The sequence below is a fragment of the Orcinus orca genome, chromosome 18 (genome assembly GCF_937001465.1).
Source record: "Orcinus orca chromosome 18, mOrcOrc1.1, whole genome shotgun sequence".
Lineage (NCBI taxonomy): Eukaryota > Metazoa > Chordata > Mammalia > Artiodactyla > Delphinidae > Orcinus > Orcinus orca.
The window spans coordinates 2,859,702-2,931,327 of record NC_064576.1 but is presented as its reverse complement, the minus strand read 5'-3'; the positions used below and the strand labels follow the sequence as shown (position 1 = coordinate 2,931,327).

Below are 71,626 nucleotides of genomic sequence, written 5' to 3'. Positions count from 1 at the left end.
ATTTCCATGGAAACCACCCTGAGGCGCGACTCAGAGGACACGGGCCTGTTTGACGTAGGTTACATTGTCGCCAGGTTGCGAGCATGGGGGCAACATAGCCTACGGTGCATAAGAGACTCAGTGGATTTGGGGTTATACTTAGAGGTTTGTTTGTTTGTTTGATTTTAGTATAAGAGAAAATTGCTTTATTTCAAAGGCCAAACTCATTTTCCTCAGAAGTCAAAATGTTATTTAATATATACCTATTAGCCAACTGGAGTTGAATTATAACTTAAAAATGAGAAATAAGAATGTCCTTTATGAAAAGCAATACGGGGACTTCCCTGGTGGCACAGTGGCTAAGAATCCACCTGCCGATGCAGGGAACACGGGTTCTAGCCCTGGTCCGGGTAGGTCCCACATGCCGCGGAGAAACTAAGCCCGTGCTAAGCCCGTGCGCTACAACTACTGAGCCTGCGCTCTAGGGCCCGCGAGCCACAACTACTGAGCCTGCGCCCCTAGAGCCCATGCTCCGCAACAAGAGAAGCCACCGCAATGAGAAGCCCACGCACCGCAACGAAGAGTAGCCCCCGCTCACCGCAACTAGAGAAAGCCCGTGCGCAGCAACAAAGACCTAACTCAGCCAAAAATAAATAAATCAATAAATAAATTTCAAAAAAATAAAAATCAGTGGGACACACACACTAAGTCTAAATACCTAATTCAACAGGCTGATTATAAATATGATTGTAAGTAGCCTGTGGGCTGCACCTACTTCCAACAAAATATGCCTTCTTCCGGGTGACAGCAAACTCAGATAAACAGATAAACAGACACAGGGAGTCTGACTGATTAATAGGAAAGGTGCTAGAAGGGCAGAACTTCGGAAGAAGAGAAAGTAAAAACGCCCCCCCAAAAGGTATTATCAGTCTCCTATTGATTTGACAAAACAGCCTCATTTGTTCTTGGAACTCGATTCACAGTTGATGGTGAATTACAGAAAGGGCAAAAAGATGAAATTCCTTACGGTATAATTCTCAAGGGTATGGAAAGGATTCAAAGGACCCTGTGAAACGGAACACAGATCGTGCTTTGTCTTCAAGGAAAATCATATTTGAATTACCAACCTAAATATTTCAGTACACTTTTATGAGACAAACATTTTCTTGGGATGATAAAATATGCATTTTGCAAAAAAATAGGAAGCATGTCCCAAAGGACTGAAATATGTATTTAGGGTGTGTGTGTGTGTGCACATACACACATATGTACTTATATAACACAGACATCAATATGCATACACACCACATACATGCCCTGTATCACATTCATACACTATCTATCTATACACACACACACACTAGTAGTCGTTATTCATACCAGATCTATGTCTGAACGCTGTGATCCAGCCTCACAGCCCCCACTTAATGGAGATGCACCACCACTGTGCCAATCACCAGGGTAGAACGCTGTGTCTAGAGTTAAAGTTTAGTTTTACACTGAGAATTCACAGCTGGTCTCACACACACAATGGGATTTGAGTATTTAACCGTTCTCAGAACTTCATAAAGACGAGTAAAAGAGAGATCCCATTGCTTTTGGAGAAGGAGAAAATGAGTGGTTTGTGCAATATTTATAATAAATGTAGATGGAATCCCAAACAAGAATTTGTCTTTAGGATGAACAGCTGAATTGGCAATACCTGGGCTAACAAAGGGTCGTGAACTCCTCGACCGTATTCTGTTCAAGGACTTTGATAAAGGACCGGTCATGGGGTTTTGAAGGGCCAGTGATCTCATCAGGGAACATCCGGCTCCCACTGCGACACTGCCCACTGTGGACAACGGACCCTCTTTGGAAGAGCTTGGACCTTGTTAGGACAGAGAACGGCTGCACCAGGGTCAGACCTGAGAAACCAAACAACAGCAACGCACCCGCTCCCAGTCCCTGACCAGCCCTGGCGTCTGGAAACACAGAACCCAGAGCAGAGGTCAAGTCCTCTGCAAACTGGCAGCAGGCGTGGCTCTGGGACGATGCTGCAGACAGCCCAGTCACCCTCAGCTGGTTGGCTGAAGGATCGAATTTTACCACCTGTTGGAGACAGCGTCTGATTTTGTTCCAATATCTGAAGAAACTTTTAAAGCCAGAGTGCAATCACGTGGCCTCCTTTCCACATCCAGTGGGGGCTGGGAGGGCAGAGACAGACACGAAGTTGTCCTGCTGCCTGCAGTGCAGACGGTGTGCCGCGGACAAGACGCATAATGGGAGACTTAATCAAATTTCAGTTTTCAACTCTGAACCCTGAAAGGAGCCCGCCTTGTCCCCAAGTCATCAGCTAAAGAGAAAAGGCTACACCAAGTGACCACGTGGATACGCTGATTGCTGACCTTGTGGATGTCAGACGTTGGAAAGGATCAGGGGGCTCAGGGGGTTCCCTGAAGAGGAGGGGTCCCAGCAGGGCTTTGAAGGAGACGTAGGGTCCATGAAGGCAAAGTGAGAAGGGAGGTCTTTCAGAGCCCCACTCCCAATCTATAAACCAGTCTTTCCCATTTTCTCATCAGTATTTCTCAGCATCATTTACCTTGAAAATTCTGTGCAAACGAAAACCATTAAAAGCAGTTCAGTTAATTCAAGATAATTATTTCAGTGGAAGAGATTTTTGTTTTCCTAACCCCCTCTCTGTCTGCAGAGAGGCAGCTCTTGATTACACCTACCGCGGAAAGCCTTCGCTCTGCTTACTTTAAAGAATAAGCCACTGTTTGATTTGCTTTCTCATTTTCAATATGTAAACCCTGGTCTCTTGTGTCTCCATTCCAGGAAGGAAAAAGAAAAGAACAAAGCTCTTTAAATATCAGAGTGACGGCTGCTTCCAGAGGCACACAGCCTCAATACTTCATATAACAGCAGCTTAGGAGGATGCGTGAGAATTTCCCAGCTGGCAACCTCGATTTGACAGGTGAACCTCCACTGAACCAATCACTTCTTATTTGGCTGCAATTTGTTTCATTTTGCTGGCTGCATTGCAGGAGTGTGCATTTATTCCAAAAGGTCGTTCACCTGTTCCATGGTTCAAAGGGACCATTTTGTTCATTTGAAGGGTGACTGTAACGATATAGGAAGACATAGCCAGGGAAGGGGAGTTAGAATCGTGAGCCAACTTAGTAGGACAACTTAGGAGTATAAACCACGAAATACAAAAAACAAAATAAAAATATCATTCCTTCGTTTAAAAAAAAATGAAAAAACAAACAAAAATCAAAAAATCGCTAGAGCAAACCACACTGCGAGAGTTTTCCTCTATACTAAAAGTAATCATCACAGCTGCTGTAAATACTTCGTTTATTTGTTTGATTCATATTCTGCATTGGCAACATATTCTGTCTGCTTGATTTAACTAACCCACGGCAAATGAAAATAGAGATTCACATAAATTTGTACCTAGATTGTAATGGAGTCCCTACCTGAACTTAGGGTTTACTTGATTGGATGAATAGTGACGTGTCTTACCCACCTCCTGCCGTACTGCTTGCCGCGTGACAGGCCAATAGGTCAAGAGACCAGTTGTTGGGACAAGGAATAGTGACTTTATTCAGAAAGCCAGCAGACTGAGAAGATGGTGGACTAGTGTCCCAAAGACCCATCTTCCCTGAGTTAGAATTCAGGCTTCTTTTATACTAAAAGGGTAAGGGGTAAAAGTCCTGGTTCTGGTAAGACTTAGGAGGGGATATGTTCATTGCTTCCCTCCTGCAGCCATTCACAGGTGGGCCTGGTCAGGATGTCTCCTGTGAGCTAGAAAAAGGTATCTTAGCTTAACGCTCATAACCTGGGAGGCACACGTCCCAGAGATGGGCCAGTAGGTAGGAATTAAGCTTACAAGCAGCATCCCCTTAGTGATGACCTCACAATAGAATACAAAGGTTCTTCTCTGCTACATGAATAGCTTTCCCTACCCCATGGGTCAGCCCACTTCCGATGAACAAAAAACTAGACTGTGGCTCCACCGTCTATCTTTTTCTTCAGAAAAGGCCATGCTTGCAGCAAGGATGAGGGCAAGTATTTCCCAAAAATAGCGGGTTGACTAGCTACGATCGTATTCGACAAAAACCTTGCTTGGCCAATCAAAGGCTATCTTCAGGTAGGACAGGTGGCTGTCGTTGGTTGTACCACATTAAAATATATGATTTACATCAGATTTTTATAATCATACTGCTGTGGTTTTCACAGATGTTTGGCCTGTAAACATGCTGAAGTTTATAATTTATGTGCTACCATCTACCTGTATCTATGGAGGCTACGAGAAAGAAACCAGAACCACTTGGGAGCCGAAAAGCATCTGAATGAACTTCATCACGGACTGCCATAGGACTTGGAGATCTGAGTCCCCTCTGAGTCTGATTTTCCTCAAATGTGAAAATGCAGACAATATGACCTGCAGCAGAGCTGGTGGAACTGCCAGGTTCACGTGGGTGGAAGAAGGGCTGAGCACGCTGCCTGGCGGGAGAGAGGCATTCGGGGATGCTAACCAACGCCTTCCCCTTTAGAAACCTCCGCATCGTCCCGATGGCAAACACAAGCACTGACAGGTGTGTGTCCGACCCCTCGGCAGGTGCGCCGGGCTGGGAGCAGAGGTCAAGCATCTGGACGGCTGTATTTATCCACTAACTGACACCCTTGCTCTCTCTCCTTAGGCTCAGCCTGAATATCTAGGTGGAGAAGCCCGCTCTCCCCTCGAGGTGGGAACGCAGAGTCACGGACGCGAATGCAGACGCGGTGGGGTGATTACAGCTGTGTGCTGCCCATCAAGTCTTTCCTGTTATTTACATGCTCAGATGAAGTGGGCCCTGTTCACAACCATGGCATCGACCCTGGGACTTGTACCAAACAGAACCTCAAACACAAACCAGAACCAACTGCGCTAATTTGCTGAACCCCAAATGGATCCAAATTCAAAGCTTTTATTTTCGAAAGTGCCAGTAGAGAACCACAGTTTCAAAAACACCAGGAAAACAGTCTCAACAGGACATCACTATAGGAAAGTTTCCTGCAATCTATTTCAGTGTGCTGTGGGTTTTTCTTCTTCTACTTTCTCAAATTGCTGAATTCGTCATTAAAACAATAACTGAAGTAATCTGACGTCTCCTCCATGGGGCCACGCTTTATTGACCCTAAGATCTCTCAGTCAAATGGAGATATGATCAGTGTGATCAACTGAGAGATTTCTACGGCATCTGTTCTGTGACATAGTAAATCTATGTCTCTATGAGACAAGTACATTGATTTTTTTCCAGAGCAGGATTAGTTTTTTCAGTTCTAAGAAAGAACTGCTGAGGGCTGCAGAACTGAGCAGATCGCCCCATGGAAGAATCTGCTTGGTTGATAAGATGGTTTAGAAGAAAAATCACCTTACTGCACATCCTGAATAACTGTCAGACTAGGTCACAAACGCTGTTTGACTGGACCGTACCAAAATATTTAAGGTATCGAATTTTCCAGAGCTCAAGGTAACTGTCTTGCCTAAGACCTGGACCTCAGCTTAGATTTTCCCATCATCCCTTCGTTCACAGCGACCGGTCTGGGGCCATGTCTGCGGATCCAGTCTTTACTCTGTTGACCACACAGGGGTCTTTGTAATCATACCGCGTCTGATCTGAGTAAAAGGTAAACAGTAAAAGGTGATATTGAGTGCTGGGTGGTCATCACCTGAAGACAGGTTCAAGGACCTAGCCAAGACCTGAAGCTGGATATGACTAAGTAATTCTGTAAATCCTCAAACAAGTGCAGTGAGGTGTTTATCAGAGCAAAGAGATGCTCCTTCGCAAAAGAAAAAACATTTTCTTGATCTGTGGAAATGGCAGAACGTCTCCCCTCTACCATGATGGGCAGCCTCTGCCTTGAACAGCAAACTTGCAGATTAATGAAGGTAGTAAAATACAGCACATCGTCCTGCCTCCAGGTATAATATTTTATTCATAGAGGAGCTGTGTGAGCCTTGATGTATGTGGACTTCCATTAACAGGCAAAATTCAATCTGAAGGTGTCACCTCCAGGCTCCCTTAAATTCAACTCTCAGTCAGATGTGCTGGGCGTCCCCCCTCCTCAGGTAATTCTTCCCAAAAAAGAAAAAGAAAAAACAGGGGAAAAGGAAAGACAAGCAGGTTAGAAACAACTTGAGCGCCAGTATAACTCATGCGGGTCCAGGTAGAGCCCTGAATCTCCCAGTCACAGAGAGAACATCTCTAGGTTCCAGTAGAGCTATTTTATTTTATTCTCTAAATTTGTACTCCCAAGTTTATTTATTTATTTTATTAATCGAAGTATAGTTGACTTACAATGTTGTGTTGGTTTCTGGTGTACAGCACAATGAGATATATATATATATATATACACACACAATACATATATGTGTGTATATATACATATGTATATATTCTTTTCCATTATGATTTATTACAAGATATTGAATATGGTTCCCTGTGCTATACAGTAGGTCCTTGTTGTTTATCTATTTTTTATATAGTAGTGTGTATCCGTTAATCCCAAATTTCTAATTTATCCCTCCACCTTTCCCCTTTGGTAACTGTAAGTTTTGTTTTCTATGTCTGCGAGTCTGTTTCTGTTTTGTAAATAAAATTCACTTGTATCATATTTTTACATTCTACATATAAGTGATATCACATGATATTTGTCTTTCTCTGTCTGACTTACTTCACTTAGTACGATAATCTCCAGGTCCATCCATGTTGCCGCAAATGGCATTATTTCATTCCTTTTCATGGCTGAGTAATATTCCATTGTATACATGTACCACATCTTTTTATCCATTCATCTGTTGGTGGACATTTAAGTTGTTTCCGTGTCTTGGCTATTGTAAACAGCACTGCAATGAACATTGGGGTGCGTATAACCTTTCAAACCATGTTTTTCTCCAGATATATGCCCAGGAGTGGGACTGCAGTATTATACGGTAGCTCTATTTTTAGTGTTTTAAGGAACCTCCATACTGTTCTCCATAGTGACTGCACCAATTTACATTCCCACCAACAGTGTAGGAGGGTTCTCTTTTCAGAAGAGCAATTTGAAATCTTGTCAGATAGGTAATGTGTGGTGTCAGATACACCAAAATTTGTGATTTATTTTCTCCATAAATTGTGAATGTTTTCCAATTACCCCCAAACCTTTAAGAAGCTCTAATTGGCCTTAAATAAAAATTCAATTGTACATTTATCATCATTTCTATTCTCAAGTGTTTGATTTCTTTAGGTTCAGAGCCTTCATTCATCCACTCATTCATTCATTCACTTCGTTCCGAGCCTGACATCACACAAAAGCAGAATTGCAGGAAGTGTATAAAACCATGTAGGGACCCCCAAATTGATTACTTTTAACTCTCTTAAACCATTAAGATGTAACTCAAGTACATTAATCTATCTGCCAAGCAAGGAAGTGGGGTGTTAAATTTTCTGATATATAGGACAAGATAGTGGACTCCTTGGGATTTGAAGCCCAGTATTTTAAGCTTCCGGCCATTCTAAGCTCTTAGCACTTGCCCATGACATTCGTGCAGGACCCTCGACCTGCCCCAGAAGGGCTCCAGTCTGGGCTGAGGGCAGGGATAAAGGCAGAGCTGCCCACCCCACAAGCTCACCGCTGGCTGCCACTCCCAGAGAAAACAGAAAGGTCAGCCCTTCCTTATGCGACTCCTAAAATTAATTTGGTGCTTAGCCTCAGAGGTGGATCAAAGGGTGGATTACCTGAGGTTGCCTCTGTACTAACAAAGGCATCTCTTCAGCATGGTAAATCGGTGTGATGGCCCTGGGCCCAGAGCAGCGATTTGAGAAAATCACCCATGGCAACAATTAGGCCATGAGTCTTCAGTGACTGCCAGGAATCTCACTGAATATTGGAGGGAGAGAGAATTTATATGTAATCCAATTTAGAACAACAACATCAACTGAACATTCCCTGTTCTGCGAGGGCGAAACCCAGCCCAGGTCTGAAGGGACCCGATGGCTATGCCTCTAGTGAGACATTTATCTCACAAAGCCTTGGCTTCCTCGTCTATAAAATGGGATATCAGCCTCACAGGCTTCAAGGCCGGCACACAAGTTATTATTATGATGATCCTTCAGGCTGCTGTGATAGAAGGAAGTTCACACCAAGAAGCAAAGGCCTCCCGAACAAGGGAGCACCCTAACTGCCCTAATATAAGCCTCACAGAGATGCTCTCCGTGTGGAAGCTCAGAGGAGCAAGAAAGAGGTACAGAGCTGACATTATCAGCTCCAAGAGGAGGGAAAATTCAACCTCACAGCCTTCTTGCAGACCTGTGAATATCTGAAGTCTTTGAGAAAACTTCAACAAGGAAGAAATAGCAAAGCCACAAGAAATGAACTTTAGCAGCAGGAAGGAGCCCCTTTGGGCCCCAGCATCTCTGACTAAATGGAAGCAGATCTTGACAGGTGCTAATTGGGTGAGTGTTTCTTAAACATACGCTTCATTTTCCAGCGGAGACCCTCAGCCCTCACATGAATGGATGGAGGGCTGTGGTCACTGGTCAAGGAGCAAGAGATGGGTGAGGACGAATGATGGGGGAGGTTATCCTCAAGGGGGCTGCACTCCGTCAGTTCCCAGGCATCTAAGGAATCCCCTTTACTGGGAGAGGTAGGGGTCCAGGACGAAGCAGTCATCCCTTAATAACTAACTATCTTTTATTCTACATATTTTATGTGGCAGGCAGTGTGGTGGCTATTTTAAGCAGGTGATATTTCTAATCCCCTCAATGGTCCTGGAATGTAATATTATTGAATCAGTTAGCTGGATGAGTGAAATGAGGCTCTGTGAGACTGAGTACCTTGCCCAGCTCAACACACATCGATACATATAACATTTTGTCCACCCTAACGTCCTTCCTTTCACTAGGATTCTGAATGCGGGTGGGCAGGAGAGCTGTCACATAGGGTGGATGCTGACCCAGGCTGCGGAATCAGGCTACCCCACAGGGTCCCCCGGTGACTGGTCTGGGAGTGAGCATGCAACCCATACAGAACCAGAATCATCTGGAGGAAACTTTGTACGTTGTTGGGAAAATCCCTTTTTGAAATTGCTAACTCTGAAGGGAATGTAGGCCTGGGGCTGCCGGGAGCTTACTGTGTCAGGACTTCAACCCATAGGAATACAACACGGAGAGGTGAAGAGAGAAATAGACTCCTAGGAATTTCATCCCTGAGATCCAGCAGTGACGGGATCTCTGGGCCAACGGTTCTCAGAGTGGGATACCCAGGGCAGCAGCAGCAACACCCCTTTGGACCTTGTTGGAAGTGCAAATTTCAGCCACCCCAGACTCAGTGAATTGGAAACTCTGGAGGTGGGGGTCCTCCAGGCGAGGCTGATGCAAGTTCCCCTAGAAAACCACGGCTCTAGGTCAACCACGGAGTCTTTACTTTCATGAGCTAACAAATGCCCTTTCTTTGCCTAGACTTTGATTAAAATAAAAGAAACAAAACCAAGATAGTTTTGAATTATTTTCATGAAAAAGTTTAAGTCTTTCTGTACATCCCAAGCAAACAATTATTTTCTAATGAGAAGCTTTTCACTACAGAGGTGCCTTGGGGGGTGTTTTAGTTTTGTTTTGTGTTTGTTAGTATCTGCCTGATGCTTACAAGAAAGAGGAAATTTGAAGCTCCACAGACAGAAGTCGTATCTGACGCCGTGAGTGCTAAACTGCTGAAAGCACTGCTGGGGATGTGGAATCTGAGTGGCTGTCATTTACACAGGAAGCAGTTAGCAATAGGAGTCCAGGCCACAGAGAAAGGAGGGGGCTGGAAGCATAGATGTGGCCACTGGAGAACACCGCAATTCAAACAACACAAAACTCTAGTAAAGAGGAGAAAAATGACAGACGATGAAATCTTTGAAGAAAAATTTGAAGACTTGGAAATGACATGCATCCTTACCTTTGCTAAATGCATGGAGAAAGAATGGCCAAAAAAGATATCACAGGAGATCAGAGCAAAGGAGAACAGTGGATGAGGGGACAGTTCTCACGGGCAGTGGTCCACTGCATGCGGTGCTCCTAGAAAAGCAGGATGTGGCCAGTGGTTTAAAACGCCTCCCAGAGGTCCAGGGCGGTGGGTCTAGGAGTGTCCTTTGGATCTGCCCATGGAGAAGACTGGTGAGCTGTTTCAGCAGGGGATGGAGACGGGAGGGAAACTAAGCTGGAAAAGGAGTGAGTAGATGCTACAGGCAGTTGTCCTGGGGGTGGGGTGCACACCCCAGGACACAGGTTGTGGACGGCAGGTGGCTGACGTGGAGCCTGGAGGAGGGCGCGTCCTAGGAGGATGGATGGCCGCACGCTTATAAACTGAGTGGAGGGGTGAGTAGGAAGCAATGGGAAAGAGAGGAGGTGTGAGGTATCCTATGAGGCAACCCTCTTGTAAAAGTGGGGAGGCTCACGGCTGCAGAGGTGTGAGAGAGAGAGAGACAGAGGCATCAGGGCTCTCGGGCAGAGCTGGGCTGGAACCCCTACCTTCTGGCTCCTGGGTTCCGTGCTTTCCACCCATAGGTCTGCACGCTGTTCCTCCAGAGTCACCCATCTATTCATCCAACAAATGTTCAACGAGCACCTTCTACGCCAGGCAATGTGACCGTGCACAGAGACATAGCAACGCCCAAGGCGAGAGTCGTGTGACCACGGCTGTCGCCCCAGAATCATACCCCTGCCCCCCCATGAATAGAAAACAATTACTGTTATCCAAGTTTCAGGAGGAAGCTACAAAGAGAAAAAAACAAGAACTGGTTCAAACCACCGTGACCCAAGATGGCAGAAGATCCGACTTCCGGTGGACTCTGAGCCTCATCACAGGCTCACTGCGATGCATTAGCTGAATGACACGCCCACCAGCTGCACACGGTTGCCAGTTGCCATGACAACAACCGGGAAAAGCCAAAACAAGGACTGAAAAGGACGGTTGCATCAATTCTGGGCCCAAGCCACAACGCTGTTTCCAGATAACTCATGTGTTCCTCCCACTCTTTTCCAAACCCCTCCCTTTTACCTCGACCTTCCTATATACTTGGTGTCTCCACCCGAACTGTGTTGAGAAGTTGATTTGCAAACTAGGTTCCCACTTCCCCATCCTTTGGCCGCTGAATAAACCTGGTGTTCTTCCAGTCTCAGCATCAGTTTTGTTATTGGCTGCGTGAATCTGATCGGAAAAAGAACCTCCCCAACCGAGACAGGTCGTCTCCACCCGGGCTACGACCCCAGCATGGGTCTGGTCAACCAATCTGGTAACAGTTGCAGGGTAGGGTTTGGGGCCTTAGCTCCTGCCCTGTGTAATCTCCAAGCCCTCAAGCCCCCTCAAATAGATGCTGGATATAAGTTAGAAGATAGCATTTGCCATGAAACGCAGCTTCCAAACAAGTGCCCTCCTCAGATCACCCTCCCCACAGGTCCTCCCTGTAGAAATCCGGGGCTGCCCCTGCCCTGGGAGGTTTAGAGATGAGGACACCAACCACAGAAACTGTGACTGCAGAAGCCCAAGGTCAACGTAAGGAGGTAGTGACGATGCTGAACTGTGTAGAGCACAGAGGTCGACCCCGGGTGCTCCTGGGAGGCTCACGAGTCCATCGGAGCATGGAATTCCCGGAGGGAGCGAGAAGGGCCTGTGCCTTAGACCAATAGGAGCTACCCAGTTGGAGGAGGCGACTCACAAGAGGCAACAGGATGTAGCAGGAGGAGAAGCAGGAGGGCAGAATGACCAAGTGCAGGAAAACCCGGGCCATTTGGCATCCCCAGAGCAAGGGAGGAACTCCTGGGACCGGGAGGCCAAGCTGGCGCTTGGGCTTCATCGTGAAGGCCATCGGGAAGCCCGGGGCACACGGCAAGACACCTGCCAGCATCGCGGATGGAAAAGAAACCAGTGCCAAGGCTGGAGGGTGAGAGTCACGATCCAGGCAAGAGGCAGGTGGCGGGCGGAGTTGCCAACGGCAGCAGTAACAGAGGAAATGGGACAGCGGGGCAGAATGTGCAGGAGACAGCGTAACTGGGTTAGAAGGGGGCATGTGAAGAGCTGTGACAATGGAGGCAGATTTTGCATACGTGTGCAAGTCTGCCTTTCTTCCTGGGGACAGTTTTCATTCTTAAAGATGTCCGTGACCCAAGAAGACGTCCTTATCTAATTTTGGAGATGCATACTGTCCATTGGGCGGGATTGGGTGTTTTACTGGTTAATGGCAGGTAGGAATGGGGCGTCACTCTTAAGGCTTGTGGCTTCTCTCCAGGGAGCCTAGGGGGAGGGTAGCCTGCAGACACGCCAGGGAGAGGGCACACGCGTTCACAGGTCGGCAAGTCTTAGGTGCACATGTTCTTTTGTGTGTTTTTTGATGTATCTATTTATTTCTTTATTTTTAAACATCTTTATTGGAGTACAATTGCTTTACAATGCTGTAAACATTTAGTTTCTGCTATTCGTATACATATATCCCTTCCCTCCCACGTCTCCCTCTCACCCTCCCTACCCCACCCCTCTAGATGTGGCTATATATACAATGGAATATTACTCAGCCATAAAAAGAAACAAAATTGAGTTATTTGTAATGAGGTGGCTGGACCTAGAGTCTGTCATGCAGAGTGAAGTAAGTCAGAAAGAGAAAAACAAATACCGTATGCTAACGCGTATATATGGAATCTAAAAAACAAACAAAAAAATGGTCATGGAGAACGTAGGGGCAAGATGGGAATAAAGATGCAGACGTAGAGAATGGACTTGAGGACACGGGGAAGGGGAAGGGTGAGCTGGGACAAAGTGAGAGAGTGGCATGGACACATATACACTACCAAACGTAAAACAGGTGGCTGGCGGGAAGCAGCCGCATAGCACAGGGAGGTCAGCTCCGTGCTTTGCACGTGTTCTTTAACTGGGTTAATCGGTCCAGCACGGAAGGAAGCTGTTTCAGTTCAACCCAGGGAAGACTCGTCAGCTCTGCTTCTTCAGGCACCTCACCTTGGAGGGACCACGTGCTGCTCAGCACAGTGAGGTTGTGATACCCTCTGCCCAGGTCGGGGTTGGAGACCTCAGCCCAGGAAAGAAGCTACAGTCTCACCCCAGGCAAGTAGGGTCTCCTGAGCCCAGAAAGACGACCTGCGTCACACGTTCCAAAGGTAGCCAGCAGCAGCGAACAGGAAGCAGCAGGAAAGAGAAAGAAAGGCAGCCGCTCTCCCCACCATCAACGCTGTTTCAGGCTGGTCCCAAACAATCGCCCAGAGCCACCGGGAGGCCCTCTGATGGCCTCACCGAGGGGAGGGTGCATTGCAGATTAAAAACAACAGCCTGCCCGTCAAAGGCAATGCTGTTCAGCATAAGAAGAGGAATGCCACGGCGGGGAGCAGATCAAAGGGCTCTGAGCATCGCAGAAGCGGCTCACAGACTCACAAAAGCACCTCTGTGCCTTTAACAGCAACCCCTGGAAGGGTCCCCGGGTTGCACAACCTGAATGCTGCCCAGTGATGTGGTTTGGAAATTAACCTGGCTTTTCTTCCCACTGCTGTTTTACATATTAATTAAAGTGTTTTCCCTGGATCTGGAATGCCTGCAGGCTGGCTGGGCTCTGCAAAGGCCCTTCTCTCCTCCGGCTCTGCCCTGGCCCCAGGCTCCGTCGTGCAGGGTTCCGGGATTAAATCTCTCCCGAGTCTGCAAGGGACCCTGTCCTCCCTGGCTGGTACCGTGCTAGAGAACACACAACCAATAAGGCCTTTAAAAAGTCACCCGTCACTTCCCCCAAAGATGACTGTGCTGTGCAATTTAAGGGAGCTGGGCTGTAGGAGAAATTCCTGGAAGGGCCTCCATCTCTCTCCTCCCCGCCAGCCCATTCCTTTCTTTTCTTTGCACGAGCCTATTCCTTTCTTTTTCTTGTTTCCTATTCCAGCAGTGTTTGGAAAAACACTGCCTATTCACAAGCCTATTCCTTTCTTTTTCTTGTTTCCTATTCCAGCAGTGTTTGGAAAAACGTGCAAACAACTCACATTTTAAGAATAAGCTGACTTGTTTTAGATCATATATTTTGAGGGAATCACAGTGGCTTAACGTTTAAAACCACGGAAACCTGAACCCTCAACATGCAGAACTGTTCCGCAGAGCTCAGCTTCTATCCGCCTGCTCCCATCTCAGGCTCTGTGTCCCGACGTGCACCTTCGAATATCATTTTTTTTTTTAAATTGAAGATTCACAGTGCTGCTTCAGATATACAGCAATGCCAGGATTTTCTAGTTAGATACGTGTGGTTCATATATCTGTCACCAGGATAATAAAATTAAGTCATAGTACTGCCTTAGGTTTTAGATAGTTCAGCCTAATACATCCTTTTCAGTTCTGAATTATAATTTGGACTGTATCCATGAACTTCTTGGATTACGTTAAGCTTACGTATTTCTTTGTGATTTTAGAGAACTTCGTTCCCTAGAACATCAGGCGTCAGGTGATTTAAACTCAACAATGCAAAATGTAGGGCTCATTGGTCATCTGTCACAAAGGCAACTCTGCTTCTATAGCAAAGAGAAGATTATTCCAAAATTTATCTAACACGTGGAAGTAGATAGCAGTCTACATAAGGAAATCCAGTGGATTTACTGAAAATAAAATAAAGCTACTCTATTTCCCTACTTAGCGTTCATTTATAAAATTCAAAAGAGATCGGGGAAGGTCAGGATTCATCGCAATGAGGGTTTAGGGGTGCCACGGAAAGGTGGCCTCCACACCAAACGTGAGCTGTAGCAGCAGAAATTCCGTCACCGTTGACATATTCCTTGGAAGTACGTCTACAGTATATACCACACGCTCACCTCCACCCCGCCCCTGCGTAGTGAGAGGACACCAGTGAGGGTGGCAGAAATCCTGTACCAAACTGGTTTAATTAATAAGGAAACGTAGCGCCTCCTCCGGACCATCAGTCCAGAGGCAGGGCCTGCTTCGGGGCTGGAGGGGCCGGCAGTCCTGCGTTGCCCCCTCCCCTGCCATCAGCCTAGGTCTCCATTCTTCTGCTTGTTCTTCCCGCATTAGCTCCGTCCCGGGCTGGCACGTCTTGCAGTCCTGGGCTGATTGCCTGAGAACTTACCTACATTCACCGAGTGAGCTGCTTCCAGAAGGTTCTCAGCGGTGCTGGGGAAACCCTTCCATGAGCCCTAAGCCTCCCTCACATGCTCTCCGGGGTCCCGAACCACCCAGCAACGAGAAGACAGCCCCCCTGGAGCTGCAGGGGGACCAGCCTCCTTCCGGCATAAGGTCCATCGGGGCCTCAGCGTTCTCTTAGAAACGTCTGTGGAATGAAGCAGGGGATCTCTAGCAGAGGAACAGCGGTGCGAAGTTGCAAGTCCCCATCCCGAGAATAACTCCAGGGGACGGAAGTGATGGATTCCCAGTCGGGAAGTTCATCCCAGGGTTTCCGTACTGAGAGCTAGGACTCAAGCCCATCTGAGGCTTCTTCCAACTCCAAGAGCCTGTAACGTCACACCTGTTTGAAATGTCCCACTTTGTCAGGACGGAAGATTCACAAAGGATTTATCGAATGCCTGCTGTGTGGAGGGGACTCTTCTTCTAGGGTCTGGATAGCAGGAGTGAGCAAAGCAGACCTCACCGCCCAGGTCACTTACCTTCTGGCAGGAAAGACGGACAACACACAGGGTCAGCAAATGGAACGACGGAGGGACAAGCGTGAAAAAGCAACAGATGGGAAAGCGGATAGGAAGTATGGAGGCAACGCTGGAGTTTTCATTTTAAATAGTAGCCAGGGAAGAACTGACTGTGAAAATAACCAGCCCCCGCAAGGAGTTGGGTTCGATTCCTTTATCCGGGAGGCAACTCCAGGAAGCCCAGCGGGGAAGTAGGAGGTGAGCAGGGAGCCTGGAGAGTGAGCTGCACTGGGGCAGCTGGGACTCAGGGCGGCTGAGGACCAGAGGGAACATGGGGAACACAGCTCAGGATGCCCCTCAGACAGAGGACCGGGGGGGACAGAAGGTTCTGGAGCACAGGGGGCTGCCCGTCGTGGTGAGCACGGGGGCACTCGCTGGGCACCAGGCCCTGCCTGGTGACTTTGGGAGATGCCGTGTGGCGTGGCCTGGGGAAGCAGAGCTGGGAACGGAGCCAGGAAGGTTTTCAGGACACAGACTTTTCCCCCGAGTCAAGTGGGGACACATCTGACCTATTTTCTTAACAGGGTCACAGTGCTTCCTAATGAGGAATGAACTGAAAGGCAGTGAGAGCGAAGCTGGGGGGTCAGTCCGGGAGGAAACCAAGGCCCAGGTCGGGGAGTGGGCTCTTCTGAGGACCACGTGGAGAGGTGTCAGCCGGGCAAGAGTTGGGTCAGGGGGTCCCAGGCAGCATTAGGTCAAGTCTGCATGATTGGAATGTCTGCAGGAAGAGAGAGAGCTGGAAACTGGAGAGAGGGAGAGAGAGAGAGGAGAGAGAAAGATGGAGGGAGAGACGGAGAGAGAGACGGAGAGAAAGATGGAGAGAGAGAGAGACGGAGAGAAAGATGGAGAGAGAGACGGAGAGAAAGATGGAGAGAGAGAGGAGAGAGACGGAGAGAAAGATGGAGAGAGAGAGATGGAGAGAAAGATGGAGGGAGAGAGACGGAGAGAAAGATGGAGAGAGAGAGAGTTGGGGCAAAAGTACAAGGAAGTTGGAGGCAGAGGGAGGAAATGTGAATTAAAACAAATCTTGTGTCGCCTTGTTTGTGTGTTTGCCTTTCTGACGCCAAGTCGGGATTTCAAACTTTAAATATAGCATAAGAGTGTGAAACATGCAGCTCACTGGAGTAAGGAAATCTTTATATTTGCTGCTGATGGGGTAAGAAATGTGGGTCTGGGGGATGATGTCCTTTTCCATTAAGATACCTTGGCCTCAGGGAGGGAAAGCTGGACTCCGCTACCCGCCACCTCACACCCCCGCCACGACTCAAATTGATATTTTATTCCTCGTCATGTCTCTACATCATAAAAAAATGACTGTGCAGGGCTTCCCTGGTGGCGCAGTGGTTGAGAGTCCGCCTGCCGATGCAGGGGACGCGGGTTCGTGCCCCGGTCTGGGAGGATCCCACGTGCCGCGGAGCGGCTGGGCCCGTGAGCCATGGCCGCTTAGCGTGCGTGTCCGGAGCCTGTGCTCCGCAACGGGAGAGGCCGTAGCAGTGAGAGGCCCGCGTACCGCAAAAAAAAAAAAAAAAAAAAAAAAAAAAATGACTGTGCATATTATGGGGTTTAACATAATTTTCAATGAATGAAAGAATTTGGGGAGAGCATTTCTCAAAATGCCAATACCCATTGGTTAGATCTTCTAAAGATACAGCTAGGATTCTTCTATGAACAGATTTATTTAATCTGAGAGTCCAAATAAAAGAAGCGATACACACTTATGATATGTTTGTCCGAGTTACACATAATCCTATCATTCAAGAACAGACCTGTCAAAATAGAGAGAGCAGAGTGCAGCTGGCTAAGCTGACCTGGCCACAAAAGTCATTTATCAAGATCCAAAGGTAGCTCCCCACAGGACGGCCTTTTCACACCAACCCGCAAGTCCACAAATGATTTTGAAGACCCAAACTTTGACATTCTTTGAGATCCAGTAGCACTGGGGCGAACACTTTGACCAGGGAGAGGCCAGCCGTTGCTAGGGTTAATCCCCCAGCAAGCCGTTTGCGCCTCAGCGCCCGCGAGCTTACCTCCCCCGTCCACTCTTCCGGAGTACGTTCACGCCTCTAAAAGGACTATCCCTGAGTTATAAAACCACAGTTATCACCATACTCTCATTTTGAGTCAGTTTTCTAAACATTTACGCCCGTGAAAGTCCAGGTTCGGGGTAGGCTGGATATTCGTCCATCCCTAATCTCGGAGAACATACACTTTACTAGAGGGGTGACCAGGTACCTCAATTCAGGGGCAAGCATGAGCCGCCGCAGCCACCCCCGTGCTGTGGGTCCGTCGTACGTTTGAGGGAATCAGGGAAGTCTTCCGGGAGGAGGTAACAGTGGCGAAAGGCCTTCGAGCACGGCTAGGCTTTTACCAGGCCAACTTAGGGGACAGAAGGAGGTGGCATCCACACAGACAGGGGGGCGTAAATGTGTAGGGAGGGCTCCTGATTCCTTCCCGCCGCCCCTGGACCACACGGCGCCGGGGATGCCCAGATGAGTCGCTGGAGATGGGGCTGAGTCGTAAGGGCCTGGAACCCTGAAGACCAGAGTTTAGACCTTGCTGGGTAACAAGAGGGAGATCTGTTGAGGTTTTGTGCGCTGAGCAGTGATGCGACCTGAGCTGAGCATCAGAACGATGAATGTGTGACGCCACAGAGGTGGGCTGGACGGAGTCGGGCTGGAACAGGGAGTCCAGAGGAGCTGACGCAAGAAGCAGCATCCTATCAGCGGGGACGGCGAAGCAGGGGCGGAGCTGAGTGAGACCCCAAAGACAGAAATTGGCTGGATGTGGGGAGGGCCCAGGGGGCTGTCAGAGGTAAGTTTCAGCCTCACTGACTCAGAGAACGTGGTCAGGAAGTGGAACTGGTGTTCAGGGAAGACAATGGTCCGTTTTTGGACCTGCTGGATTGACGATGCCATCAGGAAAACCAGGTGAAGGCATCCTGCAGGCCACTGTCAATGCGAGATCGTGGCTTCTGGGACTGAGAGATGGGAGCAGACACCAAGAAGGAGGTCGCAGAGGAAGGAAACGCCCAGCCGGGAGGTTACAGAAGCAAAGCGGGGCTCGATGAGGGTCAGAGGGCAGAGGACGCAGGAAGGGCTGGAGGAGAAGGACAGCTGGGCAACCAGAGCCCCGAGGGAGGGTGGGCGCCGTGCGGAGGCGTGAAGCCAGACAGACTGGGCGTGAGCCCTGGGCCCCCCCTCCTGAGGCCACAGTACGGCGCGGCTCCCCCTGCCAGCATCCCCTCGTGTTCCAGGGGTAGGTGCTCTGAGGATGAAGTGAGACCACAGGGTCTGGCCCACGACCGCCCCGTGGAGGCCGCTCGGAGGAGCCGTGACGTACGGCTCTGGTGGCCGGGAGGTTGTCCGCACCCGTGGCACCTGCTGGCAGGGAGCGCCGGAGCCACTGCGGGTCGTCCCTTCTCTACCTGGAAAACATGGAGACTGTCTGTCTCCCTGCCTTCCTTCGAAGCTATAACTGACAGTTTCTCCCTCGAACGCTTTCCTCAGCTCTTCAAAGCAGAACTGGGATCTCAGCGACTGGCGTCTGCTGGTCTTTGTTCTTCATATGAGGCCCAAGGGGGGGCCACTGAGTTTCTCACCAGCTGGTTTGGCACCAGCCCACCCACACGGATTAGACAGACAGAGACTCAAGCAGGAATGATGCCCACATCCTAGAGCAGGATGGGATCAAGTGCTGATGAGAATGAGGCAGAAGGAGGGGAGGGAGGGGGCTTTGCGTGGTAGACACTCCGTCGGCCCCCCCCCACCCCCTGCCGCAGAACCAGGACCCCTGGGGCTGGCTGGACGGGGGAAAGGGAGGGAGAAACCCAGGTGGCCAGCATCCTGGAGAGCGGGAGGGGCGGGGAGCTGTCAGTTACAGACCCGAGCCGGGATTAGAAAGTGCAGATTTGACGTGGGGTGTCCTCGTAGCCCGAGGTCGGGAAGGCCCTGACCACAGGGCCCTCTGGGTCAAGAAGGTGAAACCTGTCGGGCCTTTCTGGACCGATCTCCTGACTCTATTTATGCTTGCCCACCTGCTTCAGCATAAATGTGCACCTGAGACCACGGGGTGGCAGGGAGGATGGGCTGGGGACGTAGAGAAAAGCGAGGGGCAGTGTCGTAACCATGGACGGCATGGGGGGAAGTGGGGCATGTTCAAGAGGAGACCTTCTTGTCACCGAACAAGCAGGGAAGCCCAGCGGCAGACAGACCTTCCCCTTTGCTCCGAAGGGCGGGCTGGGAGTCTTTGAGTCAGCTGGGTGACTTCTCGTCTAGCCTGGGCTCTCAGAAGGCTTTGGGACAACCGGCCTGACGGGTATCTGCTGTGTGTGGTCCCCCGTCAGCCAACAGACCAGCCTGGGCTTGCTCCACGGCAACCCCAGGCTCCAGGGGGGCAAGCGGAAGCTGCCGGCCTTGGGGACGACCAGGTTCGGTCCCTGTCACTTGTGCCAGCATCCTCCTGGACACAGCAGGTCACGGCCGGCCTGACTCAGGAGTGGAGAGACAGACTCCTTTTCCTGATGAGACGGGGGTCACATCTCAGGGGGGAGATGCAGGGCGGGGCCGGAGAGGGACATACGTGGGAGCGTTTTTGCAGTAAATGTATGCCTGAAGCTTGGGGAAGAGGAAGGAGACAAAGAAAAATGGTGCTGCGGTGGCATCTGTCGTCAGGCAGGGAACTTTGGAGCGTGAAGTCTTGGCATTGGGTCATTTTCAACTCCTGATAAGGCCGAATGAATTGCCACTTGATACGATGGTCTGTCATGTAGAATGTCGTTTAGGGAATTGGGGGAAGGATCTTCAGAGTTTCTTATATGATTTATTTTAGTGCTTGTCACTTATTATAAAATTAATGAACTTTTATGAAAGACCTGTGCCTGACACAAGGTAGGTGATTAGTAGAGGTATTTGCTGAATGAATCTAATTCAATCCCCTTTGAGATAATTCACGTGTAAGGAAAATGAGGCCCAGAGAGGCAGAAGAGTTTGCTTAGTGTCACACAGGAGAATCTCTTTCCCCGAATCCTAGTTAATCCCGCCTCCTTTTCATTCTCTGTTAATTGTGTTTTTTTTTATACGTGATAAGAAAAGAGAAAATGATTGAAGACACTGTAACATTAAGTCACGTAATATGTTTTAGCATTTTAAATTTATTTAATCTAGCTTCGCTCAAAAGTTTTGTGGCTACGGTGGTATATTACATGATATGAAATAGATTATCCTGTAATATAAGGAACCAGTTTCTCTGCCGACTACCTAACACCACGCCTTGGGACATCAAACCCAAGAACGTTGTTCAATTATTTGATCAAACGGTACTTATTTTAGCCTCAGATTTTTCCAGGACAGCTGATTCCATATTCACTCAAGATCCTCTCTTTAGGTCTGGAGAAGTCGTTTCTTGAATAACTCAGCAAAGACTTCAGTACAAGAGGATCCTCTGCTTCTTATACTCAATCTGCTGGTCAGCGTTTCCCTTTGTCAGAAGCAAGTGGGGATTCCATCCTCAAACTGCAGGAGGGCCCTTGGCTAAGAGCAGCCCTGGACCACAGAGCAATGATACTACGGAAGAAAGCCCAGGGGACGTAGTCACAGACGAGGTTCCAGAAGAAGCACGTGCCACGGGCAGCAACTGGTGGACACGTGGTTTGGCTGGGAAACATCTGTAGCAGCAAAAAAGACGTGATCAGCAAAGGATAGCTGTGTGTCCTGGGAGTGGATTCATGGGCAGCACGTTATGAAGGAAATCATGGGATCCTGTTTTTCCTATAAAGGATTCTATCCTTATCCGCTGATTATATCAATCAAAACAAAGTGGGATTAGTTAAAATAGATAACCAGCAAGGACCTATTGTATAACACAGGGAACTCTGCTCAATCCTCTGTAATAACCTAAATGGGAAAAGAATTTGAAAAAAGGATAGATACGTGTATATGTATAACTGAATCACTTTGCTGTACACCTGAAACGAACACAGCATTGTTAATCAACTATACTCCAGTATAAAAGAAAAATTAAAAAAATACAAAACCAAAGCAAAGCAGGGCAGGTGGCTGGTGTCCCAGGAGTGGCCCATGTGGCTCTAACACTTCCTGACACGAGGCTTCCCTCACTCTCTGGAGATCCTTCATGCTTGTTCACCATGTTGAGGGCACAGCAGGGCTGGGAGGTCTCCCCTCTACCCGTGGCTGCCGAAGGGCTCCAAGCCATTCGTCCAATGCCAAGCGAGACTCGGACCCAGGCTTTGGTCTCTATCCTGGGCCCCGAGACAGCTCCCTGCCAAGTGCCAGAGACTGAGAAAAGCAAAAGCATCCTTCTCTGCCGTCCCCTGGCTTTGACTTTGAATTGCGTATCATCCTTTTAGCCATTTTCACATCCTAGGTGGGTGGGCACTTTACAAAAGTCTCAGTCTGTTTGGGCTACGGCAACAAAAGTACCGTAAACGGAGCAGCTTAAACACAGGAGAAACCTATCACGCATAGTTGTGGAAGCTGGAATTCCGAGGTCCACGTACCAGCCTGGGCAGGGTCTGGTGAGGGCCTCTTCTGGGTTGCAGACTCCTCACTGTACCCACGTGGTGGAAGGGGGCCATCTCAGGCCTCTTTCATAAGGGCCCTAATCCCACCCATGACCCCCTCACCTCCCAAAGGCCCTGCTTCCCAACACCATCACCCAGGGACGTAGGTTTCAACAAAGGAATCTGGAAGAGACACACACATCCCGTCTATAGCAACAAACAAAGATGAGCAGTTATTTTCTAGAAAATGACACAGAAACCATTTCAGCCTATGTTTTCAACTTCCTGACATGTTCATTTTGGTGCCTTTCAATCACTACAAGTCTCACCTTTCTACCAGACCTTGAATGCCAAGGCATGTCATGAAAAGTCTTATTTTCTTCCCCAAGATACGAGCTCAGCGAGCAGGGTAATGAACCCGCGAAGTCCAGAAAGAATGAGGACGTGTGAACCCTCTTTCCAGAGAACTTAGGGAATCAGCACCCCGGCATCCTTTGCAACAAGCCAGCCACCTGGCCCCTGCATCTCTCCTGAGTCACCAGGTAAACAGCTCAGGTTACTGTGAGCATCGGTGCCCTGCCCAGCTGTCTTGCACGGCTGTTCACTGCCCTCAGGTGTGGCATTTACTCCCGGGACGGAGCGTATTTTCAGCCACACCTGGATGCCCCCAGGTAGTCGGGAGAAAACGTTCAGTGGAAGGGAAACAACATCCCTATGACTGATGGGAGTCTGTGCAGAGGAAGGCTAAGTGGAGGGAGGGGTTTACTCACTATCCTTGCAGTGGAACAACTTCGCTTCCTGCTGGAAAAGTATGTGATGAAAAGCTTCCTGCCGTGTTCAGTTACCCTTTGGAGGAGGCCGGAAAGGGGCCATTAGCAGCGCGACTCCAGAATTCAGGCAAGCCCTGGAGGACCACCCCGGGGGCTGCCATCTGGCAAAAGTCAAGGTGGCTGAGGGCACGGCTGAGCGGGACACAGATGTGTTGTCGACTTTACATCCCGTGGCCCAAGTGGGATACACTCCCCTTCACGTGAGTCTTCAAAGGTCAGCCTGGTAAGTAACTCGGAGGGGAGTGAGAAGAAGAGGATTCCCCGGGCCTCTGTGTTTCTGCAAGACCAGTGGTCCTGACCTTGGAGGGCTGCTCTGGCCACTGGCCGGACGTCCTTGGTCCAGGCCAAGCAGATGAAAGCAGGAAGCGATGTCTGTGAGCCAAGAGCTGAGTGTTTTCAAAAAATAGACCGGACGGGAGGAAGCAGCACGGGTTTGCTTTGAGAGCAGTAAACAAAACTTTGGCTGCCTGCCAGGGAGGAGCTGACGTCTCCAGCAGATCCTGGAAAGCCTGGCGGCTGCTGGGGCCTCGTTAGGGCTGGGAATGGGCAGCAGGAGGGCTGCTGGGCAGGGGTGGTGGGGAGGGGGGAGGTGGGGGGGGGTCGTCCCTTCTCCTCCCTCCCTTCCCAGGGAGGGCCATGGTCCAGAGGAAGAGGAAGAGCCCAGGCTGGCTTTGGTGTTTGGGATAAACGCCACCAGGGCTCAGCTCCCTGACGGGAAAAGAGGATGGAGGGAAACGGCCAGGCAGCATCTCCCGAACTCTGCCAGCAGGTGCTTCTCGCGGGACAGGAGCTCGTTCACGAGAGGGTCCTGTTACCACGGGGTCCTGCAGGGAGGGCCCGTCTGGGTCTTAGCCCAGGGCTTCCCTTCCTCCCTCACAAGGAGCCTGAGAGGGGCATGACCACATCCACACGGATAAAAGAACTTTGCAAAGACAGACCCTTCCCTGGGGTTTGTCGTCCGGTGCCCTCGCAAATTAACTGGCCTCCCTCGCTTTTTTAGGGGAACACCTGTTTCTGCACACCCCGCAGGACAGTTATGAACCGAATCTCTAATCTTGCAAAGTCGCCGTGGGCGTGACCACTTCTGGGCATCCTCTGGCCTCGCTGGGTGGTGAAGGTAGGTGGCCTGTGAAAACACTGCCAGAGAGACGGCAACTTCATTAAAATCTTATCTTTGATTATTGTAACAGGAGGTGCCCATCTCCCCTCCTCAGCACACCCGGAAGCGTTCATTCCATGTGAGGACAAAAGGACCGTGACTCTAGTGTGTTTCGCTTTTATTGGACACAGCATGGCCGTGTATAGCAGACATCACTGATGGTCATACTAACCAAGACCACAATAAGGTGCTTACAGCAGTTGTATCAGTGGATGAAGAAAATACACAGCCCGGCAATTTTGAATCACCCTGACTCATCACATGCCCTATCTTAAAGGTAGGGCAATGGAAACAGCATCATCAAGATCGAAAGAAGCAACGGCTCCCTTTGTCTTTCAACTGGCGGCACTGAAGAGCGGAAATGACGAAGAAGTCGAACACTGGTATAGCTCAGGGTTTGGACACACAAAGGAATGAACCACCTGCCCAAGTAGCCTGCAAACTTGCCAAGTGATCTTTAACCTGGGACTCAGGGGCTTCAAGACGGACTAGCTATGATCCTGCCGGACCCTTGAAGATGGTAACAGCATCACTAGATCACCAGGAGTCCATGTGCATCTTCCAAGCTGACCACTAATGGGTCAGAGTCAAACTCTCCCAAAACAGTGCAGGGGGGCCCTTGAGCCCTCAGCGCGGGATGCCCTGGAACCTGGCATTCTCCTCCAAGTTTATACGTTGGTTTCTGGTGAATAGTTCCAGCATCTCCGGGACTTTGAAACAACTCCTCGCTTCTTTATTTACAATCAACTTTTCTGGGTAAATACACTCGCCAATTCCTGCCTTGTACGACTCCCTTAGAATGACAGCCCTCTCGTCACTAAAATAGCAGATTTCAGGGATTTTAAACCCTGCAGATCATGCCTCCTTCCTGGTGCCGAACAGGAGCCCCCAGGAACCATCAGTCAGGGCACCAACGGGCCGCACGTCACCGACAAGTTCCCAGATGCCACACAGTGCACGCCAGTCTTGTGACTTAAACTCCATCATTTAAAAATCACCTTCCCGGGGCTTCCCTGGTGGCGCAGTGGTTGGGAGTCCGCCTGCCGATGCAGGGGACGCGGGTTCGTGCCCCGGTCCGGGAAGATCCCACATGCCGCGGAGCGGCTGCGCCCGCGAGCCACGGCCGCTGAGCCTGCGCGTCCGGAGCCTGTGCTCCGCAGCGGGAGAGGCCACAGCAGCGAGAGGCCTGCGTACCGCAAAAAAAAAAAAAAAAAAAAAAAAATCACCTTCCCCATCGCTCTGATTTTATTTGTTCAAAAGAGACGACACCCATGTTATTGCATTACTATAACGCCCAGGTAAAGCGGAGGTACAGAAACACGACTTCTAACAAGGAGGTGAAACCGTCCTTGATGAAAACCAACAGACACCATTTTCGTATCTTCCACCTCCCGAACTGCACCTCTTGGCTCTGCTGACCTGCCTGCCACGTGCTCTGGATGCCATCTGTCCCGTGCCCGTGTCTCGGATGCAGGATGGCAGCAATCACACGGGCACAGGTTCCGGGGCTGTGCTTCTGCGTCTGAGTCCTGGTTCCGCGGCTAGCGAGCTCTGTGCCCTCCGGCGAGTCCTTTCACCATCGTGTGCCTCAGTCTCCTCATCTACAAAATGGGATGGCGAATGCCACCACCGAAGGGTGTGAGGGACGATGAAGGAGTATCTCTACGGGACTGAGAACAGCACCCAGCACACAGGCAATGATTCTACGTCTGGTGAAGTAAAATATTTTTTTAATGAACACATCGACTTTTCATAAATGTTGTGACGTGTGGGGTATTTTCTGGTTTCCAGAATACACATATTAAGTGAAGAGGTCACACAGTCACCAAGTGTTTTTAAAGAACCAAATATTTACTTAACGACCCCAAACACCAGAAGAGTGGCTTGATGTCAACTTCATTATCCACCCAGGAAAAAGCGTTCTCCAGGCTTTCTTCGTTTCATAAATAATGTATTTTATTGTATTGCATATGGCTATTAAGGAGAGCATCCATGATCATTACAGACTAAATACAATGCACTAGTCTAGTTCCATTGAGTCTGGTTTCCAGCAGTGCCATACAGGCCCTTATATACAGCAAGGACAGTGGAAGACAGCAAGAGAAGGTCAGTCTTTTGTCATATCACAATAGCAAGAAATATATTTAACATCTTGATCTCCAGAAACAATACGTACCCCAAAAGAAAACACTGTTTAATAACTGTTAAAGTTTATATAGCAAAAAATATTTTAAATTTAAGGTAAGTCAGGCAAAATGTACAAAGACCCAATATACATTGTGAAGTTTTAACAAACATAACATTTATACATTTTGGTTCCATTCTGTAAACTAAATTAAAAATGTAAATATTGCATATGCCTTTTTTTTTGAAATGTACAGGATAGAAGAAAATTTAGTATATTATCAACTTTTTACTTCGCTTGTTTAAAGTTGCAGGAGGAACATGAACCATGGGAAGGGTGGCAGGACCACGTGAAGGATGGGGAGAGCTACTTAAATACGAGTCAGACACTGCGATCAGCAGCGCCCACGTTCAGTCCTATCTACGGGGGGGGGGGTGTGGGGGGTGGTTTCCATAGCAACTCCATCCATCCCGAGTCCCAAAACTAAACCAAAACTTTAGGACATTTTATACATTTTAATAAAGTCTCTCTATATTACACACTGAAAATGACCATCAAACTAACGTGGTATAGTTTACGCACTGTTGTGCTGTGTGATTCTCTAGAAAAGTGAAACTTGGAAAATGCTCAGGGCGATCACTTTACATTCAACTTTGTCTTGCGGTACAATCCTCTGTTCTAAAAGGTCAGCATGGCAGGAGAAAGACTTTTGCATTGCGATTAAATACATGTTTAAGACATTGAATTTTTTGGTCTTCCTCTAGAAAAGCCTCATTTTATGAATGCATTATTCTATAGTGATATCTATCTATATATTTATATATATTTTTCTCCCACCCCCCCCCCCAAAAAAAAAACCCCAACTCGTATCTCCAATGAATTCGTGTAACCTCTACAGGACTCTCAGAGAAGAGGCACTGGGGACCCAGACACGGGAGGGGGTCTCTAGAGCTCCCCCGACGTGTCAAGGCAGCAGAGAGATGCCGTGACATCCTGCAGGTCAAGGGCAGCGGTCTTCCGCGACACCCGCGGTAACTGCCACCACACTGAAAACATGTGCAATAGGGGTAGCCTTTGTCGGGAATTGTTTTCACAAGTGACATGTACTGTAAGATTGTTTTTCTTCTTCCTTGTCTATTAATAACATAGGGGCCAGAATGCCTCTTTTATCAGTTCCTTTGTGTGTGTGTGTGTGTGTGTGTGTGTGTGTGTTGTTGTTGTTGTTGAGGGCAGCCTCGTTGCCAGACACAATAGCATCATAGTAAAGATAATACATTTTAAAAGAAATCTGCCAAACCCTTGACCAGCCTTGAACCGCTAGCATGCCTACGTGAATTTTTGGTTAGAGAAATGCAAGCTCAGGATTAAGGAGAGCAGAGACGTTTGAGCTTGTAAGTAGGATCAAAGGCGTTTGCAATTTGTAGTACCTACATAAACATCTACAGAGAGAAGATTAAACAAGTCTGTTAAAGGTAAAAAGAGATACTCACCCCCTTCCCAGACCCCGCCCCTCCCACCCCCCATCCCCCAATACAGCTGATGGTTTTCCAAAGTAGGTTGCTTCAGTTACATATAATAATTATTATTTATCCATCCATCTTCAAAGTCCAATCTCAAATTTCATCTCCGTTGGGAAACGTCAGTCCCACGCTGGGCTCTGTCTGTGAGTAAACACGCAGGTACCTGGGTTGGAGTCTGACAAGCAGCTGTGTACCGGGCCTGTTCGATGAGGCAGATGGCCGTGCTGGGACTCTCGGTACCCAGACGTCCTGCCGGCCCCTGACCACGCCGATCTGGCTTCACCTGGAACTGAGGTAGGACGGTGGTAGTTTTGAGAGGATGCCAGTAAATACCAGACTTTACCACTTTGATGCGAATTGGTGGAATCTCCTAGCATGCTGAGGGATATATCTGCTTTGCCAAAATGAAAGTTAAGGAGAAATTAAGACACTGGCCACAACGGAAAAGGCCGAGGAAAACGTCCAATTTTCTCGTGAATCACTCCTTCCGCTAATTTCGTCGAAAAACAAAACACAACACGACCAGCACAAGGATGAATGCCCCCTGTGGGAACGAGGGACAGAGACGGTTCCACGTCTAACCCAGAGGCGTCCACGTGTGGTAATCGCTCAGATTCAAAAGGAAGCTGAGCAGCTTCAGATTTTAAAAAAATGCTGAGCATCTTCTGTTCATGTTTTTCTCTGATGTGTGTCGTCATGGGGATAAAGCCAGGCAGATCTTCACTCTGAAAGAGGAAGGAAAGAAGTCAGCGGGGCCGCTGTGCACACAGAGCCATCCTACTGCGGGAGACGAGGTCCCTCTCAACCCTCCTTTACCATCTGCGTCACTTTCAGGAAATGATCCACTTTGGGAAGCAAACGTTTACTCATTCCGTTTTCCAGAGACGAGTTCAATGGGTAAACTCCCCTTCGGTTTCCCCAGGAGCAGGGCGACTGGGTTTACAGTGAGTTGTGAGATCCATAAAGTGAGGTTCACATTTTCAATGCAAGAAAACCATTCATGATTCTACCCTTGGGAGAGGGGCTGAGCGACCTGGCAACGGCCCCTTAAATGCCCAGGTCTCAGTTCTTCGTGTGAACAGAGGGGGAGAAACCACTGCTTTCCTCACAGGGCTGTGGAGAGGATGAAAACCACGCCACGTGTCACCGCGTGTTCTCAGCTACGCGGATAATGCCAATGTGGGTCGCGGTAAGAAAGTGGGAGAAGTAATACGTTCACACTTCTGCCCTCGGAAAACCCTTCCCACTGGGTACTCTATCCTGTTGCTAAAACGACCCAAGATTCAAAAATAAGCCCCCGTTACACACCCGCTTCCTCTGCCCTTGGGCGGAGCCAGCAGGACCCTCACCAGCTTCAAGTGCTCCCCTCTTTCTGGGCTGAAAGATCCAACTTCCTTAACTTTTTCCCAGTCCCCAATGTTTTCAGCATATTTTTACTGGATGTGTTTGTCCCTTTAGCGGACATACCAACTGGAGAGACTGACTGACATTTCACAGTACACCGCCTTTTTTTTTTTTAAGCCTCTTGGCTTTTAAACAAAAATGCCAAGTTGTTCATCACTCCCCATGCTGGTAACTACTTGGTCACATGCGTGCCCGGTGGGTCACGCCCCACCGTAAACAGAGCAGTGTCTTCCTTTGCAGCTGTAGTTACTTAACCTGCACCTCTGAATATTCCTCTAAAATCACTCAGAATTCTGTGCTCGGCGCTCACCACGCTCCTGGATTTGCTTTTTTTGTGTGTCTACTTCTTTTCTGTTCATCTTGAGTTCAGAGGACTACTCCCAGCAAGAGAGAAACTTCCAGTATCCCACAGCCAAGAGTAAGCACCTGCTCTGTAGCCCGGCAGAACCCAAACAAGAGCCTGTGCAGACACGTGCTGTCTACACACAACACAAATACTGTATCTTTTCATGACGTTTTCAGAAGTTCCCTACAATGTGACATTTTGAGGCAGTGTCACTTCATTATTTTTAAAAAAGCTTACGTCCTTTAAGAAATGTAACAAGTAAACTGTTCAGCACATGAAACTTAATGGAGAACAGGGTCCCAAAGTCCCTCCGAAGGGAAGCTGTGTCTCCGGCTATTTTATTCATTATTGTGATTTCTGGTCCTAAGAGGCTCTGGTGAGAACCTGAAGGTTAGTGTCCCTTAATAAATACAGGCATTTGCTAAAATCCACCTGGACTTGAGTCTCACCCTAAATGAGTTTGCATTTTGTCACTCAGGCCCTGACAGTGAAAAGAATCTGACGGCCGCCCTAGAGGGAGTACTACCCTGTGGGTCCACTTTCAGAAGGTTTCTATTCAGAGTTTATTTTATTTTTACACTAACGATTAGCTAAATGTACCTAATTGTCTCCTGTTAACGCTAAAACCCCATTACCTTGAAAACAGCTAAGCAAGTAACTTCTTTAATCCCTCAAACTCAAACACACAGAGTTAATTATTGCTGAAAAACTTACATTCCTTTACTGCAAACTCATAGGGCCATGGACATTTTTGCTCTGTTTTTAAGGATGCTTTCTTGCTATGAAATAACTATCATTAGACCGTCATGAGCTCTAATCAAGTTGAATGTGTAACTTCATTTTTTTGAAGTACAAACAACACGACTGTCAAAACCTTAATTTCTAAGCACTAGCATTATGAAAGAAAAGAGCTGCTAAGGAGCAAGGAAATAATTCATGCATTTATTCACACAGTGACCTTTCAACATGACTTCCAATTCTGCTCCGGTGCAGGGCCTCTGTGAGGCACATGGGAGAATGATGAGGTAGAGAATGGGAGTCACATGACAGCTGTTTTCTGGGCAGGGAAGGAAGCAACTCTTTCAAAGGTGCGCTGCCCTCTGCAAACACCTGCATTCTGAAGGATGCTCGGCTGCCGTTACCAGCAAACGGAGAAGAAAGCTCTTCCAAGGGCACAAGAGAGATTCGGGCTGTCGGCCACCCAGTGAGTCAACTTGATGTGGGGACAGTAAGGAACATGGTCCCCTAAGATGCTGAGCCGTGGGCCGAGCAGCCCCAGGCTTCCACGGAAGGGAAGGGCCAGGGATGTGGTCCCACACATGGCCAGGGAGAGCCACGGATGACTGGGGAGGGAGGCTGAGCACGCGCGCACGTGCACGCACACACAGGTACCATCACAGGGAGGGGGGTTCGTTCATGGCACGTGGGAAGGATGTGAGCAGCCTCAGGCCAAGGAGAGCAGAAAGAGGACGGCCACCAGCTCAGAGACAGATGTCTGGGCGAGAGCTGTGCCGTGCTTCAAACACATATCTCAGCGTATAGATGTGCCCTGGAGCCAACACATCGACCCAACGTGGATGCAATCTGTCTCCTACTGGGTCAGATAACAGTGGCCTTGCACAGACACCTCGAGGCAGAGAGCCTCCGAACTTCAGTCCACGCCACCCAAGTCACCTGCCACTGAACCCTCTTGGGTTCACCCCCCAACTCACGGGGAGATCCTCCTGCATGCACCCCAGCAAGAATCCCCACCTAGGATCACCGGGAGGGGGCCACTCGTGGAAGATGCCTGGGATTCGGGGCTCAAGTGCGCCGAGCAAGCAGGCTCTCTGCGGCCAGGCCAGCAGCCAGCCAGCAAAGCCAGACCCGCCTGCCACGAGCCGCCTCTCACTGCTGTCGCTCCGTCCCGCATCCCAGGAAGAAGGGGACGGAGGCGGGAGCGGGGCCCTGGGAATGTGAGCCCACTTTTGCCTTTTATTTAGTTCCTTCTGAAGTAAGTTAAATTACCCCTCCTGCTGAAAATGAGTCTGGTTCAGCCAACTAGAAACAAAAATCTTCCAACACTGCCAGCCCATCACACTCAACTGTTAAATATGTATGCTTCGTAACGATGAGACTCCAGCAAAATTTTATTTATTTTATGACCTATGTTAATTCTACTAGAGGCAAAGAACCAGTGATTAATTTCACAATTCCTCCACGGTGAATATCATTAAGATGGGAGACATTCTCTGAACTGTGAGGGTACAGGGGCGACACAAAGAAGAAATAAAGGCCAGAACCATGTGTTGCTGGTGAAAATTACAGAGTAACATGCACCAGTTCTGAATCTGCTCCTAGATGTAATGCTTCTAAAATAATTTAAATTTATTGATACACATTGCATTTGCGGTATAATTACACACTGTACTGTTCTGTAGCCTAGACATTGCTTCGTAAAGAAACTCATTCATGGAAAGCATCAATCTAGAGTTATTTGATTGGGAAAAAAAAAAAACTTTCAGCACAAAGACTGACGTTGTCCCATATGGCATGTCACGCAGCCCAGCTATCCTTTTCCTTTTCACTCGGTGACATATGACAAATGACGTTCATATGAGGGATACAGTCCCTTATGCAGTTATCCTAACTCCCTATGGACCAGCGCTAATTCTGCCCTTTCTCTTCCATTTAAAAGACCAATCAGAATGCAAATGAGGACGGGTGTTGTCAACAAAGGCCCCACCTCCAATTTGCTCTATTTTACAAAAAAAAAAAAAAAAGGAAAGAAAAAGAAAACAATCACTGAAAAACTCTGTCCTTGAGCCCAGTGGGGGAGCTCCCTAGCCACGGAAGGCTCGGATGTCAGAACACGGCCACATCACACCACCGCCGAGCTGGCCTCCGAGATCGCAAACACTCCAGTGGAAAATGCAGTGAGCGTCGGGTCGAGAAGGTTTCAGAAATAAATCGGGTAAATGTGCTCTGGCAAAGAAACTCAAGCAGCATTCTGGGAGCACGTTCTGACTCACGGCTCTTTTTTAAATGATTTCTTATGATTACTTGGGTTTGGATGCAGACAGAGTCCCGTGTGGGGCTCCATGGCACAGCAGGAGGGAACGGGGCCTGGTCTCATGGGCCCTGGGTGAGCAGCAGTGGACAAAACAGACAGCAAACCCACGTAGCAGGTACCAGTGACTTACTATTTTCAGGCAGATCTGAATGAGGACCAGTGCAGACACTTATGTGCATGACAAGAATGAAACATTATACTGCTTAAGATTAAAATTTATATTTCTAGTAGTAACTATGATTGAAAAAAAAAATATAAACCCTATGGTGAGCCCAAACATGTCCTTCAGGCCCATTGAGACTTTCTATGTTAAACACAGAATGACGGGAGAAAATAAACTTTTCTGTTACATGAGAAATTCCTAGAAAAGTCAACCTGATAATTCAGTATCTCCTCACTTTACTAGAAGCAAAAGCACTCTTAGAATATACAAAAAAAAAAAGTAAGGTCGGGTGTGATAAGCCAGGGATTCTAAGAAAAACGGTTACTTGAACTTTGCAAGTGGAAAAAAAAAAATAACTTAAAAGGAAAATATGGAAGCACAGGGTCCCCGGGACAAACGGGCTCAGTGACTGACTTCACCAACCCGACTCGTGAAAAATTTAGAAGCTTCTTGGAGTTGAGCTCATCATTTCCACTGACAATTACGATCATTTCATCCGGAATGCTTGTTGTTGAAGACATTTCCCAGCATCAAGTTGCAACTTGATGCTAATGACACAACGTGAAACAGGATGAGACAACGGAGTTCTCACGTGAGGCTGGGGTTAATGAAAGGCATCTCTCCTTCTTCAGCTCTTGCTTAATCCTTCCCATAAGACCTTGTCTTAATCACCAAAGACTAGAGCAATCAGGTGTCCTAGACTGTTATCGCACTTCAAATTTCCCCCCACTGTCCAAGTTTCACCCACAGCAACCAGCATAAACTTTATAGTGAATAGCCTACACTAACTTTATGTTGTAATACGTAAGTATCCATTCCTTTTCTGTTTGTTATTGAAAAGCCTGGTGTGTGGATCCTGGAAGCTACCCTTTTATGGCAAGAGTTTTCTAGCATCATCGGAGAACTATTATCATGCCCTAACGCAAACACCCGAGAAGCAAAAACGTCCTTAAATTGCTGGTGGACCCTTCTCTTAAATTATGAAACGTTAGACCTTTTCTAGGTAAAAACCAGATGAGGGAGCCTTGGTGACTTGCCCACTGCCTTGGAGCTGATCAGCAGGAAAGGACGATCCTTAACTTCTCCCAGAACTTTCCTCACTGCTGCACTGGGGGCCAACAATGCAGCCCCCATTTTTGCAAATAAAAGACGGGAGGACTCGGGAAGGAGTGAGGGGAGGTCTGGAACTTCCATTTGGGTCCTGGAGTTTAAACCTTTACACGGTACCATCAGCTGTTTATCAACTCCCCAAAGACACCGAACCCTGCAAACTGTGCATTTCTGCTTCGTGCACCTATCTCTCCTGCTTGGTCAAGGGCCTGGACCACCTCGGTCCCCAGCATACAGCACATGCCTGTTAGGTCCTTCACGAAGCTCTGACGAGCTAAACAGAAAGAAAAACCCATGTGGTTCACGCCATTTCTCATAGGCAGAAAAGCAGAATAAAATCTTCTATAGGAGCACAGAACTTTAGGACTGTCTGAGGCCCAAGAGAAAAGAAAACCTTCGTCGTCTCACGCGAGAGTGGCCTTCTAAGAGCGAGGTCAGCAGGGTACGGCCAAATCGGGTCCTTGCCTGTTTCTGGAAATAAAGTTTTATTGGAACACAGCCACGTTCACCCACTTGGACACGGCTGTTTCTCACTTTGACAGTGGAGCTGAGTGATGGTGACAGAGACATTGTGTCCCAGGACACGAGGAAGACAAGGAGGAGAAAGAAGGGTAAATTTGTGAAAGTTACAACATACATTTCCATCTGCGGGTTACACCTGGAGACTAATTGATACCCCCTCTGAAAATTATCGGCAGGCTTACGTGCTTCAGAGATGCAATCCCATTGACTTAAAAGCCTGCTATCCTGTTACAGACCCTACGGAGGAGGAAGCAAGTCATAAAATCATTTATGAAGCTAGCACACACTTTAGGAATTAGTTTTCCTTACTCTTCCACTTGATATTCCATGCATAATACCATAGTACTGAAGAAATCTCATTATTACTAAATATATCCTACAGTACTACTCTTTCAACTTGAACATGATAAGTAAAGTTAATATATGATAGATCTGCAATTCAGAAAGGGCCCAAATCTCTTCTCTTGCTTGAGTCATTTGAGAACGTGACTAGAAGCATTATGTTCCTACCCTCTGAAACAATATTTGGGCCAAGTGATGGAACCTGCGTTAAAATTGCAAATATCCTATGAACGGTGTAATTCTCCCTCAGGGGTGTATTTTTGTACACTATAAAAATGTTTATATTGTGTGTATCTGAGGTTCTCAAACCTAAATATTATAGTTTTGCTATAAACTTAAGGGAGTGTAGAATAACAGTTTGTTCAAAATATATCCATCCCCAAATATCCTGTTACGTATCATTTCAAATGAGCCGTTCTTTCCTTCGAATATTTAAATATTTAAGAGTTGCTACTGGGTTTTCTTCATTTTATAATTTGATACCTTTTTTGTTTTTATTATTGAAACTGAAATAAGCATTTTCTGGAAGTCTGAAATTATGCCAAATGTAACTCAAATTACCTCTAGGATATCACTAACAGGAAACGTACTTATGAGTACAGTTAAAAAGGTACACCTTCAGGAATCTGAAATTTACTCTGGTTTATACATAATGATAATGCAATAATTTGGAAATGTTCTGAAAACGGGATTTGTGAAGTGCTTGTCTGTCGTCACAGAAAAAGAAAAAAAAAGAAAGGATTAGAAAAAATGGGGGGAAACATATTGTGACCCACCACCAGCCCAGCCAGTGCCCCGAGCTGTCTTGCTGGGCACAGACCCACAGGGCCTGAGCAGCCTCCACCTCCAGACTGCGAGTACATTCCCTCCCGTGGACGACACCTCACTGATACGGACGCCAGCGTCCTGGCTCGGGGGGAAGAACACACCTTGTGCAGACGTACACCTGGCCTTTACATTGACATGCAGGATCTCCCAGCAATGAGGAGGCTGAGGGCCGTGTCCTTTGCCCTGGCACAGGTGGACACCCATTCCTACCACCGGCCACCTCAGGAGCCTTGCTGGGAGCTCAGGAAGGACTCAGGGCAACCGTCCCCACGGCTCAACGACATGCGAGTGTGGAGAGCCACTGGCCTCACCAGAGTCGGGGTCCCCAGGCCCAGCAGGCAGCACCCACCAGGGTGTTCCCTGTTAGGAAAATGGGGACATTATTCTTCTGCCCTAGATTTCTCACTGGGCATGGGGAAACTACCAAAAGAGGTTTTATGCATACACTATGTAACTAAGTAGTACAAACAGAAAAAGTATATATACACACACAAAAATTGTTTTTTCCACACACAGTAAGCATGTGCTGCTGGCAGGACGTGCACCTTGGGGCCGGGTCCTTCTGCCTTCTTCCCGCACCTTTCAATGATGTACACGGGTAACCACATGCTGTGCTGTGAATGACAAAGCCCTAGGCCTGGCAGCCCTGTGCACTGGGAACCTCTGAGCACATCGATCTGCCGTCACGGCGTCTCCTCCATTCAAAACTACACCCATGAATGACATCACCAGCAACTGCAACTTCAAGCAGTAAGTAAACAAGCCATGAATGCACAAACACGAGGGCGAAGAGCTCTCGGGAGGGGAAAAAAATGAATAAACTTGTTTTCATTGGCTAGAAGCGGAACAGAAGCAGAATTGTGCTTTTTTTGGGGGGGCGGGTAACTCAGGGCCATTTAAAGCTAACAGTTCTCAGACCCTGCCCAGAGCATCCTGCCTGGGTGCTTTCTGCACGCCTCGTGCACAGGCCGCGCGTGTCTCTGCATCACCGGAGAACGCACACATCCCTCTCCGCATCGCAGGGCCCGCGAGCAAGATGCCAGCAGCCGGCGGGGCCCCAACTAGGCGGGGCCACGGGGCACAGGACCTCTATTCTCTCGGGGGTCACACACGGCGGTGCCCCATAATGCAGACAGACATTTAAATTCCTCTGTAAATTCCTCTGTGGCCGAAGAGAGCGATTTACATCCAAATGGAGTACCCCTGATTGAAATTTCAGGAATGAAGAGTGGAACGTGCGAAGTTACAGACCATCTTTATCAAGTGCATTTGCTAAAAAGTAAAGTAAGACAGCAGGCGCCGACAGCCACGCCTTCCCAGGAAAGCGGGGCCAGGGGGACCCAGGCCCCGGTGCCCCAGGCTGCAGACCACCCCCAGCTGCCCCAGCAGGCAGTGCCCGGACCAGCCAGGTGAAGCCGCCCTGCACGCTCCTTCCGCACAAATGCTGAAATGTTTTTAATGTCCTTCACAGCTTGAGCCTCAGCTGGGTACACCTGCTGAAGAGAACTTGTGCAGACTTGTCAGAGCCCAACCTAGACATTCTACCTGCTCCTTTGCTGGGAGGGACCCTGCACACCAGGGGCCTCAGACCCGGGACTTTCAACGTGCCATCGGGAGATCCGCAGAAGCCTGTGGTTGGAAACTTTGGCCCCCAGTCCCTCCTGGAGTGCCCAGGGCCACCAGCTGTCAGACACGGAGCAGGGAGGTGCCTGCCGCTGCCCCCAGGTGGGAAGCCTTCATGCCCGGGGCTGGAGGGCACCCAGTCCTGTCCAGACGGTGACACACAGGGGGACACTGCTGGGACACCCCTGATCACAAACCCGTCTCATCCTTCCCTCTTCTCCAGGGAGAAGGCAGAGGGCAGGACCAAAATACCCAGCGACATAAAGTCAGCTTCCCAAACTGCTGAAGGCTTGGAAAGGTGGGAAACGATCCATCATCCGGTGTTAAGATGGCATTTCTTACTGATTGACACGAAAACCTTCCCGGGCTCCAAAGCTGGGCAGGGTTTGTCTATGACTTTTTTTTTTTTTTTCCCTGAGGTACGCGGGCCTCTCACTGTTGTGGCCTCTCCCGTTGCGGAGCACAGGCTCCGGATGCGCAGGCTCAGTGGCCATGGCTCACGGGCGTAGCCGCTCCGCGGCACGTGGGATCCTCCCGGACCGGGGCACGAACCCGTGTCCCCTGCATTGTCAGGCGGACTCTCAACCACTGCGCCACCAGGGAAGCCCTCTCTATGACTTTTAAGAATGGATTTAAAGAAGACATGCCTTCCCAACCACCTCTTTAGGAATCAAAAACACAAACTCCAGACTGAGCAGACGACCACTTGATAGACCACAATGACGCCCAATACATCATACACACAGGCCCCTCCCCTCCAGAAAAGCATCACGCAGACAGGGAAGTCCTGTCCGGAGAGATCACTTCCACCTTTTCACATTTAGCAGCGTTATGATTCTGTGACACTCGGTCTATATGAATTAACATAAAATAACTTATTTTCTCCATTCTCCTTAGAGGGCAGCCGGCCATTCTGCAAAATCTACTCGTTGTATCGAACTGAACACGAATGGGGCGTAGGCTTCAAAGTGACCGAAACAGAAGAAGCAGAATAAACTTGCCCATTCATTGTAACTTTTACTATATTTACAAATCAGTTGTTTCAATATGCTCACATAAAGAAATATTAATATTTAGCCATTGTCATTCTTTGGAGATAAGCTTGAATTGGAGCCTTATTTGACTTGCCCATACTTCACACATTTTGCACAGATCTGACAAGACTATGCGTGAATCAAGTTATTTACAAGTCTATGCTAGCAATCTGCTTGTAGGGCGAGAGTGGCAGACACAGAGGGGGAAGCACAGCCCCCCCGGCCGTGTGTCCCCGCTGAGACCCTGGGTGTGGGTCACAAACCTCCCCCCAACGCGAACACGCAGCCTCCCGCCATCCACCCCTTCCTGCTCTGATTCCTTACACATCAGATTCTGAAAAATGACTTTAAGAGACCCACGAGCATAAGCGTGTTTCCTAAAATATACACTGGACAGAGAAAATGCAAATTTCACACTTCCGGTCTGGACAAAGTAATAGCAACCCCTACGAGAAGGAACAACTACTAACACAGTAGAAATAAACAATTAGGATGGGATCGTCATTTTTCTCTTGTTCGAATGAATGAGCTGCTTTAAGACACTTCATGCAGGCCATCCCTTTTTTACGTATCTCAGAAAAATGAAGTAAAACCGAGCTTACGTTCTGAAGGTAGACCTAACCCCATGTCAAGTCCTTAAAGTGACATAAGCTACAAATAGCCACAAAGTCCACGTACCAAGGGTGCGGTTTCTCCACAGAAAGGCTAGAAGAAGGGGAGGGTCTTTATCCACACGCGGTACTAGCTGTTCTGGACGCCTTACTCCCCTTAACTCCAAGCTCACCCCCATCAGTGCTTCCACGTTGGGCCCAATCTCCACGAAATACATGGAATAATGACTTTTCTATCGTTTTAACGTTTCCCAATCAGCTGATGAAGAAAATCAGTTTGTTGCAGAGCCCGAATTTCACGCGCCTTACCGGAAAGCACACTGTGCGGATGGATGCCCTGGGGAGGGGGAGTTGGGAGTAACTGACCCAGTTTTTCAAAGGAAGCCACTGGGGGTTCTGAGAAGACACAGAACCAGGAAGCAGCGAGTGGACCAGAGCATCGTTCCCTACAGCCCGGCAGAGGCTCCCCTGAGGTCCACTGCTAGACCCCTTCACCCTTGGGTGGTTCCTTTAAAAAATAAGGGTAAGGGCAAGAACGTTCCCTCCTTGGAGGTTCTGAGGATGAGACACCATCTAGACATGTTATAAGGTGCTTTACAAATAACGTCTGTGTAACCGAGCATGTAATTCCACGACCAGACACTTGTGCTTTGATGGCATTGTTTATCTTGTGACAACTTCCCTCTGCCTTCCCCAGTGCAATGACATCTCAGCATATTCCTTCCCCCAGAAACTTTTAGGTCTTTTCACCTTTTACATCATATTTTTGAGAAAGAAAGTCAGGAGCTGACATATACCACACTAAGTGGAAAAAGATGCTAGGGCGAAATGATACGAAAAGTTTTTAAACACTTCACATACTGTTCCAAAGAAACCATATTTTCCGTCTTCGCTGTTGAACGTGAACAAAGTCTTTACACTGGTTGACCAGGCTCTACACGTCACGGTTCATTGTTAGTTCCTTCTCATCACCTACTACTCTCTCCCTGCTCCCTCTTGGTCAGCTACACGGGTCTCCTTCTGATCCTGGGACACACCAGCAACTTTCTGCCCCAGGGCCTTTGCACAGTTAGTCATTCCCTTTGCTCATATGGACTCTCCCCCTAAATACCTACAGGACTTGCTTCCTCTCCACCTTCTCCCTCTCTCTTCCCTGCTTTGTTTTCTGGAGCACTTGTTACTACCTACACTACTTCATGCTCCGAACACATGTCAACATTACGTTTATTTCCTTGGTTTCAAAGGTAGGTTTGAAGATTCGGTACTTCTGGTTTTGGGTTGTTTTTTGTTTGTTTGTTTTAGCTTGGAAGCCAAACCTCTTTCTTTCTAGCCTGCACTGTAATATTTTTCAAATGGGTGAAATAGTTTTAAAGTATGCAACATGTCACAATTAGCATCTCTGTAATGAAAAAATAAGAAAACGTAACCATTTGGTTAAATCTGAAAGCTGAAGGAAGATCTAACCTTTCCCGCCTCTGTCTATCCTGCCCCACAGGCCACCTTTCTATCCTCCCAAGGAGCCCTTAAGGGAAGTTCCTGTCATTCCTCTGTTGGCTTTTTTCGGGGAAAAACAGATAAAACACACACTTTTTAAAAAGGCTCAGAGCTGCCTGCACGTGGTTTCAGGTGTGTCTTAAGAAAACAGAACTCTACTTGGAAATTAATAGGACATCTGAAAATTAAGCAATTTTGAAGCCTACACTATAAATAGAACTGTGATCACATGAAATGTCTGTGGATCATTCATGAGGAAAAAAACGAACTAAAATCGAAATGTTGACTTCTCACGGACAGGCAGCAACACTGAGCACATCTTACGTGTGAGTTTTCTCAGCTTTGCAGCTACGGATGCTTCCCGTCACACAGACTACAGGTGAGCATCCTTCTTCGGCAAGAGCTGAGGGTGAGCAGGGAAGCCTCAGAAGGAACGGGAGAGGGAGTCCACTAACCTCGTGAAGTTTCTGGAATCCAAAGGCTAACAGCAAAGACAGAGCACACAGAGAAATACTGGGAGTTCTGAGGCGAGGCTACCCAGAGCTCAGAGAGGCTGATAGCTCGGAGCCGGGGCCCAGCAAGATCAAACCTGTGGTTTCTCAGAGGAGAAAACTGATGTGGAAATTCCACTTCATTGGATGGACCCCAAGTGTGTGTGGGGGACTGGGGGCGCTACACGTTTGAGTGGTTCCACCAGACTTTTCCAGCAAGGACACCTGCAGTCCCAGCAGGGACAGCCCATCCTGCGTCTTTGGCCAAGAACGGCTCAAGAGTAAATTCAGAGATGAATTCGGAACATTCCAGCTGAACGGCACGGACTCCAGACTCGTGAAGATGCGTGCTTGTCGCCCAGAGTTATTCTAGGAACCGAGTTAAACGTTCCACGCGTTTAACTTGGGTTAAACTTGGGTATTTACTGCAGTGCTTATTTCATTGAGAACTAAATCTACTCATAAACCAGCACTACCCACAAGCTAAACCACAAATAACAGTAAGAAGGAAAACGGAATTAAGATCTGTCCATGCTACTGCGTCTTTACAATTTTGATTCTGACCCTCAGCACCGAAATGTCATTCTATCAGTGTTTGGAAGCTACTGCAACCTTTCAACTCGAAAAGAAAATGTTCATTTCAAAAACTTGTCAAAATAAATAAAATCGAAAGACTGTTTCAAAATTCATGAATGTTTGTATTTATAGAAGTGGGTCAATATTTCATATCGAATATTTCCACACGGTTCATTATTAAAAGTTTAAATTTTTTTTGTTTATTCAACCACTTAAAGTGAGTTTTCTGAAACTGACTGAGATAAATGTCCACTCTGGTTTTATAATATTCTAAAGAAAGAAGAAATACAGATTTTGCAGTTTCGCAACTAAGATATTTTACGAAAACGCATCTAAATATTTTCAGCTGAACTGTACGTTTCTTATAAGTCTAATTGGTGAAGTAAGAAGAGTTCTTTGTATTAGTTTCACCAAACTTATTTGATATAAATATTTGATAAAGTAGTTGTTTAAAAAATTTGATATAAATATAACTGGAAGAGCTTATGAGTAGCTCATGGATTTGTTTTGTTTCATTTGCATAATACCAAAAGTATTAGTTTAGGTCCCTTTCATGCTGGAAAACATTTTTTAAATTACCTGCATCATATAAGAATAAAACAGAAGCCTAACACCACCACAAATCACGGTAGCAAATTATCTTTTAAAAAAATGCATCCAGGCTGTGGTATAAGAAACTGACCACTTTCCCTTTCTAGGAATTCTTGTTGCCTTAGCACCTCAGGAGCTCTGGCTGTACGTCCATCTCTGATTTTCAAACAAAATCAATGTGCACAGCACCCTCTAGTCCATGCCCTGTTTAATCCTGCTTACTGCCTGGAGTTTCTAAAATACTATATGCACAGTTTTTAAATTTAGTAAGAACGTCCTGGCCTGTTTCCAAAACTTCTCCCCCAGCTAACAATTCCCTCCATCCATCCGTCCATCCGTCTATCCATCCATCCATTCATCCACCCACGTTGGGCTCCGGAAGCCCTCCAGGAAGAAAGCAGCAGGGGAGCACAGGGGGCCTGAGCCGGGCCTGGCAGGGCAGAAAACGGCTGCGTCACTCACATGACAGGTTGGGGAGGCTTCTGCGACCTGGGGATCCACGGGCATCAGACGGTCACTGAGCTCAGCGTCTATTTTCAGTTGCTTTCCATCACCAGCACGGGGCCGGGAAGCCAGAGCTCCGTCCCAGGGCCTCCGAGGAAGACAAGTTTTCACAGAAGGGATCCAGACCTCATCCAGGGAAAGACTACCGGGTTTGCTTACAAACACTCCCCACATAGCACATCAGCATCTAACCCGTCCGCTTTCCACCTAACTGGGAAAGTGCTCCACAGAGCCAATGCCCCCTGACAGGGTCCTCTGAGCTTTGCTTTCTTCTTATCCTGAGAAGCAGTTCCATCACTCCATTCATTCCTGACAGGGGGACAAGCATTCCCGTTTTGTTATCCTGCGCCGCTGGCCGCCAGCGATGCTGGGTGGATTACTGGCGCGCGTGGCTTCTAATGGCAGGCGTGTGGCCGTCTGCTAGGAAGGAAGTGCTCTCTCTGCGGATGCTGGAGAGACTGGCAGCTCGTGTAAACACAGCCCTGAACCACTCCCCAGAGCACAAGGCTATAGATTCCCGACCACGGTTTTTCAAACATGGATAGCTGTTGTGTGAGCTGTTATGTTTGTTTATGTCTTCTTTTATGCCTTTCAAAGGGGGGTTAGAATCACATCTTAGAAAGGCAGTGCCTTCTGAAAAACCATTTCTCATCCCATAACAATGAAGTTAAGTAAGTTTTTTCTCGGAAAAAAATAAAAGATCTTAAAAACAAGAAGGGCACCGGTGAGATAATCCACTCCCCAGAAGATCACCACCTAGCAACCACTGATTATTCATGGGTCCTTAGGCAAATTCTAAAATTGTTCGTTTTCAAATAGACTCATCATCAAATAGAGTGATGACTCATCATGAAACAGTTTCTTAGGAGACTGCTAATGGCCTTATTCATAATGACGAGTATAGGATATTTCACTTAGAGAAGAAATGCATCTTAAGGACCCCTCAAGGAATGAATGAAAACACAACCCCATTAGATGTCAGATCAGGGCCCCAGGATGACCCACTGATAAAGAAAAAGGACTTACATTTTCCCAGATCACAGAGGCCTTTCGATTTGAATTATCCCAAGAATTTTCTTTCTTCCTCTTCTCTTTTTTTTTTTTTTAAACACAAGTAAGCACATGATCTTGAATGTCTGCCAGGCCTTCACCCTTCTGCCACATCAGAAAACACTGCCCACATGGGCATCAGCAGCCTATTTCTCTAACTTACAGCATTCTTCCTTGTTCAAGTGTCTGCTTTCCTCTAGTTCTGTCCACCAGCATACCTTGTAGTATATGCATGAAGCCATTTCCTGCAAGGCTCCCAAATCAAAAAACAAATAGCACTTCTACAAACACTAAATCATTCTAGAGGGAACAGGCCATATCCTAGGAGAAAGGTATTCATCTCCACACAAAGGCCCACAGAGACAGAGCAAACCTATTCTTTCCTGATAATATTTACTAACATCTCTACCCACTAATTAAATCAGTGACCTTGGAAAAGACGCAGGACCTCCCTCGGCCTCTGTTTTCACAACCTTAAAATGAGTTACATTAGACGGATGGTTCTCAACTCCTCTCCCTCAAAATGACCTTGTATTTTTTTTTCCTGTCACCACTCTGTGTGGAGAGAGTTTTCAAGCATTTAGTGTTGTGGGGGGTGGGGGGGGTATCTTATCAAGTACAATATACAGTTTGCTTTACTAAAACAAAGACAGCGGGAGGAATATAAGTTTTCCAACTCTGCAGACCACTGGGAGTCCAGGAAGAGAGCCCGAGAGGCCCCAGAAGAGACGACCAACCAAGATTTTGATTCAGCTCTGAAATTCACCAACATCACAAGAGCTTTGAAAACAATGTGGAATCCTGAGCTCTTCCAACTGGCAGGTGTGGAAAACAGTTTTAAAAATGAGGGGGACTTCCCTGGTGGTCCAGTGGTTAAGATTTTGCCTTCCAACGCAGGGGGTGCGGGTACGATTCCTGGTCAGGGAGCTAAGATCCCACATGCCTCGCGGCCAAAAAACCCAAACATAAAACAGAAGCAATATTGCAACAAAGTCAATAAAGACTTTAAAAGTGGTCCATATCAAAAAAAACCAAAAACGAAAAAAAGAGGGAGCTTTCTGAAACTAATATGACCTTGTAAATCAACTGTACTAAAATAAAAATTAGAAAATAAAATAAAAAATACATTTTTAAAAAATGACAGAGCTTTCCTTTATTGTCCGGTCTTCCTGCTTTTAGCTGTCCCCATCTTACTCTGAATGAATAATGTGTGGAAGAAAAGAGAGAGAAATTAAGTTACTGCCACCAAGTGAAATAAAAACCCAGCTGTTAACTTGAAAGCTGCCTAAGGCCGATCTACGGTAAAATCCCAAGGTCACTATTGTATATGAGCTTCCAAAGTAGACAGTGTGTAGGACTTGGATAAGATGGGATATAAGATAAAGAGCACTGGTACAACAGTGTCTTCGTGCGGTTCAACCCATCACTACCCTTTTCTGTCTCAGGGATTCCCAGGCAAGTCACTGGGACTCTCTAAGCTGCAGGTTCCTCGTTCCAAAAATGGAGATCCAGGCGGCCCTCCTATGACACAGGGCTTTTGGAGTATTACGTGAGACTTTATGTATGAAAATGTCTTAACGCTATAAAGTGAAAAAAAAAATACTTTTTGGATTTTAAACACTTCTTTTGATTGAAAGGGGAGAGGGGCATGCAATTATCTTTCCATATTGATCAGAACAACGGTTACGTTTTCATCATCTCATCGACTTCAGCAGCATTCTTTCAAAATCATTCACTGTCCACCAAGTTTTGGGGATCGTTAGTTACACTTATAATTTGGAGGCAAAAGATGGGTGGATTTAAGTAAGTACTTTTGAATTTGCATAGAGAAAGCACTGTGTTGCATTCATAAATAGTAAAGATTATGCACTGATTCTATGCAAAAGTGTAAGTCATTCTTGAGCTATACATATGGATTTTAAGGTAATCATTAAAATCACTAATATAATGAACTCTATCATAATACCTATTTTTTTTCACATTGGAAAGATTGAATTTAGTACTCTACCATAGTAACTCACTCAAGCAGCTGTACTAACAATACCATATGGATAGATTAAAGTAACAGTAAAACTATAGTTATACTTAAGGTTATAAAGTTTTAACGCGATTAGAGAACACATTATTATTCAGTATTGGAGCTTCAATTATGAAAATAATATCCAGAGCCAGCCTCTGGGAGCACAACTGGATGCGATATTATGAAGCTACACACATGTACACACACATCACCCCAAAAGAGTAATTATTTATTTCCCCCAAATTTAGTACTCTTTAAAACTGATACTAAAAAGCCCAGTATTTACAAAATGCCGTACACATAATCATTCATCTTTAAGGTCTATCATGGATCACAATATTTGACCAAATATTCCAAATTTCAGTGAAAGCACCATAAGCAAATTGCATCTCTGGGCATAAACATCACCTATGGCATAAGAAAACTGGGCCAAGCCTGAAGACACGTTGCCTGATCAACTTTTACAAAGTCTCTGGACAGGTAAAAAGCGACCTGATACAAAGTTAACATTTCCTAGTCCAATAGAAAAGACATCGAGAGCCGCTAACTTAACCACTGTATCATTTGTAGAAGTGCAGCCTGTAAGTCTTAACCCAATTCCATTTCAGCAGAATGCAATGAATTCAGTTCTGATGCAATGAATTCAATTAAATGAGACGGCCAAGCACAGAAGTATCTTGTATCATTCGCACCCACAGAGCAAAATGCTAGTGTCCAACATAGACTCCAGCTCTGTTCGCACTTTCTTCTGTGCCCGTTATTTCAGTGCACAGTTCATGGAAGTCTCTGCAGCCACATCTAGAAAGAAATGGAATCATCAGGAGCAATTATCAGCCTCAGCATTTCCTCCATCTTGAGTGATGACTTCACCAGTTCTCTTCAGAAAAAATCTACCGCTGAACTCTGTCTACAATAATCGACCTGAAGTGATTCAGAATAATCACTGCCACCTTGAAGAATACGTTCAAATTAATGAAACGAACACAGAAAGAATCTTCCCATTGAAATGTGGCTATTCTCATAAAACCTACCACCTGATCGATAACATGTTTATATCCGCTGATCTTGGAGGTTCAGAAAATTCCGTTTGGTGGAGAAGAATGCCAGCATTCAAAGGCCTTGCCCAACTTGTACGGAAACGTGCATTCTGCTCATGTCTGCAGTAGATAAAGTCTGCAGAGGATTCACCTATCACAGGAGCCCCAGTGAAGACCGGGCTGTGGGGAAGGGCACGTTGGTCCCCTTCCCTCCGAGCTTCCCCAACTTGGTGTACTTGGCAAAGCAGATAAAGGAGTCAAGGTACATTTTCCCTTAAGTTTCTGAGGTGAAATGGGAACACCTGATTCCGTGCTACCCAAAAAAACAAAACAAAAAACCCTCTCTACTTGCCCAAATCTGATACCAAAAGTTAACCGGCTCTTGGGACTCTGCTGCTACAGAAAACGCATTAGTGGGAATTTTAACAGAAAACCCATTATCCCCGTGCTGGTCCTGAAACTTTCGCAAGTTCTTTTCAGAAAGAGATTCATTTTAATACTAAGAGTTCTAAAGAAAATAAAGCATTAATTACCTATGAAAATTCCTCTTCTGGGGGTTAGTGGGCCTGTGGAAGAACAGAAGAAACGCTGGAGGTTTTCCTACCCAGTTTGACAACCAGTCAAATCAAAACAGGGCAGGAGTGATCACCCTCATTAAATCAACCCTGAAGACTGAAGCCCCAGGCCAAACAATGGCCGATTCAGCAACTCACAGTTTAAGGGTTCTGCTTTTCTCATAAGGCACCCCATGTTAGGAGCAATACTGTCAATTTTGAAAAACCTATATTCCAGTTACACGTTTTTCATCTTGACACTATCTCTTACAAGCACGTCGCAAAAGGTCATCAGAAAGTACGGTCCTGATGTAGTTTCAGGATCGGAATGCTCTTTTCCTTAATTGTTATTTTACTCTGTAATTTAAAACACTACTTCATGACAATTGATCATTATCTAGGAAAAGAAAAATCTCAAGTGAAACAAAGAGGTGGAAAAAAACAATGGTTCTCGGAGACTGGAGTAAAACCAGCCACCAAAACAGAGAAGGCCTGAATTTCTTAGGAAGGTACCAGCCCCACGTTCAGACAACTTTGAGCATCCCGGTTTTTAATTTAAGAACACCCGTTTACAAAAGTGCCTTTCCTGTACATAAGCATCGGTAGCATCGCTGGGTTTATTAACACATTTCTTTAGAGGAGCTGAACCGCTCCGGATGTTGACAACCTCCTGGGCCTCCCAGGGGCCCTGAGCACAGGAGGAGAGGGTTATAAGGACCCCATTCTACAGACAGAGAAAGTGAGAAAGAGGGATTAAATGGCTTTCCTCTCTTGCACGTGACTCACGCAGCACAGCAACTAGACACCTGGCTTCCTGATTCCTGGGCTAGTGTTCCACACACCCTGCTTCCTGCTCCGAAGTACTATTTTGGTAAAGGTTTCTCTTTCAATAAAGGAACTAGAACAAGTCATGTGACTTTCATTCAGGAAAGCCTGTGTGTGTTTTCATTAGCACCTTAGTTGTCTGTTCCTGGGAACAGGGTGGGAACAGGGCACGGATTACCTTATTATGACAAGAGCTAGCCAACCAAAGCAGAAAAGCTTGCACAACAGGAAAAATAAAGCGTGTGTGGTTTGTCAAGTCATCTCCTTGGAGTTCTAAAAATATTCAAGCCCCTTGCTTTAAGGCTTCAACAGACAATACTTTGAAACGTGCCTTGTGACTCTGCTGCCCCTTCAGAAACAATTGTGTGGCTCTCTCATCCCTGATTCTTCCACTGTGGGAGGTGAATACACAGTCCTTTTATGGAACAAATTTAAGTACAGATGCTCTCGGGGTAATTCTTATCTGATCTGCCTTGTACCTACAGATAAACCAATTCTAGAACAAAAACCCAACTAAAGAGGAAGAGCAAAATAGCACAGTTTATGGTATACACCGATCTGTAACCCTAACGACCAAATATATAAAGTTCATTTTAAAAAGTGGCTTTAAAGCACAGTGACTCCAGTAGCATAGTTTCAGTTCCCAAACAACAATACTCTAAAGATTGGTTGTATTTGTTCCCATACACACCCACAAAGCACAGGGTAGGTAACCTTCTCCCTGCTCCCAAGTAAGAGGCATAGTTTCGAGGTAAATTTGTACCTGCTCTGCAGGACCTGCAAATACATACACACCCATCTGTGTCAATCTAAGGCGTGCTAACTTTTGAATTGGCTCCACCATTGAAACCCCACCACCATCCCCAATCCTATTGGAAACAACCATCAAACACTGCTGGGACCTTACCTCTTTGTCACCACCTCTCCAAATACCAAACGCTAGCCCCCCAAGGGACCCCGAATGGTTCCACTTCAGCATAATTCGTGAAGTTTCTCCACGCGGAACCCAAGGAGCTGGATGTGGAAACACGGCCACTTCCGAGAGTCAGGGCAGCACACCCAATGACTCAGGAAGTTCATTTTCCATTTTATCTTCAAAGAAATGCTTTGCAAGTCTTCCTTCCATAAACCGTGCTCTCAAACAACACTTATCTCCTGTGCACTTTTTATCTATCAGCATCACAGACAAATGTCTACGCGCAAACGTGAGTTCAGTAAAAGTGGATGTTCATTCTGGGTTTCTCCACAGTCCCTTTCTGGCTCCACAAAATGCAATTTAGTTTCCCCGTTAATTAAGATGAGATGCCCGTCTTCCCTACCCTACTGTTCTCTGTGTTCAAATTAGTTTACTAGAAATCCATTTAGCATGTAGTCCTTTTTTCAAAAAAAAAAAAAAAAGTGGTTTGGGCACAATGGACCAATTGTAGTTATCCATTTTGCTTAAAAATAGTCTTTTTTCCTTCTTAAGAGAGTGTTTACATTAACGCCCACAGAGACTCTGGACAACCAGCAATCCAAAGCGATCTCTCATCTTTGTTCAGCCACCACCGAACATACAAACTGCTGTTTTGATTTCAGAATCCTGAATCCTATAGGTTGTAAGGAATTTTATACTGGTGGGAAATCTGAAACAAAACAGGCCAAATCAGGCCTCTCATAAACTTATCTCTTGCGGTTTAACATTTTCCCTCATCTGAAAAGGGCATTATATTAGACGTGAATCACGTTTCTGAAAGTATCTACCTTATCGGAAAGGCCTTGAATCCTTTCAGGCCTGGAGGTGCACGCTCCAGCTCGTTCGCCCTGTGACTGCAAGAAACGCCTCCCAGGGCCCTCCTCAATCCAGTCCAGGTTTTTCCCGCCTACTCCACCAGAAGCAGTGAGAGGTGTTGTGTTCTCAGGCTGTTTTTCTGATTAGAATCAGATTTCAGCAAAATGTACTTTCGTGCTCACGATGGCCTATACCCATTCCTGTGTGTACAGATTTCTCCTCCACTCAAGTCTAGTTACGCTGGTGTGCATCTTGGATGACAGCTAATCACCCTTCAAGTCCCAGACACACGCGCAATTTTTCAGATGCACCTGTAGGGCTTCAGTTAACTCCAAGCAAAGTGACCTTCCGCTGAGCATCGTTTATGGGACACATCCTGACAACTCCCAGGGGGCTTCGTTATGCTGAAGCACCACACTCTGATAGCTCTCCGTGACTCTTTTTATCTCGTGTTCCACAATTTTAATAAAAGAGCAGGTAGCGTTTCCTCTGTTATATTGGATTTCCAGGGTATCCACTCTACAGCTATAACTTTAAATCCCGTGGATACTAGAAAACACATGCTGGATTCAGATGGCATTAGAGGGCTCTGTTCACTTTTAGAAAAAAAGGTGTACGGATCCCCAAGCTACCTCAATCGTCACCCTGTAACCCTTGCAGACTGCTGACCTCGGGCCAGCATCTAAGACGTGTTCGCTGCTCTGTGTTCTGCGGTTCCCACAAAGCCTCTATCTTCCTGACAACGCTGCACAGAAGCGGCTACAAAATTAAAGAAGGAACTCTCTTGAGCCCTCCCGCCCCCCCCACCTCTCCTCCACCACATCATTCAAAGTTTGAGACAGTCAGAACCTCTGAGACAGTCAGGACGCACCTGCAGGTGCAAGGCAAGCACACCTCTCTCCTTTTGGATCTGTGATGAGACTGCAAAGAACAATACTGGACACCATCCCATCCAATGGTTCCTGAGAAGACCAGCATGGTCGTCTTTCACTGTCTCCTCTGAAGCCCAGAATCACATCACCTGGGCGGCCGAAAAATGCTGGGGGCCTGGGCCCCGCCCACTGGCCGCTTCACATGACTGCGCCTGGGCTGCCCCCATAGGCCATTTCTCAAGCCTACTCAGGCGGTCTAACTGGGTCAGGTGCTCCCAGCCATGGTCCCCAAACTGGCAGCACCAGTACAACCTGGGGGCTTCTTAGAAAAAGCACACTGGGAGCCGCATCCCAGACCCACTGCACCGGAATCTCGGGGATTCACCTAGCCCGGCCGTCCGGGGCTCAGCAAACTCTCCAGGTGACTCCCAGGTGGGCTCGAGTTGGAGAACCACTGCTTTTGAGCTGTGTTTAAGCAGCGTCACCATTTCAGCTTGTTCAGAGCAAAGGAACGTCTCTGGTGGAAAAGCTCCCACAGGCTACGTGTAAACTTGAAATGGTTCGCTGTTCCCTGCAGCAGTCACCAAAATGGATGTGCGTTTCCTAAACAACTTTTGGGCCCGTGTTTTATAAACTCTGAGGCTCGGCGAGAGTCAGCTGGGCCCGGCTCCAGGAAAACAAAGAGAAAGGTGAAGGCTGCGGCCTGGGAGCTACTGGAACTTCAAGTCCCCTCCCGGCACAAGTTTCCCGCCTCTCAGATGGAGAAGACCCCCTCTGCCGCCTGCCTCCCCCCGGGGGGCTGACCTGGGGGCACCCGCCAGGTGTGTTCATGGGAAGACGGGGAGTCTGGGCCCAAGAAAACAAATCAAAAGTCTCCCGAGTCCAAAGATTCCCACTCAACTCAAAGACGACCTGAGTGCTCCTGGCAAGGTCCCTGAGGTTCGAGAGCTGACATCGGCCCCACAGTGAAACAGAACAGGAAACCTGCGCCCGCACTCTGGCATTTAGGTCGAGGTACCAAAGAAGGGAAGAGGCTTTAGCCACGGACGCCCTCGCGTGCCCACCCTTCTTCCACCAGCCGCAGGGGTCTCACCTTTCACGACCGTGGCCTCTTTCAGGTGATGCGTCAAGAAGTCGAGGCTGGCGTAGGTGCTGGCGGAGGGCAGGGCGCCAGGGCCGGGCCCCACACACACCCCGCCGGTGCTGCCGGCCCCTACCGCGCCGATGAGGCCCCCGAGGCTCCGGGTCCGGCCCCAGGCGCTCTTGTCTCCCGTCTGAGGATGCTGCTGAGGCTGCTGCGGGGACGGCGACAGCCCCGGCTCGTCCCTCACGTCGATGGCGATGTAGTTGAGGCCGTTCTGGAAGCCAGCAGAAGTCTCCCGGCGCATCGGCGAGCCACTGCCCCCGGGGCAGCCGACCAAGCCCCCGGGCTGGCTCGGCGTCCAGGGCCGCGCCTGTGGGTGTTGCGGCGGCGGCAACTGGCGGGGGGACGTGGGGGGCTCGTCACCGCCACCCAGGACGCTGCCGCCGCCCCCTTCGCCGCTTTTCCTGAGAGACACGTTCTCCACCGAGGCCGAGTTGTGGCGCTTGGGGTTGTGGGCGAAGGACGGGGACACGGGGGTCACAGTGGTGGTCGAGGAGAAGGTCTCCGAGCTGTGGCGGCGGCGGCCCCCTTGCGGGTCCGCACGGATGACCTTGGCCCCGCGGTGCGGGTCTGGGGGCTGGCTGGCTTGCAGGAAGGCCTCGACCCCCGACAACTGGTCCATGAGGCTTAGCCTCTTCAGGCCGGACACGGGGCTGCTCACGCGGGCCCCGTCGGGCTTCGGGGGCGCGGCGATCGGTTGCGGCGGCGTGGCAGCCACGCCGAAGGCCATCTCGGTGTAGTCGCCGCTGTCGCCCGCCCCCGAGGATGGAGAGGAGGCCGCGCCAGGGCCCTGGGAGGGTGGTGCCGGAGGCAGGCGGTACAGCTCTCCGGGCGGGGGCGGCGGGGGCGCCGGCTGCAGGGCCGAGGAGGGGGCGGCGGGGCGCGGGGGCAGCGGCGGGTACGCGGAGGCCTCGGGGGACAGGAGGGCGTCCAGAGAGCCCACGGGGTCCCCGGCCTGGCCGCCCGGCTGGGGTGACTTGGGCGAGCTGAAGTCGAGGTTCATGTAGTCGGAGAGCGGGGAGCGCTGCCGGCTGTCGCCGCTCGTGCCCGGGGTGCCCGAGCCCAGCGATGAGGCCGGGCTGCCGGCGGACAGCAGCGACGACGACGAGGCGGCCGAGGCCAGCAGCGGGGGCGCGGGCGGCGACAGGCGCGCGCCCGCCTCGCCGAAGTCGATGTTGATGTACTCGCCCGGGCTCTTGGGCTCGGGCGGCAGGGGGTACTCGTGCATGCGGGGCAGGGTCTGCAGCCCCTCCAGGGACAGGCGCGTGGGCCGCGTGGCCCGGCAGCGCTGGCCCAGGAAGCCCTCCAGGCGGCCGCTGCCGCTGCCACCGGGCCTCCCGGGCGAAGGCACCGCCGGGTGGGGTGGCTGCGGGTGGCCGCCGCCGCCCCCTGCCCCGGCCGCGAAGGCGCCGGCTGGCTGCGTGGACCCCGGGCCGGCCGTCGACTCCAGCCGCTCCTCCTCCAGGATGCGCCCCACGGGGGAGCTCATGAGCACGTACTGGTCGTTGTCCCCGTTGCAGGTGTAGGCGGCCTTGTAGGAGCGCGGCAGGGAGCTGTAGCAGTAGCCGGGGACGCCCCGGAGCATCTCCCCGCCGCCGCCGGCGTGCAGGGCGGCCGAGAAGAAGTCGGGCGGGGTGCCCGAGGCTCCCGCGTCGCCGGGGGACATGTTGAGGTAGTCCCCGTTTGGAAGCAGCCTGCCGTCGGCGGCGCTCTCCACGGACAGCTTGGAGCCTCCGCACCACATGCGCATGTACCCGCTGTCCTCCGGGGAGCTCTCGGCCGGGGAGCTGGTCTTGTAGCCGCCCCCGCTCCCCGGGAAGGCCCTGCTGGCGGCAGACGCGGGCGTGGGCCCCGCGGCTCCCGTGGGGGGCAAGGCCGCGACGGCGGCGCGCGGCTGCAGGATCTGCTTCGGGGCGGACACGCTGGTGGGGCTCATGGGCATGTAGTCGTCGCTCTTGCAGCTCCCGCCGCCGCCCGCGAGGGCCACGCCGGGGGTCATGGGCATGTAGCCGTCGTCCGTGCCCAGGTTACTGCTGGAGCTCCTGTGCGACCCGATCTCGATGTCGCCGTAGTCCTCGGGGTAGGGGTGGTAGGCCACTTTGGGGGAGGACGCGGGGCACGACGGGCAGAGGCGGCCTGAGCTGCCGGAGAAGGTGGCCCGCATCAGGGTGTATTCATCCAGGGACGCGGAGGAGGGCTGGGGCACTGGCCGCTGCCGGGCAGGCGTGGTCAGGGAGTAGGTCCTCTTCCTCAGCCCCCTGTCCAAGTCCTGGGCCCCGTCCCCGGAGACTCTGCGGTAGGGTCGGCCGCAGTGGCTCAGGGGCCGGTCCATGGTCATGTACCCGTACAGCTCGCCCCCGCTGCCGTCCCTGGCCGGGGGCGTCTCGGCGATGGACTCGGGCGTGTTGCTCCTGAGACTGCAGAAGGCTCTCAGGTCCCCAGGGCTCGAACCGTACTCGTCCAGGGACATGAAGCCAGGGTCGCTGGGGGAGCCCGAGGCCGAGGCGCTGCCGCTGGAGGGTCGCTGGGGGTGCAGGGGGTGCTGCATGTGCGGGTGCGGGCCCGGGGGCGGCGGGTAGGAGCCCGAGCCGTGCCCGCTGCTGGACGACAGGCTGCCGGGGCTGGTGGCGGCCGCCGGGGGCGAGTGCGCCACGGGCATGGACATGGAGCGGCTGTGCTGCAGGGCGCCCCCTGCCGGCGCCAGCGTCACCTTGCTCGCGCGGCCGCCGCAGCCGCCGCTCAGGGTGTGCGAGCGGCTCAGGGGCGCGCGCACCGGCCCCGGGCTCAGGGGGCTCCCCGCCACCGACACCGGCCTGCCGCCCGCCGCCCCGGCCCCCGCCGCCACGCCGCCGTCGCCCTCGCTGGCCGTGCGCACCCGGCACGAGCTGCACTTGGCGGCCGGCGGTGTGGCGGCCAAGCTGTCGGTGCGCGAGCGGCGCACCAGGCCCGTCTGGCTGGGGGGCAGGTTGACCAGGTGGTGGTGGCGACGCGCGCCGGGGACGCTGATGGGGTGCGTGGCCGACGAGCCGGACGACTGGCTCTTGCTGCGCGGCCGGAACTCGAAGAGCTCCTTGAGCGCCTTCATGGCCTCCAGGATGGTCTCGTGGATGTTCTGCGCCACCACCGAGTCGTCTGCCTGCATCCACAGCTCACCGGGGCCCGTCACGGCCGAGCGGCCCACCTCGATGAAGAAGAAGCTGTCCGAGTGACCGCAGCGGCGGATGTTCATCAGCTGCAGCGTCACCGACGGCTGCTCGCAGTTGAGCTTCACGAAGCCGATGGTGCGCGCCGACAGGCACAGGCGGTACACGCCCGTCAGGTTCTTGCTCTGGCCCAGGCCTTTGGGCTTCAGGTTCACCTGCCACACCTCACGGTAGGCGGCCGTGGCGGGCGCCACCAGCCCGTAGCTGTCATCGGCCGCGGCGGCGACGGCGGCGCCGGCCGAGCCGCCCAGGGCGCCGGGCAGGGAGGCGCTGCAGGACGCGGAGGGGGCGGCGGCGGCGGCGGCGGCGGGGGGCGCGTCGCCGGCGCTCGCTCGGCCCTCGCTGACCAGGTCGGTGAGCGCGCGGTACCAGCCCTCCTGCTCCTGCTCGTTCTCGGCCGCCACTGCGAAGTACTCGTCCTTGGTGTAGAGGGCGATCAGGTACTTGTGCTTGGCGTCGGCGCGCTTGTTGATGTTCAGGCAGCAGTCGAGCGCGATGACCCGCTTCGGGGCGCCCGCTTTGCTCCGCCACTTCTTCTCGCTCTCGTAGTACTCGAGCCGCGGCGGCTGCGGCGCCGGCCCCCCGCCCGCTGTCGCCGCCGCCTCGTCGCCGCCCGCTCCGGGTCCGCGCAGCACGAAGAAGCGCTTGTGGCCGTGCTTCTGCTTGCGCAGGTAGCCGCACTTGCGCACGCCGCTGTTGTTGTTGTTGTTGTTGTGGTTGAGGTTGAGGTTGGGGCCGTCGCCACCCGCCGGCCCGGGGCGCCCGTTCATCGGCGGGCTCGCCATCACCGGCGCTTCAGGCCGCGCCGCTCGGCCCGGCGTGGAGGGGCCGGGGGGAGCGGAGGGGGCGCGGGCGGCTCCCTCCCCCCCTGCTCGCCCGCCGGAGCCCGCGTCCCTCGGGCCCAGGAGGTGGGGAAGGTTCGGGGAGGCCCGCCGGGTGGAGGGCGGGGGGCCGGCACCGCGCGGTGGCGCAGCGCCCTCCGCGCTCCGGGGCCCCAGAGGATGCCCGGCGCGGGCGGCGGCGGCGGTAGCGGCCGCTGCCTCCCGGGCTCTCGGGCGGCGCCTGGGGCTCGCGGGATGGGCCGAGAGTCGGGGGTCCCCGAGCCTCGGGGCCGAGCCTAAGGCGCGCCCGGCCGCACGGGTCCTGCCGCCGCGCCGCGCTCCGGGGTGCCGGGGTGTGCCCCGGTACTCGGGGTCCGCGCCGCCGCCGCCGGGGCTGCTGCTGCTGGTGCTGCCAACGGCGACCCGGGCTCGTCGCGGTCCCCGCCGCACAGTGAGTAACACATCGCGCACCGAGTGACTGAACTAAGAAGAGCAAAACAACATGTGACTCGGCGTTACGCAGGCACACACGGCGCGGCCCGCCCCGCCCCGCCGCCCGCATAGGCGCCGCGCTCCGCGACGGACGGCTCGCACGGCCAATAGGCGCGGGGCGCGGGGGGGCGGGGCGGGGCGCGGGGGGGCGGGGCGGGCCGCGCACCCCGCCCCGCCCCCCTTTCTCCCGGGGCCGCGTTTCCCGCCGTCCCCTCCCCCTCCCGCGGAGGCCAGGGCCCGGGTCGGGTGGGGGCCGGCTCGGGCCTCATTAATCAGAGGCTCGTTGTGGATGCCGGCGGAGGAGATGCCACCCAGGGCGGGAAAAGGGGCGCGCGGGAGGGGCGGGGGCCGGCGGCCGACGCGCGGAGGGCCCTGCCCTCCCGCCTTTGACTCAATTAATTGGGCTGGGAGCTTCCGCCAGGGAGGGGACTGGGGTGGGCGGTGGGGGGGGAGGAATTGGAACTGCAGGGGGCGGGGGCCGGCGGAGATCAAGGGCCGACACCGCCCGCCAGGGTTCGGTGCGTGGGAGGGGACGGTGGCACCGCACTCGGGCCCCGCATCGCCTCGCCGCCGCCCCACTAGCGGGGGCCAAGATAGGGGCAGTGAACTTGGCCGCCCTCTCGGAATCCCCCTCCCCCCAGCACACACTTCGGCTTGCGGATCCGGCGCCCCGGCTTGGGGTGGACGCGCGCCCGCCCGGCTGGGCGGGTTTGCTCCTGGGTGGTTCCCGGGTGCCCGGCCCGCGGCTTGTTTACGAGCATCACGTTAGCACCAGTGAGCTCTGGATCCATAGCAGTTTCGTGCCCCTTCCTGGAAGGAGAGCCGGGGTGCTCCCGGGGTCCCACCCGCTCAGGGGCGCCCTTCCCTCGCACCGGGTCGTGGGCTCTTTCCGGGGCGTCATCAGCGCCATTCACTTGTCAGGGTCTCGGGAAGTTGAAATCGTCTGTTGGATGTAATAGGAGAAAGAGGAGGACGAGCAGGCGTAGAAAACTGCAGTTTCCTTAGTGCCGGGAAGGGGGCGCGCTCCAGCGAGCACACAGCCCTGTGAGCCGGGTCCCCGCGGCGGGTGCCCTCCTCCTGCTAGACCCTCCGCCCCACGCGCGGAGGCGCGGGAGTGGGCGGTTCCAGACCCGCGCGCCCTTAGCCGGCAGCGGCCGCCGCGTGGAAGGCGCCAATGGATGCTTCGAATTTTTACATCTGTGTGCCTTCTGTGACTTTCAAAGTCGATCACAAATAAGGACCCACCATACAATCGCGTCTCCTAAATGACAGTGAGGGCTACTGGTGAGGGTGGGAGTCCCCGAGTTCAGATCAGAGCAGGCTCCGGATCCTGCAGAAACCACGAAGGCTAAAAGCAAGCTTGTGTCTTTGTTTTTTCGTTTTTTGTTTTTTTCAATTGTGTGTCTTCACGAAATGATTTGGAACAATAATGTTGGTTATTTTTTTATTAAGTCCTGGAAGTTTGCCTTTGAATGTCCTCTGTACTTTATAAAAGTCTTTATTTTAAATATAATAAAGTCTTAAATTTAAGAAAAGTAACAAGATTATAATATTTGAAAGGGTGATATATATTTTAACCTGTTTGTAAAACTGTGACCTAAAAATTCTGCTAGTTAATTTTATGGGCCAAGAGATCCTTACTTACAGAAAAATCATAGTAGTTTTGTTTGTTGTGTATACACATTATGATTATTGATGAGTAACAAACATAAGAATAATCAATGTCACAAAAATCATCATAGAATTTGCCTCAAAGAGGTGTATGTAGGGTTTCCCTGGTGGCGCAGTGGTTGAGAGTCCGTCTGCCGATGCAGGGGACACGGGTTCGTGCCCCGGTCCGGGAGGATCCCACATGCTGCGGAGCGGCTGGGCCCGTGAGCCATGGCCGCTGGGCCTGTGCGTCCGGAGCCTGTGCCCCGCAGCGGGAGAGACCACAACAGTGAGAGGCCCGCGTACCGCAAAAAAAAAAAAAAGAGGTGTATGTAAAGTTGATCCTTAATTTTAAACCATGCTTTAAAAAGTAATACCTCTGGGAGTGCCCTTTTAAGTGTGCATGTGTATTTCTATGTGTGGGCCTGGGTGTGTATATACATTTGTGTGTGTGTGTGTATGATTGTGTATGTGTTGGGGGCACCACCATTATGGACATTGTGCTTCGGTTTTTTATTCTTTTTAGATCTTGCTGCCCCTTTTATGGTAACGTATTGCCTAGCAATCTGCTAAGTAGTTAATATCCATTCATGTTTTCTTCTTCCTTGACCCTTTGAAAAATAAAATTCTTAGGAACTCAAAAAAAAAAAAAGAGAGAGAGAGAGAGATGAAGGGGTTCTTATCTGGGAGCTTGAAGAAAATGTGGCCCAATTTTATTGCTTTGTAAAGCAGCGCTGCCTGTATGTTCAGTAACCCTAATGGGCATAGTATGATCATGGGGCAACCTGTTTTCAGCATCACGCCATAATAATTTCTTCTGAGAAAGTACCTTTTCTTTTTGATTTTGACTTTTCATACAAAATTAAGTTTTCAAATATTCATTGAATACTTCTTTGCTGTGCCCTTCAGATGTTAACAAGTCCATCTTGGATTTGTTTGTTTTTTTCCCCTTAGAGGGATTACAATGTTCAATGCCAGTTTCAAGTAAAGGTGTCAGAAGCTCTCCTTTGGCAGTTGACACTTTCCCCATGTAGTATTGCCTCAGTCACTGATTAGGGGCAGACAAGGCAGGGTGAAGAATGATCTCCTCTCTCAGTGGCGTTCTCGTACTATAAGATCACAAAGCTACAGCAAAACTACTTGTCATTCTGAAGTCCTAGAACCTCTCACTACAAGTGTGGGAGCACAGTTTCCATTCTCATTAAGAAGTCAGTCCATGAAACCAGCAGAAAGGAGCTCTGTAATTAGAAGCATCCCAGTCTTCTTCCTCAGCGAAGGAACTGGTTGCCTTTCTCCCTTTCCATTGCCAAATAAGCTATTTATTTATTTAAAGCTTGTGTGACACCTTGTGATTTTCCAACTGCTCTCCCATACTTTTCCAGCAAAAGTCAGCTAAATAACATCTGGCAACCTGCTCTCTGCGCAGGGCTGGGTGCTGCTGTGTGGCCTGTTGCCAGCAAGAGCCTGGATGAAATTTTTTCTCATGGTCCGAAAGCTTTCATCAGAAATTCTCTTTCCTTTCATGGATAGCAAAATGACCATATCTTTAAACAAGGAGGGATTTTTGTTTGTTTGGTTTTGTTGTTTTGTTTTGTTTTTTAACATAGAATCTTACACAAGGATTCTTTTACTAAAACCAAAAGTCCTTTCTGGAATAATTTAATTACCTTTCATAAAGTAGTCAATTTCACAAAAGTGTAGACATTAAATACGTACCATAAATCCGTAACACAAATAACAGTAACAATAATAGTGACCATCATTAATTTTCTTCTCTGTTTCATATAAGGAAGCATCTGTAACAGGAGAAAAGTAGATAACATGAGAGGGTTTTTTTTTGTATCTTTGGTTTTTTTAATTCTTAACCCTGTAGCTGTTTGACAGTATTTTTGGTCTGGATGAACTCTTATCTGACTGAGTAAGCAGATCACTAAGTGGAATATTACATGACCGGTTTTAAAATGTATTTTAGCCACATAGCACAGGGAGATCAGCTCGGTGCTTTGTGACCACCTAGAGGGGTGGGATAGGGAGGGTGGGAGGGAGAGGCAAGAGGGAAGAGATATGGGAACATATGTATATGTACAGCTGATTCACTTTGTTATAAAGCAGAAACTAACACACCATTGTAAAGCAATCATACTCCAATAAAGATGTTAAAAAAATAAAATAAAATTAAGATATACAGTGTAAAAATAAATAAATAAATAAAATGTATTTTAGGAATAGAAATTTTAACATCAGAAGTTTACATTGTAGTCTTTAAAAAGAGTGGCAACATTTCATCAATTTTGCTGTGTTAAATAATGTATAACAGTTGCTCATTTAACACATTTCCCTTTCTGTGATGAGTGAACCCTGAGGACAGACTTTTCCTCATCTAGGATTCATATGGGGACTTCCTACACTTTCGCAGCTAGTTTTTTTCTCTCACGAATATATTTGCTAATATGTTTCAACTGAAATTTCACAAGGATTTTGTAACATTCCAGTGCTGTGCAACAGAATGATTTACATGAAGGAATGTAACTGCTGTTTGGATCATTCACTGTCAACGGGTGGCTTTGCAAATGTTTGAAAAAGCAGGATTTGTTCATAGATTGTATCGGTTTCTCGGAAGTTGTAAAGGCTTTCCACTTCACTATTTCTTTCGCTCATTAAAAATCCTGATATATTTTAAATAGTTCTTTCCTTAAATATTCATTTGGGGAAGAGGGATTTTCTAAAATAAATGATTTCTCATGCACATATATGCTAGAGCAAACTAACACTTAAGAATTATTCTGAAAAGTGTATGAATTGAATTAATACTGTTTAGAAAAATGCTCATTTAAGTAGTAGGCACCAGGATAGGCTAATCCAATATTAAAAACATTTTTATTTTAAATAGAATTGTGTTGAAGGAATATTAACACATAAACAACCAATTACATAGTGACTGCTGTCAGTGACTTAAAATTCTTATTCATTAACCCCTGAATTTTGTTGTGTTTAAATTTCGAGAATATATTTCTAGATTAAAAACCAAACAGAACTTTTTTTTTCCCTAAAGACTTCCCATGATTGAAATAAAAATTTCCCATTAATGGCTATATAAAATTACTGAATCATTAAAAAAACAATCAAACAAAAAACCTGTTCCTTCTTAAAACATCCCTCTTCCTTGGAATTCTTGGCCCTGAAATACAATATACTAACATTTTGCTTGACTAAATTGATGCTTTGCAATGTTCTGGCTGCAGAGTTAAAGCGTTGTTTATTGTGTTTGTTTGGTTTTTCCTGTCAGAGCAGAACAAAAGTGTCTGCTTCTCAATGTGTAGTTCATGAGCAGATGACATTGAAAAAAAGGGGGGGCTTTAAAATGACACAGCTATATTTTCTGGGAAGGGAGGGGGGATGAGCAGTGAGGCCCGCTGGGAGTGCCCTTGAACAGAGCGCAAATGTTAAGGAAGGGGAAAGATCAACCCGAGTTCATTGATCCCACTGTTAGTTCTGGGAACAAGCTTTCGCCCTGTTTTTGCAAACTGCTCAGGACACAAATAGGACACGGCTGCCCCGCTTTTCGCCAAATGCTCTGGTGTTTTGGGCTGTAGTCAGAAACCTTCCACTTTCTGTAGTCGTTCACGTGCTGTTTCTAGGCTTGCCTTTCAGTCTGTTTTCTAGAGTTGTTTTGAAATCCAACCTAAAGATAAGAGAGGAAATGTGACCCGCTCTTGTGAATGCTGCCACCAACTGGCAACGCTTCTTCCCAAGGCAGGACCAGCTCCCAAGCGAGTTGTCACAGCCAGAGTGGTCCCTGCTTTTGTAGAAAGCTGGTTGCAACCTCACCTACACTTGCTCTGCACAAATCTTTAAATAAATCAATAGAAACTGTTTGAGATAAAACAAAGAAATATCAACAAGTGAACTAAGGGCAAAGTCAGATGACAAATGAGGGATGAGTATATTAGTAAGTTTAAGAATTGTGGTTTTTTTTTTGGATTGGGTATCAAGCTAACATGGTCACATTTTCTAATATTCTTTAAATCTCAATTTGCATCTTTAGTTACCAAGAACAGCTGTTGTATAAAAAATGTATACCAATGTCCATTTAAGATTTTAGAAAACTACTTAGCCAACAATTTAAAAACAAGAATCTAAACAAGATTATTCTCGAACATTTCCTGGAGCAAACCTAAGGGTTACAATAGGGATACAAACTTTTGGTTGTTTTCTCCACTGAACCGACCTATCAGTCTCAATTTTTTTTTTTTTTTTTTTTTTAGAATAAGCCAAAGTCATCTTGAGAGATAGTGAAAAGCAAAATTTGAAAAGTATGGAGGAAAGAAAATATATTTTAAAAACTATAAATAACAACATTTTAAAAGCTATAAATGACAAATAGCAGTGAAGTGTCAACCGTGGCTATCTTTCTGATTACTTTGAACTTATGAACTCATGGCTTATTTATCAAAGCTAAATGTATAAATTATACCATCTTTCATAATTGCTCTAGTCTCAGTTTTTAGGCAATGCCAATGACAGAGATAGTCAAGTTAGTGATGGTATTTGAGCTAAGTTACCCAAATAAGGTGAAGGGATCAGAAGATGGGATTTATTTGCTACCAAATTTGTTCTTTTTTTTTTTTTTTGGCTACGTTGGGTCTTCATTGCTGCACGTGGGCTTTCTCTAGTTGCGGTGAGCGGGGGCTACTCTTCATTGCAGCGCCCAGTTGTCTCATTGTGGTGGCTTCTCTTGTTGTGGAGCACGGGCTCTAGGCGCGCGGGCTTCAGTAGTTGTGGCACACGGGCTCAGTAGTTGTGGCACGTGGGCTCTAGAGCACAGGCTCAGTAGTTGTGGTGCATGGGCTTAGTTGCTCGGCGGCATGTGGGATCTTCCTGGACCGGGGGTCGAACACGTGTCCCCTGCAGTGGCAAGCAGATTCTTAACCACTGCGCCACCAAAGAAGTCCCCAAATTTGTTCTTCAGTTACCTTTATCCTGGATGAAAGAGGAAAAAAAAAAAACCCAATAGCAATAATAATAATAACAACTAATTAGAGTGGTTTATCAGTGTATTTGCATGTTACAGCATTTGATTCCCACCAATCTGTGCGTATCAAATCAAATAATGTAATATATATTATTATATTAATAATTAATATATTATAATTATTATAGTTATAACTATATTATAATAATTAATAACATATTGATATATTATTATAATAGGTATCAATGTAATATAATAAAATACATCATTCTCCCATAATGCCAATATTATAAACATATGATTCTGACACAAGTGAGCGTCCAGCTAGATCTTTAATTCCCGTTCTGGGTTATCTGTAGTAACTTGAACTATGAACCCACATACAATGTTTAAGAATGATGAGCTATTTATATGTGTATGCTACTTTTTGCCTTGTTTAACACGCTTAGAACACAAACGATATTAACTAAACTGAAGTAACTTGAGGCAAGAGGGATTCCTGAGGTTCACAAGAAAATAATTAGAGCAACAACTTGTGAAATTAAAGCAGATGCCACTATCGCCATTCCCCACTGACTGTTAAATGTTAAACGGAGATTTCAGTTCAGATAAACACATTCTAAGAATCCCTGCTGGGAGCACACACATCAGCCTGCATTTTCACGTTTGTTAGTTCTTCATTAAAATGTCAGCCTATCGTCTTGCTAGAAGAGAGAAAAAAAATTAGAATTACATATTGAAAATCTCTTGAAATGACATTTGATACTATAAGAATGTCTTTTTAAGTAGTTAGTAGTAAGGATTAAAAAGCCATACTTCTCTCTGCTGTTAAACAGCACACAGAAAATGAAATATATTTGGTATTTTGAGACTTTATTATTCTGTTTTTATTTTGGCAAGTGTGTCCCTGATTTTAAAACTTCTACACACTAAAAGTGGATTCCAGTTTCAAAATGGTAACCGTATCCCTCATGGTATCAGTTTAAAAGGAAATTAATATGCAGATTGTCAGTGAGCAACATTGTTTAAAGTTACATTATTTTTCAGTTATAGAATGATAGAAAAGTAGGCCTATCCTTTATTATGCAGGTGAATTTTTATCTTTCTCAATTTAAAATATGAAAATCAGGAAATATCAAATTATTAAACATATGTTAAGTATTCGTTTAAGCATCAAACATTTTAGGAATTATCTAGAACATAGGTTTTTGCCCCTTTGGTTTTCTATCTAAATAATAAATGATTTATGTTTGAGAAATTTCTTTCGTTACAATATTGTCACATATAATTCGGAAGCAAAAATTGTTATATGTTATTACAACCGTCATCTGGCATTTTTCTTAATTTTCTTAATGCTGTATTTTGGTTCCTAATGCTATTTTAACCTCTTCTAATTAATAATATATGGTAGAGAAAGTGATTTTCATCTTTAAGCCCAGGAACTTTCACAAAGTATCCCATATCACATTAGATAACATTTAGGAAAATTCCAGGAAAAGGTGATATGAAGATATAATAAGAAAACAAAAGCTGAACTTCATCTTGGTTACATGGAACTATCTTCTGGTTAAAATTCTGTTTGCAATTAGAAGAAAGAAAGAGGATACATGAGAACAAGTAAAAGGTAAATTGAGGCAACTTTAACATTAATCTTGTTTTAAATGGCTTTTTATTTTCTTTTCTTTTCTTGATGTGAGGTGTTGAGCAGTTAACATTTAAATCAATTTGCAGGTGATCCTGAGCCAGCAGAGACCTTCCACCTGGTCTCACAAGAGCATGTGCATGGCTCATCTGTCCTTATTCCATGTTCAGTTAGAGTAACAACCCCATTTTTAACGCTATTGAAGTTCCTGTCATTCATTTCAAAATGTTTCCTAACTGTAATTAAGCTGTTTGTTTTCCACTGGTTCTTTTTTTTTTTTTCTCCCTTTAAATTCTTAAGCAAGTTCACTTTACTCTCTCCTCAGTGCTCTTTGCAATCTCCAGCTGATGCCATAGGAGGGGAAACCCATGTTGTCTTCCCAAGTCTGCTTTCTGGATGCTGTTCCCAATCGGGATTGGACTACAATTTCAAACATAGCCATGCATAATTAAAACATTTTAGTGATAATAACAAAGTGCCCGTTTTACAAGCAAGGCACATCCATTTAAATGAGATGAAGTGTGCTTAAACCCTGTGCTTGCTTCCCAAGCCGAAAACTCCGCAGGGAATGAAAATTGTTTAAGGAAAAAAAAAAAGTCTCTAACTTTCATTTCATGGAAATTAGTTTTAACTAGTCAAACATTAGTAATTCTGTTTAGACTATTTTTAGGTTAAAGTTTTTAAAGCTAATATTTTAGACAACCAATCCTGAAGGTCTACAGTAGGGAATACTAGTAGATGGTCCGCAGTTAACGTTATCTGGTGATAGACTCATACTAACCCAATAAAATATTTGATTCTATCAAATTGGTCAATGTCTTAAGCATCTACTTTGAGCTAAAGTCTGTGTGGTCCTGTTGGCACCAAAATGCAAACCCACAGCGGCCCCTGAGCTGTGCCTGTCGGGAGGGACGGCCTCCCACAGGTGTCTCTGGTCCCCATACCTCTTGCTGGGTAAGTGAGATGTGCAGGTCCCTGGCTCCCCCTTACTCAAGCCATTTCCAGGGACTGCATTTGCAGCAGTCACCCTAAGAGATAAGGTGATGGATGGCTCCCTCCAGGATAAAGAGCAGGCTTGCTTATTTCCTGCTACAAAAGAGGTGGATTTCCCAAGCCCGGTGAACCACAGCTGTGACAGCCTATCCCCTGCTGCAGGGACATCCATTGGGACTCCCCATATCACCCCCATGATGCTTGGGGGCGTGTGAGGGACAGAAGCAGGTCTTGCTCTTTTCTGTGGCACAAGTCTCTGACCCGAGAAGCCCACGTCCTCTGCCAGTGAGCATGTCACAGTGACAGGCTAAGTGCTCAGCTCACAAGGAAAAAGCGCAATGAAATCTCAGCCTGAGATACTGCCTTTCAGGAGGCTCCGTCTGAGGAGACAGAGAGCCTGTACGTACACAGCCAAAGCCAGGGGCCAGAGGCATTCAGTACAGAAACACATCCAGCTTCACAGGGGAAGTTGGTGTACTCTAAAGTTGGCATTTTATTTCGTTTCTGGAGAAGATAGACTCTTTGATAAATGATGCTGGCACAACCGGAAAATATATCTGAAGACGCGCTACAGTTGCATCCCTGTCTCCTTCCACTAAAATGTCAGATGAACCAAAGTTCTGCATCTTAAAACATGAAACCATCAAACTTAGGAGAAAAGGAAAGAAATATTGATACATTTAACTCTCTGAAACAGCATTCTGAGGAGAAAAATACAAAATCAAAGTACAGACAGCAAACTGGGAAGAAATCACAGCCAATATCACAGATGAAGTGCTAATTTTGTGTTTATTTCATACTTTCAAGTCTCCTGTAAGGCAATCATAAAGAGACCACAAACACAACATAAACATGGATGAAAGATCTGAACACAAAGCTCACAATGATGAAAATAAACGCAAGAAAGTCTTAATCCAATTAAACCTTGCTTAACCTTTCTCATAATAAGATAAATGCCAATTAAACCCACAGAGTGGTACAATCGTTCACCTATCAGATTGGCACCAATGAGAAGTTTGATAACACAGTGTGTTTGCCAGAATGTCAGGAAAGGTTCCCATGCAAGGATGCTGGCGGTATAGACTGAAGCAGCATCCACGCAGGGCAATTGGACTCAATCTATCAAAGTGACAAGTGCCCACACTCCTTGACTGACAGTCTAACTTCTGAGAATCACTTGTGCATTCTGGAAATGATTGCTTTGCAAGAGTATTTGTTGCATTATTGCTGAGAATGAACCTGATATACATGTGTGAAATAATACGTATTGGAAGACCTTCATTCCAGTCTTGTCTGGAATAGCAAACATTTGGAAGCTAGTTGAGAGCCAACAATTTGGAACTGGTCAAATCATATATGGATGCAATACTCTGCAACTGAGGCATAAACGAGGCAGCTTTATTCGTACGGACCATAATATCTGAAGATGCAGTATAAGGAAAGAAAATATAACACAAGAATCTGTTAAATATTCAGCGGTGTAAAAGTAATGTATGTTAATGGTTAGTGGCTCAGTAGACCTTGCTGATGGCATGTCTGTGAGGGAGGAAGGGAAGAAGCAAGAATAGCTCCTGAGAGAAGGGACCCTCCTGCACTGCTGGCGAGAATGCAAACTGGTGCAGCCACTATGGAGAATAGCATGGGAGGTCCTCAAAAAGCTAACGGTAGAGCTACCATATAATCCGGCAATCCCACTCCTGGGCATATATTCAGAGAAGACTCTAATTCGAAAGGATACATGCGCCCCAATGTTCACTGCAGCACTATTTACAATAGCCAGGACATGGCAGCAACCTAAGTGTCCATCAGCAGAGGAGTGGATAAAGAAGATGTGGCACATATATACAATGGAATATTACACAGCCATAAAAAAGAAACGATATTGAGTTATTTGTAGTGAGGTGGATGGACCTGGAGATGATCATACAAAGTGAAGTAAGACAGACAAAGTCAGACAAATATCATATGATATCACCTATATGTAGAATCTAAAAAAAAAAAAAAGATACAAATGAACTTACTTACAAAACAGAAACAGACTCACAGACTTCGAAAACAAACTTAATGTTTACCAAATGGGAAAGGTGCGGGGTGGGATATATCAGGGGTTTGGGATTAACAGATACACTCTACTCTATATAAAATAGATAATCAACAAGGACCTACTGTACAGCACAGAGAACTCTACTCAATATTCTGTAATAACCTATATGGGAAAAGAATCTGAAGAAGAATGGATATACGTACCTGTATAACTGAATCACTTTGCTGTACACCTGAAACTAACACAACTTTGTAAATCAACTGTACTGCAATATAAAATAAAAATCAAATTAAAACAACAACAAAGAATGGCTCCTGAAACGTCTTGCATGGGAACTGGGTGGTTGGCAGCATCCTTTCCTGAGGTGGGGAGACTGGCCGTGGAGAGAGGGCTGGGGAGGGAGGTTGACTTGAGATGCCGGAGGGTTTGGACATACCGTCAGGATCCAAGGGAAGATGATGGGTAGACTGTCACAGAAGTTTGGACCGGAGGTATCAGTTTGGGAGTCACAGGCATATAGTGGCATTTAAATCTGTGGGATGGGCTAAAATCGTAGCAAGAGAGACGAGAGCAGGGAGAGCACCCAGGACACTCTCACATTTCAATGTCAGTGACAGGAAGAGGAGCCCTCAGAGCACACTCAGAAGAAGCAGCCTTTGAAGCAGGAGAAAACAGCAGGGCGAGGCATCACAAGAGTGAGCGGAGGACAGCCCTGCAGGGTAAGGATACTGAGTGACTCAGGGAGGTGGATCTGGTGACATGGAAGCCGCTGTGGATCTGGACAGGAGTGGTTTCCTCATGGAGGGTGTTTGTGGAGACAAGGAGGTTGGAAGGAAGCCCAGAGAAGGCATGAAAGATGAGCAGGGTCCCTGAGGATGAAATTGAACAAGGGAAGTACTTCCATTACGGGTTGAAAGTACTGTCCTGGCAGGAGCGGTGGGGACCAAGCAGGACACAGAATTCCGAGGGAAGCTGAGGTGGAGAAAAGCAGTATCCTTGGGGAGCACAGGGCAGCGGGCGTCCTCAGGATGGAAGGAGGGTTCACCTAAGACAGACTCAGGTTTAGAGTCAAACGGAAACTTGAAAGAACCTACGGAGGAGTTTGGGAGATGAGGGAGGAAAACTGCGCTGGTTGGAAGGTGGTTTGGCAATGTCTTACAAAACTAAACATAATCTTACCACGCAATCCAGGAATCATGCTTCCTGGTATTTTTTCAAAGCAGTTGGAAACTCATGTCCATATAAAATGTGAACACAAACGGCTACAGCAGCTTCGGTCCTAACTGCCAAACCTGCCAGCACCCGAGATTCACAGTCATACGTAAATGGATAAACAAACTGGTATACTCACCGGTTCTTTTAAAAACTGAGCTATCGAGTCATGAAAGATGTAAAAGCACATTAGATGCATATTACCGAGTGAAGGAAGGCAATCTGAGAAAGCTATTCACTGTATGATTCCAACTCTATGACATCCTGGAAAAGGCAAAACTATGGAGACAATAAAAATAAATAAATCAGTGGTTTCTGGGGGAAGGCGAGAGATGAGTGAAAATAAACACTCTGTATGAGGTAATGATGGTTCTGTGTCACTACATCTTTATCCAAGCCCATAGGATAGAGAGCACCCAGAGTTAACCTAAGGTAATCTATGGGCTCTGGGTGATTGTGAGCTGTCAATATATGTTCATCGGTGGTGAAAAATGCACCATTCTGGTGAATGATGTGATAATGAGGGAGGCTGTGAATGGGTGGAGGGGGGCAGGAGGAAATCTCTAAACCTTCCTCTCAATTTTGTCATAAACCTAAAACTGCTCTAAATAATAAAGTCTTAAATTTTGTTTCAAAAAACATCTCCCGTGAGAAAGTACTAAATGTCACTGAATTATGTATTTTAACATAGTTATTTTATGTTATGTGAATTTCACCTAAAAGAATCCTCCGTGATTAAAGAAAAGCGTTTCACCTCTACGGAGAGGGTTCAAGTCACGCCATGGTTATCCTACTGCAACAGACAAAAAAACCAAAGCATAATCTTTCTTCCAAAAGATGTGCTTATTTCAAAAACAGGAAACAGAAGGAGAGCAGAAATGGATAGAGAAAATTAAGAAAAAAGGGAAGGCAAGGCTAAAACGCAAAATGCTGACATTCCCAAATTAAGGAGAAGAGAACCAGGTAGTGCCCTAATCCCACCAGATCAGAAGACAAAAAGTTTCTGATAAACTGACAAGCTTCTCTTAGGGGTTTGTGCTGGAGGTGCTGGGTCCTGACCTTGAATCACCTGGAATGCACTCGAACAGAAGGCATTACGATCCGCGATCCTGCATTAACAGTGTCTGAGGGAATGCTCTAATTTGATTGCCCAAAGAGGCTTTTAACCTTCAGCCACATAATTATCGCATAACAAACATACATCCCTCTTCCCCGTTGATTTTCCACAGCACACGCACGGTTTCACGAGCCACCCATCTACCCTCAGTGTCGTAACATGGGTTTGAAGAGGTTGGCAACGATTTCAGTTGCCTTGTAAAATGCTACATCTATATTCTGATTATTGAAGGAATAATTGCTTAGCGTAGACAAATTTTTGACTATAGAAAAGTGAATAGAGGAGAATTAAAATGAGCCATAAGTGTGCACCCGGAGACAGCCATTGTTACCGCTTTAAGGACATCCTGGCTGTCTTTTCATATGCATATATGTTGTTGGGCAAAATGGAAACCACGCTGCTTTAAAATGTTTCAATGCCACCAATTTCTTAAAACATGATTTTTCTTATGGCTACGTACCATTCCATTTCCTCACTGCAATTACCTGGTCCCTTCAGCCACTTGCACTCATTGCCCACGGGCTGCCAGGCTCAGAGCATTTGGAAGAGCCAGACACGGCCTGTGAGCATCGCCGCCACTGTCTGATGGTCACTGTTCCCGAGGGGCTGCAGACGCAGCAGATGCTGACAGCAGACGTGGATGGCGGTCCGTTCAGTTCACTGAGCATTTGTTGTATTTCTGCATGCAGGAGCTCTGGCTACTGAGGACCCAAAGAGAAAGGACACAAAACGGAGTCAGGGAAATAGAAGATATAGCAAGGATGGTCCTAAATACTGCAGGTGTCATTCTTCCCATTTTATAGATGATGAAACCGAGGCACAGAGTGGTGCTTAAGCTCAAATCACATGGCTGGTGAGGAGCAGAGCCGAGATTCAGGGCTGGCAGCCGAGCTCTGCGGGCCATGCCACGCCCCCCCCCCCCGAAGCTGCGTGGTGCCGGAGGCCACAGGTGGGCTCAGCGCCCACACAGCCAGCTGGTGAGGAGGGTTACCAGTAACTTACTTTCCCACATTCCCACCATTAGCTAAGCAGAAAGGTCAATGGGGACCTGCTGTGCGCAGTGCACTGAGCTGTGTGTCAGGAGGGACGATGAAGCAGCCCCATGGGTCCTGCCCTCAGGATAGGAAACAGACGTAATAGTAACGGTACAGCGATTATGCGATTAAGCTTTGCTTATGTACCACGAGCCCAGGTTAGGGTCCCAGGTTCCCTCCCTCCTTCCTGGTGGAAGGTTGGGTAAGGAAGATCAGGAAGGAGACGGTACGGAAAGGAACAGTGACCGGCCAGCCCGAGACGACCTCTAGCCCTCAGAGTCTTTAAGGAACTGAGTTTGGTTTGAAGAATGCTCCGAGTTGCAGAGACTGACCTGTGCACCCTTCAGCCAGCAGAGTGACACGCAGAAGCCCCAGGGGACCCCAGAACTTAGCCAGCCTCTCAGAACCTCCGATCCACACGCCGTTTGCTGTTTGCATGCTTCCAAGCGGCCCCTGGCGAGAGGCGCTCCAGGGAAGCCTGGCTGGTGTCAAGTCCAAATGCAAACCTGGACATAAACAATCCTACGACACATCCCCGAGTATGCCCTGGCCCCGAGCCCTGGGCTCAGCGTGGTGTTTCCAGCGTGATGCTTGCTAGGAGGGTTCCTGGAAGTACCTGGCTGAAAATTTATGAAAACTTGGCCCAGGTATAAATGTTTGTAAGCTATT

At 48.2% G+C, this 71,626-nt stretch overlaps 1 protein-coding gene and 1 long non-coding RNA gene across 3 annotated transcripts; one reads left to right on the top strand and one right to left on the bottom strand.

Moving 5' to 3' along the window:
- Positions 1 to 18,455: 18,455 nt before the first annotated feature.
- LOC125961929 (uncharacterized) lies at positions 18,456 to 24,131 on the top strand. The gene is made up of 4 exons (XR_007473064.1): positions 18,456 to 18,473; positions 22,569 to 22,721; positions 22,961 to 23,232; positions 24,010 to 24,131. It is a non-coding gene; the product is annotated as an uncharacterized LOC125961929 (long non-coding RNA).
- A 1,753-nt stretch (positions 24,132 to 25,884) lies between these two features.
- IRS2 (insulin receptor substrate 2) lies at positions 25,885 to 56,302 on the bottom strand. 2 transcript variants are annotated; one of them, XM_012534408.3, is made up of 2 exons: positions 51,727 to 56,301; positions 25,885 to 28,538 (listed from the first exon to the last, which is right to left on the bottom strand). In XM_012534408.3, exons 1-2 carry the CDS (start codon positions 55,763 to 55,765, stop codon positions 28,534 to 28,536), a joined length of 4,044 nt encoding a protein of 1,347 aa, XP_012389862.1. In that variant the 5' UTR covers positions 55,766 to 56,301; the 3' UTR covers positions 25,885 to 28,533. The 2 variants fall into 2 exon arrangements, with proteins under 2 accessions (XP_012389862.1, XP_033290952.1); XM_033435061.2 differs by lacking the exon at positions 25,885 to 28,538 and adding an exon at positions 44,146 to 46,372 and having other exon boundaries at positions 51,727 to 56,302.
- Positions 56,303 to 71,626: the final 15,324 nt, after the last annotated feature.

What these genes read in the sequence shown, in the direction of transcription:
- IRS2 (XM_033435061.2), bottom strand. Translation starts at nt 55,765, where the DNA reads ATGGCGAGCCCGCCGATGAACGGGCGCCCCGGGCCGGCGGGTGGCGAC. An exon ending in AGAGGCCACGGTCGTGAAAG is followed by an intron (nt 46,373 to 51,726) that starts GTGAGACCCCTG and finishes ATTTCTTTCTAG; the next exon opens with ATGTGGCTGCAGAGACTTCC.